The 69173-nt window shown below is 57.9% G+C and overlaps 3 protein-coding genes and 1 long non-coding RNA gene across 4 annotated transcripts in view; 2 read left to right on the forward strand and 2 right to left on the reverse strand.

Moving 5' to 3' along the window:
- ERCC2 (ERCC excision repair 2, TFIIH core complex helicase subunit) overlaps positions 1–11182 on the reverse strand; it is a 39444-nt gene extending 28262 nt beyond the window's left edge. Inside the window, exons 1-8 of the mRNA XM_077789198.1 lie at positions 11172–11182; positions 9053–9152; positions 8695–8772; positions 7177–7239; positions 6974–7087; positions 5110–5220; positions 3518–3634; positions 1–34 (exon numbers count right to left, since the gene is read on the reverse strand). The exon at positions 1–34 is cut by the window's left edge and continues 90 nt beyond it. Of these exons, the coding sequence (XP_077645324.1) occupies positions 1–34; positions 3518–3634; positions 5110–5220; positions 6974–7087; positions 7177–7239; positions 8695–8772; positions 9053–9152; positions 11172–11176 (622 nt within the window). The 5' untranslated portion in view covers positions 11177–11182. The remainder of the gene's footprint in view (positions 35–3517; positions 3635–5109; positions 5221–6973; positions 7088–7176; positions 7240–8694; positions 8773–9052; positions 9153–11171) is intronic.
- Positions 11183–21948: 10766 nt separating this feature from the next.
- LOC144247709 (uncharacterized) lies at positions 21949–26510 on the reverse strand. The gene is made up of 3 exons (XR_013341277.1): positions 26492–26510; positions 25503–25548; positions 21949–22006 (listed from the first exon to the last, which is right to left on the reverse strand). It is a non-coding gene; the product is annotated as an uncharacterized LOC144247709 (long non-coding RNA).
- Positions 26511–26546: 36 nt separating this feature from the next.
- On the forward strand, positions 26547–39379 carry PLD3 (phospholipase D family member 3). The gene is made up of 10 exons (XM_077789141.1): positions 26547–26595; positions 28779–28817; positions 29831–30069; positions 30141–30318; positions 32991–33111; positions 33194–33321; positions 35315–35515; positions 35591–35896; positions 37955–38054; positions 39134–39379. The coding sequence occupies exons 2-10, from the start codon at positions 28791–28793 to the stop codon at positions 39322–39324; spliced, it is 1491 nt and encodes a 496-aa protein (XP_077645267.1). The 5' UTR covers positions 26547–26595; positions 28779–28790; the 3' UTR covers positions 39325–39379.
- Positions 39380–53881: 14502 nt separating this feature from the next.
- The window catches only part of LOC110481838 (ryanodine receptor 1-like), a 154014-nt gene continuing 138722 nt past the window's right edge, over positions 53882–69173 (forward strand). The window contains 9 exon segments of the mRNA XM_077789130.1: positions 53882–53949; positions 59928–60047; positions 60311–60415; positions 64371–64445; positions 64568–64646; positions 65568–65680; positions 67670–67763; positions 67858–67951; positions 68051–68125. Of these exon segments, the coding sequence (XP_077645256.1) occupies positions 53905–53949; positions 59928–60047; positions 60311–60415; positions 64371–64445; positions 64568–64646; positions 65568–65680; positions 67670–67763; positions 67858–67951; positions 68051–68125 (800 nt within the window). The 5' untranslated portion in view covers positions 53882–53904.

Genomic DNA, 69173 nt, shown 5'->3' on the forward strand with positions numbered 1-69173 from the left:
GGTAGCTGTACACCACCACGCTGGCGTGGGCCAGCTGCAGATTTTGGGGAGATTTGGGGAATTTTGGGGATTTTGGGGTTCCCCAGGGGGATTTTGGGGTCATTCAGGAGATTTTGGGGGGTTTTAGGGCAGTTTTGGGGTTCCCCAGGGAGGATTTTGGGGTCCAGCAGGTAGTGGTAGCTGTACACCACCACGCTGGCGTGGGCCAGCTGCAGATTTTGGGGAGATTTGGGGAATTTTGGGGATTTTGGGGTTCCCCAGGGGAATTTTGGGGTTCCCCAGGGGGATTTTGGGGTCATTCAGGGGATTTTGGGGTCATTCAGGGGGATTTTGGGGGGTTTTAGGGCAGTTTTGGGGTTCCCCAGGGAGGATTTTGGGGTCCAGCAGGTAGTGGTAGCTGTACACCACCACGCTGGCGTGGGCCAGCTGCAGATTTTGGGGAGATTTGGGGAATTTTGGGAATTTTGGGGTTCCCCAGGGGGATTTTGGGTTCCCCAGGGGGATTTTGGGGGGTTTTAGGGCAGTTTTGGGGTTCCCCAGGGAGGATTTTGGGGTCCAGCAGGTAATGGGAGCTGTACACCACCACGCTGGCGTGGGCCAGCTGCAGATTTTGGGGAGATTTGGGGAATTTTGGGGATTTTGGGGTTCCCCAGGGGGATTTTGGGGTCATTCAGGGGGATTTTGGGGTGTTTTAGGGCAGTTTTGGGGTTCCCCAGGGAGGATTTTGGGGTCCAGCAGGTAGTGGTAGCTGTACACCACCACGCTGGCGTGGGCCAGCTGCAGATTTGGGGGAGATTTGGGGAATTTTGGGGATTTTGGGGTTCCCCAGGGGGATTTTGGGGTCATTCAGGGGGATTTTGGGGGGTTTTAGGGCAGTTTTGGGGTTCCCCAGGGAGGATTTTGGGGAGATTTTGGGGATTTTGGGGTTTCCCAGGGAATTTTGGGGTCCCCAGGTTGATTTTGGGGTGTTTTAGGGCAGTTTTGGGGCTCCCCAGGGAGGATTTTGGGGAGATTTAGGGGATTTTGGGGTTCACCAGGGGATTTTGGGGTCCCCCAGGGTGTGTTGGGGTCCTTCGGGGTGGATTTTGGGGTGGTTTTGGGGCGATTTTAGGATATTTTGGGTAAATTTTGGGATATTTTGGCTCTCACCGAGGCCCTGGCCAGGCAGTAGGGGCAGCTGGGGATGTTCTATGGCACTTTAAGGATATTTTGGAATATTTTGGAACACTTTAAGGATATTTTGGGATATTTTATGACACTTTAAGGATATTTTGGAATATTTTGGAACACTTTAAGGATATTTTGGGATATTTTATAACACTTTAAGGATATTTTGGGATATTTTGGAACACCTTAAGGATATTTTGGGATATTTTATGACACTTTGAGGATATTTTGGGTAAATTTTAGGATATTTTGGCTCTCACCGAGGCCCTGGCCAGGCAGTAGGGGCAGCTGGGGATGTTCTATGGCACTTTAAGGATATTTTGGAACACCCTAAGGATATTTTGGGATATTTTATGACACTTTAAGGATATTTTGGGATATTTTATGACACTTTAAGGATATTTTGGAATATTTTGGAATACCTTAAGGATATTTTGGGATATTTTATGACACTTTAAGGATATTTTGGGATATTTTGGAATACTTTAAGGATATTTTGGGATATTTTATGACACTTTAAGGATATTTTGGGATATTTTGGAACACTTTAAGGATATTTTGGGATATTTTATGACACTTTAAGGATATTTTGGGATATTTTGGAACACTTTAAGGATATTTTGGGTAAATTTTAGGATATTTTGGCTCTCACCGAGGCCCTGGCCAGGAAGCAGGGGCACCTGAAAATGTTCTATGGCACTTTAAGGATATTTAAGGATATTTTATGACACTTTAAGGATATTTTGGGATATTTTGGAACACCTTAAGGATATTTTGGGTAAATTTTAGGATATTTTGGCTCTCACCGAGGCCCTGGCCAGGCAGTAGGGGCAGCTGGGGATGTTCTATGGCACTTTAAGGATATTTTGGAACACCCTAAGGATATTTTGGGATATTTTATGACACTTTAAGGATATTTTGGGATATTTTGGAACACTTTAAGGATATTTTGGGTAAATTTTAGAGTATTTTGGCTCTCACCGAGGCCCTGGCCAGGAAGCAGGGGCACCTGAAAATGTTCTATGGCACTTTAAGGATATTTTAGGATATTTTATGACACTTCAAGGATATTTTGGGATATTTTATGACACTTTAAGGATATTTTATGACACTTTAAGGATATTTTGGGATATTTTGGAACACTTTAAGGATATTTTGGGTAAATTTTAGGGTATTTTGGCTCTCACCGAGGCCCTGGCCAGGAAGCAGGGGCAGCTGGGGATGTTCTATGACACTTTAAGGATATTTTACGACACTTTAAGGATATTTTAGGATATTTTATGACACTTTAAGGATATTTTATGACACTTTAAGGATATTTTGGGATATTTTGGAACACTTTAAGGATATTTTGGGTAAATTTTAGGATATTTTGGCTCTCACCGAGGCCCTGGCCAGGAAGCAGGGGCACCTGAAAATGTTCTATGGCACTTTAGGGATATTTAAGGATATTTTACGACACTTTAAGGATATTTTGGGATATTTTGGAACACTTTAAGGATATTTTGGGATATTTTGGAACACTTTAAGGATATTTTAGGGTAATTTTGGGCTGTTTTGGCTCTCACCGAGGCCCTGGCCAGGAAGTAGGGGCAGCTGGGGATGTTCTGTGGCACTTTAAGGATATTTTGGGATATTTTGGAATACTTTAAGGATATTTTGGGATATTCTATGACACTTTAAGGATATTTAGGGATATTTTGGGATACTTTAAGGATATTTTAGGATATTTTATGACACTTTAAGGATATTTTGGGTAAATTTTGGGGTATTTTGGCTCTCACCGAGGCCCTGGCCAGGCAGTAGGGGCAGCTGGGGATGTTCTATGGCACTTTAAGGATATTTTATGACACTTTAAGGATATTTTGGGATATTTTATGACACTTTAAGGATATTTTGGGATATTTTATAACACTTTAAGGATATTTTGGGATATTTTGGAACACTTTAAGGATATTTTGGGTAAATTTTGGGCTGTTTTGGCTCTCACCGAGGCCCTGGCCAGGAAGCAGGGGCAGCTGGGGATGTTCTATGGCACTTTAAGGATATTTTATGACACTTTAAGGATATTTTGGGATATTTTATGACACTTTAAGGATATTTTGGGATATTTTATGACACTTTAAGGATATTTTGGGATATTTTATGACACTTTAAGGATATTTTAGGGTAATTTTGGGCTGTTTTGGCTCTCACCGAGGCCCTGGCCAGGAAGCAGGGGCAGCTGGGGATGTTCTGTGGCACTTTAAGGATATTTAAGGATATTTTATGACACTTTAAGGATATTTTGGGATATTTTGGAACACCTAAGGGATATTTTGGGTAAATTTTAGGGTATTTTGGCTCTCACCGAGGCCCTGGCCAGGAAGTAGGGGCAGAGGCCGCGCTGCCGCCCGAGGCTCCGCAGATCGTCCAGGTTGTGAACCCCGAAGGGGAGGGGGCTCTGCCGGCCCCGCGCCTCGAACTCCTGGGGGGAGAAAAATGGGGCTGGGGGCTTCGAAAATGGGAATGGGGGATCCAAAAATGGGAATTGGGGCACAGAAATGGGGCTGGGGGCTTCGAAAATGGAGCTGGGGGCTTCAAAAATGGGGCTGGGGACTTCCAAAAAGGGAATTGGGGCACAGAAATGGGGCTGGGGGCTCCAAAAATGGGAATTGGGGCTTTGAAAATGGGGCTGGGGGCTCCAAAAATGGGGCTGGGGGCTCCAAAAATGGGAATTGGGGCACAGAAATGGGGCTGGGGGCTTCGAAAATGGGGCTGGGGGCTCCAAAAATGGGAATTGGGGCACAGAAATGGGGCTGGGGGCTCTGAAATGGGGAGGGGGCTCTGCCGGCCCCGCGCCTCGAACTCCTGGGGGGGAGAAAAATGGGTCTGGGGGCTTCAAAAATGGGGCTGGGGGCTCCAAAAATGGGTCTGGGGGCTTCGAAAATGGGGCTGGGGGCTTCGAAAATGGGAATTGGGGCACAGAAATGGGGCTGGGGGCTCTGAAATGGGGAGGGGGCTCTGCCGGCCCCGCGCCTCGAACTCCTGGGGGGAGAAAATGGGGCTGGGGGCTTCGAAAATGGGAATGGGGGATCCAAAAATGGGAATTGGGGCACAGAAATGGGGCTGGGGGCTCCAAAAATGGGGCTGGGGGCTTCAAAAATGGGAATTGGGGCTTCAAAAATGGGAATTGGGGGCTCCAAAAATGGGAATGGGGCACAGAAATGGGGCTGTGATCCCCCCAGGACCCCCTCAGACCCTTCAGGACCCCCCCAGATCCCTCTGGGACCCCCCAGATCCCTCTGGAACCCCCAGGATCCCCCCCAGATCCCCTCAGAACCCCCCCAGACCCCTCTGGGACCCCCAGGATCCCCCCCAAATCCCTCTGGGACCCCCCTGGATTCCTCTGGGACCCCCCAGATCCCTCTGGGACCCCCCGGATCCCTCTGGTACCCCCCTGGATCCCTCTGGGACCCCCCGGATCCCCCCCAGATCCCCTCAGAACCCCCCCAGACCCCTCTGGGACCCCCAGGATCCCCCCCAGATCCCTCTGGGACCCCTCTGGATCCCTCTGGGACCCCTCAGGACCCCCCGGATCCCTCTGGGACCCCCCGGATCCCCCCCAGATCCCCTCAGAACCCCCCCAGATCCCTCTGGGACCCCCAGGATCCCCCCCAGATCCCTCTGGGATCCCCCCCGGATCCCTCTGGGACCCCTCAGGACCCCCCGGATCCCTCTGGGACCCCCCAGGACCCCCCCAGGATCCCTCTGGAACCCCCAGGATCCCCCCCAGATCCCTCTGGGAGCCCCCGGATCCCTCTGGGACCCCCCGGATCCCTCGGGATCCCCCTGGATCCCTCTGGGACCCCCCGGATCCCTCTGGGACCCCCCGGATCCCACTGGGACCCCCCGGATCCCTCTGGGACCCCCCGGATCCCTCGGGATCCCCCCGGATCCCACCTGGAAGAAGCTGCAGCCGGGCCGGGCTGTGCCGGGGCTCTCCCGCAGGTAGGAGGCCGTGAGCGCCAGGCAGCGGCTGTCCACCTCCCGGCCGGAGCGCAGCGCCGACACCTGCGGGATCCGGGGATCCGATGGGATCCACCGACAGCCCTGGGATCCCCAATCCCCCCTGGGGTCCTCCAATCCCCCTGGGATCCCCCTGATCCCCCCCGGGATCCCCTCCCGGCCGGAGCGCAGCGCCGACACCTACGGGATCCGGGGATCAGACGGGATCCACCGGGATCCACTGACAGCCAGGGGATCCCCAAATCCCCCCGGGATCCCCCAATCCCCCCTGGGATCCCCAAATCCCCCTGGGATCCCCCCTGGGATCCCCTCCTGGCCAGAGCGCAGCGCCGACACCTGCGGGATCCGGGGATCAGACGGGATCCACCGGGATCCACTGACAGCCAGGGGATCCCCAATCCCCCTGGGATCCCCAATCCCCCCTGGGATCCCCAATCCCCCTGGGATCCCCCCTGGGATCCCCCAATCCCCCCAGGGATCCCCCAATCCCCCGGGATTCCCCCCCCGGCCGGAGCGCAGCGCCGACACCTGCGGGATCCCGGGATCAGACGGGATCCACCGGGATCCACTGACAGCCAGGGGATCCCCAATCCCCCCCGGGATCCCCAAATCCCCCTGGGATCCCCCCCGGGATCCCCTCCCGGCCAGAGCGCAGCGCCGACACCTGCGGGATCCCAGGATCAGACGGGATCCACTGACAGCCCTGGGATCCCCAATCCCCCCTGGGATCCCCCAATCCCCCGGGATCCCCAAATCCCCCTGGGATCCCCCCTGGGATCCCCTCCCGGCCAGAGCGCAGTGCCGACACCTGCGGGATCCCGGGATCAGACGGGATCCACTGACACCCCTGGGATCCCCCAATCCCCGCGGGATCCCCTCCTGGCCGGAGCGGAGAGCCGAGACCTGCGGGATCCACTGGGATCTACCCACAGTCCTGGGATCCCAAATTCCCCCTGGACCACCCCCCCCCCCCCCCCCCAAGATCCCATCAGATCCCCCTGGATCCCTGGGATCCCACCTGGGGGTGCAGTCAGAGCCCCGGATCCCCTAAGATCCCCCCGGATCCCTTTGGATCCCCTCAGATCCCATGGGATCCCACCTGGGGGTGCAGGCAGAGCCCCGGATCCCTTTGGATCCCCCGGATCCCCCCGGATCCCTTTGGATCCCCCCCGGATCCCTTTGGATCCCCTGGGATCCCACCTGGGGGTGCAGGCAGAGCCCCGGATCCCCTAAGATCCCCCCGGATCCCTTTGGATCCCCCGGGATCCCACCTGGGGGTGCAGGCAGAGCCCCAGATCCCCCCGGATCCCTTTGGATCCCTTTGGATCCCCTGGGATCCCACCTGGGGGTGCAGGCAGAGCCCCAGATCCCTTTGGATCCTCCTGGATCCCTTTGGATCCCCCGGGATCCCACCTGGGGGTGCAGGCAGAGCCCCAGATCCCTTTGGATCCCCCCGGATCCCTTTGGATCCCCCCGGATCCCCCCGGATCCCTTTGGATCCCCCGGGATCCCACCTGGGGGTGCAGGCAGAGCCCCAGATCCCTTTGGATCCCATCAGATCCCCCAGATCCCTTTGGATCCCATCAGATCCCATAGGATCCCACCTGGGGGTGCAGGCAGAGCCCCGGGTCCCCCCCCAGATCCCCCCGGATCCCTTTGGATCCCCCCAGATCCCATGGGATCCCCCGGGATCCCACCTGGGGGTGCAGGCAGAGCCCCAGATCCCTTTGGATCCCCCCGGATCCCCCCAGATCCCTTTGGATCCCCCCAGATCCCATGGGATCTCCCGGGATCCCACCTGGGGGTGCAGGCAGAGGTTCTTGCGGGAGCTGAGCGCCAGCGCCAGGAGGGGGAGGGGCTGGCCCAGCTCCCTCTCGTAGCCTTCCAGAAGCTTCCGCAGCTCCTCCACCACCTGCCGGGAGCCCCGGGATCCTCAGGGATCCACCGGGATCCGCCGGGATCCGCCGGGACCCCCCGGACCCCCCGGACCCCCCCCCCGACCTTCTGGATCTCGGGCACGGTGCGGGAGCAGTAGATCAGCTTGGAGACCTCCAGCGGGTGGGCCTGGGGGGGAGGAGGGATCTGATGGGATCCAGTGGGATCCAGCGGGATCCAACCCGGGATCCAGCCCGGGATCCAGCCCGGGCGTTGGGGAGACCCCAGGATCCACCAGGATCTCCCCGGAGCCATCCGGAGCCTCTGGGATCCACCAGGAGCCTCCCAGATCCCCCCCGATCGTCTCGGATCCCCCCCAAAATCAGCCCAGATCCCCCCAGAATCCTTCAGACCTGGCAAAACCCCTCCAGATCCCCCCCAAACTCACCCAGATCCCCCCCAACCCCCCCAGATCCCCCCAAAACCCCCCAGATCCCTCCAGATCCTTCCAGATCCCCCCAAAACTCTCCAGATCCCCCCAAATCCCCCCCAGATCCCCCTGAAACCCCCCCAGATCCCTCCGAGATCCCCCAGGATCCCTCAGACCCCCCCCAAACCCCCCCAGATCCCCCCAAAACTCTCCAGATCCCCCCAAATCCCCCCCAGATCCCCCTGAAACCCCCCCAGATCCCTCCGAGATCCCCCAGGATCCCTCAGACCCCCCCCCAAACCCCTCCAGATCGTCTCCGATCCCCCCCAGATCCCCCCCAAAATCAGCCCAGATCCCCCCAGAATCCTTCAGACCTGCCAAAACCCCTCCAGATCCCCCCCAAACCCACCCAGATCCCCCCCAAACCCCCCCAGATCCCCCAGGATCCCTCAGACTCCCCCAAACCCCACACCCAGATCCCCCCAAACCCCCCCAGATCCCCCCCAAATCCCCCCCAGATCCCCCCAGACTCCCCAAAATCCCTCCGAGATCCCCCAGGATCCCTCAGACCCCCCCCAACCCCACACCCAGATCCCCCCAAATCTCCCCCAGATCCCCCCAAATCCCCCCCAGATCCCCCCAAAACCCCTCCAGATCCCCCCAGACTCCCCAAAATCCCTCCGAGATCCCCCAGGATCCCTCAGACCCCCCCCCAAACCCCTCCAGATCCCCCCAGATCCCCCCCGATCGTCTCAGATCCCCCCCAGATCCCCCCCAAAATCAGCCCAGATCCCCCCAGAATCCTTCAGACCTGCCAAAACCCCTCCAGATCCCCCCAGATCCCTCCAGATCCCCCCAAAACTCACCCAAACCTCTCCAGATCCCCCCAAATCCCCCCCAGATCCCCCCGAAACCCCCCCAGATCCCCCCAAAACCCCCCCAAATCCCCCAAAACCCCTCCAGATCCCCCCAAATCCCCCAAAACCCCTCCAGATCCCCCCAAATCCCCCAAAACCCCTCCAGATCCCCCCAGATCCCCCCAAAACCCCTCCAGATCCCTCCAGATCCCCCCAAAACTCACCCAAACCTCTCCAGATCCCCCCAAAACCCCTCCAGATCCCCCCCAAAACCCCTCCAGATCCCCCCAAATCCCCCAAATCCCCTCCAGATCCCCCAGATCCCCCCGGATCCGGCGGGATCCGGCGGATCCGCACCCGCTGGTAGGCGACGATGAGGGCGAGCAGCGCGATCGTTTTCCCGGTGCCCGACGGCATCTCCAGCACCCCGTGGCCCTGGGGGGGGAGGGGAGGGGCGCTCAGGGGGGGCGGATCCCGCCCGATCCCCCGGGTCCGGGTGGATCCCGCGGGTGGATCCCCCCCGCAGATCCCGAGGCCAAAACAGCCCCAAAATCTCCTTTTTCCCCCCCAATTTCCCGGATCCTTTCCCGGGATTCGGCAGCCCGGGCCCCCAAATCCCAGCCGGGGGTGGATCCCCGGGGTGGATCCCCGGGGTGGATCCCCGGGGCGGATCCCCGGGGTGGATCCCCTCGGTGAATCCCGGGGTGGATCCCACCTTGGCGTCCAGCGTGCGCTTCAGCTCCAGCATGTAGGAGAACTGCTCGGGGTAGATGAACTCGTAGGGGAACAGCACCAGGAGCCCGTCCACGTTCAGCCTGCGGGATCCCGGGGGATCCGGTGGATTCCAGGGGTGGATCCCGAGGGATTTGGGGGGTTTAGGGGAGATTTAGGGGATTTTGGAGGGGATTTGGGAAGGATTGGGGGGGATTTGGGAGGATTTTGGGAGGATTTTGGGGTTTGGAACAGCACCAGGAGCCCGTCCTCGTTCAGCCTGGGGGATCCCGGGGGATCCAGTGGGTTCCAGGGGTGGATCCCGAGGGATTTCGGAGGATTTGGGGGTTTTTGAGGGGATTTTTGAGGGGATTTTGGGGAATTTTGGGGTTTGGAGCAGCACCAGGAGCCTGTCCACGTTCAGCCTGCGGGATCCAGCGGGATCCGGTGGATTCCAGGAGTGGATCCCGAGGGATTTTGGGGGGTTTAGGGGAGATTTAGGGGATTTGGGGGGTTTTTGAAAGGGTTTTTGAGGGGATTTTGAGAGGATTTGGGGGATTTGGGGGTTTGGAGCAACACCAGGAGCCCGTCCACGTTCAGCCTGGGGGATCCCGGGGGATCCAGTGGATTCCAGGGGTGGATCCCGAGGGATTTTGGGGGGTTTAGGGGAGATTTAGGGGATTTTGGAGGGGATTTGGGGGGATTTGGGAAGGATTGGGGGGGATTTTGGGGAATTTTGGGGTTTGGAACAGCACCAGGAACCCGTTCACGTTCAGCCTGGGGGATCCCGGGGGATCCAGTGGGTTCCAGGGGTGGATCCCGAGGGATTTTGGGGGGTTTAGGGGAGATTTAGGGGATTTCGGGGGGGATTTGGGGGGATTTGGGAAGGATTGGGGGGGATTTTGGGAGGATTTTGGGGTTTGGAGCAGCACCAGGAACCCGTCCATGTTCAGCCTGCGGGATCCAGTGGGTTCCAGGAGTGGATCCTGAGGGATTTTGGGGGATTTGGGGCATTTTGGGGGGTTTTGAAAGGGTTTTTGAGGGGATTTTGGGAGGATTTTGGGGAATTTTGGGGTTTGGAACAGCACCAGGAGCCCGTCCTCGTTCAGCCTGGGGGATCCCAGGGGATCCAGTGGGTTCCAGGGGTGGATCCCGAGGGATTTTGGGGTGATTTTGGAGGGAATTTGGGGGATTTTGGGGGACCTGGGGAGTTCCGGAGCCTTTGAACAGCCTCAGATCCTCGGGGGGGGGGCAGGGGTGGCTCGAAAGTCCCAAAATTCCCTCAGATCCCCCCAAAAATCCCCAACCCCCCTCAAATTCTCCAAAATCACCCCAAAATTCCTCCCCAAACCCCAAAAATCCATCAAAATTCACCAAAATCCCCCCCAAATTCCCCCAAAATCCCAAAATTTCCCCAAAAATCCCTCAAAATTCACCAAAATCCCCTCAAATCTCTCCCAAAACCCCAAATTCCCCCCAAATCCCTTCAAATCCTCCAAAATCCCCTCAAATCCCCGCCAAAAAAACCAAGATTCCACCCAAATCCCCTCAAATTCTCCCCAAACCCCCCAAATCCCAAAAAGGTCCCAACATTCCTCCAAAAGTCCCCCGAAAATTCCCACAAAAAGCCCCAAAATACTCCCCAAACCCCTCAAACTCCCCCAGAACCCCCCAAAATTCCCTCGAATTTCCCAAATTCCCCCAAAATTCTGCCCAACCCTCCCAAATCCTCCCAAATTCACCAAAATTCCCTCAAATCCCCAAAATTCCCCCAAAACTCCCCCAAATCCTTCCAAATTCCCCTCAAATTTCCCAAATCCCCCAAAATCTCCCCAAAATTCCCCCCCAAATTCCCCCCAAACCCCATCGAATTCCCTCAAAGTCTCCCCCAAACCGCCCCAAAATTTCCCAAAATCCCGAAAATTCCCCCCCAATTTCCCAAAAAAATCCCCCCGAAATTCACCCCAAAACTCCCAAAATTTCACCCCAAACCCCCAAAATCTCCCTCAGATCGCCCCAAATCCCTTCGGATTCCCCCCAAAAAATCCAAAACTCCCCAAAAATCCCCAAAATTCCCCAAAATTCCCCAAAATCCCCCAAATTCCCCCAAAATCCCCCCTCACTTCATGGCTCGCGCCGCTGCCTCGCGCCGCCGCCGAGGCCCCGCCCCCCGCCGGCCCCGCGCATTCCCATTGGTCAGCGCTGATCCCGCCTCGCTCTCCCATTGGCTGCCGCAGCTGCCACTCACGGGGGGGGGGGAGAGCGCTGCCGGGGAGGAGCAATCGAGCGCCGAGCGATGGATCGGGGGAGGCTGGTGGGGGCAGAGAGGAAAAATTTGGGGATTTTGGGGGTTTTTTGGGGATTTTTGGGGAATTTTGGGGAATTTTCGGGTCTTTGGGGACATTGGGGGAAGCGCGATTAAAATTTTGGATTTTTGGAGACATTGTCGGGGTGGGGGATGAGAAGAAATTTGCGGATTTTGGGGTTTTTTTGGAGATTTTTTGGGATTTTTGGGGAATTTTCGGGGATTTTTGGGGGCATTTGGAGACATCGGGGGAGGGGCGACAAAAAAATTTGGGGAATTTTGGTGATTTTTTGGATTTTTAAAAAAATTTTTGAGGACTTTGGGGAGAACGGCCAAAAATTTTGGGGATTTTTGGGGTTTTTTGGATTTTTTTGGGTTTTTGGGGATTTTTTGGGGGTTTTTTTTGGGATTTTTGGGGGAGGGGCGACCAAAATTTGGGGGATTTTTTTTGGATTTGCGGCTGTGACGTCACCGAGGGCGGGGTGAGAGAGGGGCGTGGCCTCCCACACCTATCCGTTAATGAAACTCATTTGCATAAATCTGCATAAATTAATTTTATTTGCATTTCACGCTTTTATTGCCAAAAAAGCTCCCGCGAGAATTCACCCGAAGCGCCGGCAAAAAACCAGCCGGGATTTGGGGAGAAAATCCCAAATTTGGGGAAAAACACAAATAATATTTAAGTCCCAAATTTGGGCGGAAAGGCACAAATCGGAGGGAAAAAAAAATCCCAAATTTGGGGAAAAAAATCCCAAATTTGGGGGAAAAAAATCTCAAATTTGGGGAAAAAACACAAATAAAAGTCCCAAATTTGAGGGGAAAACACAAAGCGGAGCGGAAAATCCCAAATTTGGGGGAAAAACCCAAATTGAAGGAGAAAAAAATCCCAAATTTGGGGAAAAAAACCACAAAAGTCCCAAATTGGAGGAGAAAAACCCAAATTGAAGGAGAAAAAAATCCCAAATTTGGGGAAAAAAAACCAAGTAAAAATCCCAAATTTGGGGGAAAAGGCGCAAATTGGTGGAGGAAAATCCCAAATTTGGGGGAAAAAAATCCCAAATTCGGGTTAAAGGCACAAATTGGATCGGAAAAATCCCAAATTTCATTTTTTTCCTGATTAAAAAATCCCCCAGCTCGGTGTCCCCTGCCCCGAATTCTTTTTGGGGGGAAAAAACCCAATTTTGGGGAAAAATACCCCAATTTTAGGGAATACAAAAACCTCGATTTTGAGGAAAAATACCTCAATTTTGGGGGAAAAAAAGCCTCAATTTTGGGGTAAAAAAACCTCAATTTTGAGGAAAAATACCTCAATTTTGGGGGAAAAAAAGCCTCAATTTTGGGGTAAAAAACCCTCAATTTTGGGGTAAAAAACCCAAATTTTGGGGGAAAACCCCAATTCTGGGGAAGAAAAAAAAACTGATTTTGGGGAAGAACAAAAATGGCCAATTTTGGGGCCAAAATCCCAATTTTGGGGTTTGTGGCCAGAGGGAATTTGGGGGAAATGAAGAATTTTGGAATTTCTGGGAAGCCCTGGGGCCAAAATCCACAAATTGAAGCGATTTTGGGACGTTTGGGGGGATTTGGGGTTTTTGGGGAGGATTTGGGGTTTTTTTTTGGGTGGATTTTGGGGTTTTTTGAAGATTTAGGGTTTTTTAGGAAGGATTTGGGGTTTTTTTTGGGAAGTTGCTCCTAAAATTCCCCTCAGGGATTTTAATTTTTTTTTTTTTTTTTTAAACAAAATTTTTTGGGGGGAAATGGGAATAAAAATCCAAGAAAATGGGAAAAAAAATCCAGAAAGTGGGAATAAAACCCCCCAAATATTGGGAATCAAACCCCAGAAAATTGGGAATAAAACCCCAGAAAATTGGGAATAAAAATCCAGAAATCGGGAATAAAACCCCAGAAATTGGGAATAAACCCCCAGAAATTGGGAATAAAACCCCAGAAATTTGGAATAAAAATCCAGAAATTGGGAATAAAACCCCAGAAATTTGGAATAAAAATCCAGAAATTGGGAATAAAAATCCAGAAATTGGGAATAAAACTACAGATATTGGGAATAAAACCCCAGAAATTAGGAATAAAAATCCAGAAATTGGGAATAAAACTACAGATATTGGGAATAAAACCCCAGAAATTTGGAATAAAACCCCAGAAATTTGGAATAAAAATCCAGAAATTGGGAATAAAACCCCAGAAATTTTGGGAATAAAACCCAAAAAATTTGGACTAAAAATCCAGAAATTGGGAATAAAACCCCAAAATTGGGAATAAAACCCCAGAAATTTGGAATAAAAATCCAGAAATTGGGAATAAAAATCCAGAAATTTGGAATAAAAATCCAGAAATTTTGACTAAAACCCAAAAAATTTGGACTAAAACCCCAAAATTTGGAATAAAACCCCAGAAAATTTGGGAATAAAACCCCAGAAATTTGGAATAAAAATCCAGAAATTGGGAATAAAACCCCAGAAATTTTGGGAATAAAACCCAAAAAATTTGGACTAAAAATCCAGAAATTTGGAATAAAAATCCAGAAATTTGGTATAAAAATCCAGAAATTGGGAATAAAACTACAGAAATTGGGAATAAAACCCCAGAAATTGGGAATAAAAATCCAGAAATTTTGGGAATAAAACCCAAAAAATTGGGAATAAAAATCCAGAAAATGGGAATAAAACCCCAAAATTGGGAATAAAACCCCAGAAATTTGGAATAAAAATCCAGAAATTGGGAATAAAAATCCAGAAATTTGGAATAAAAATCCAGAAATTTTGACTAAAACCCAAAAAATTTGGACTAAAACCCCAAAATTGGGAATAAAACCCCAAAATTGGGAATAAAACCCCAAAATTGGGAATAAAACCCCAGAAAATTTGGGAATAAAACCCCAAAACTTGGGAATACAAATCCGGCCCCGGCTGGGATTTGGGGGCCTGGGCTCCCGAATCCCGGGAAAGGATCCGGGAATTTGGGGGGAAAAAAGGAGATTTTGGGGCTGCTTTGGCCTCGGGATCTGCTGGGGGGATCCACCCGGGGGTTCCCACGGGATCCGCACGGGATCCAGCCTCGGTTCCGGGGGGAATTCCCAGGGGATCCCCTCGATTCCGGCTGGATCCCCCCTCGATTCCGGCTGGATCCCCCCTCGATTCCGGCTGGATCCCCCTCGATTCCCAGGGGATCCCCTCGATTCCGGCTGGATCCCCCCTCGATTCCCAGGGGATCCTCTCAATTCCGGCTGGATCCCCCTCGATTCCCAGGGGATCCCCTCGATTCCGGCTGGATCCCCCTCGATTCCCAGGGGATCCCCTCGATTCCGGCTGGATCCCCCTCGATTCCCAGGGGATCCCCTCGATTCCGGCTGGATCCCCCCTCGATTCCGGCTGGATCCTCCCTTGATTCCGGCTGGATCCCCCTCGATTCCCAGGGGATCATCTCAATTCCCAGGGGATCCCCTCGATTCTGGCTGGATCCCCCCTCGATTCCAGCTGGATCCCCCCTTTTTTCCCCAGGGGATCCCCCTCGATTCCGACTGGATCCCCCCTCGATTCCGGCTGGATCCCCCTAGATTCCGGCTGGATCCTCCTCGATTCCCAGGGGATCCCCCCTCGATTCCGGCTGGATCCCCCTCGATTCCAGCTGGATCCCCCCCTTTTTTCCCCAGGGGATCCCCTCTATTCCCGCTCAATCCCGAGGGATCCCCCGGGGTCGATCCCAGCTGGATCCCCACTCACACACACAGATCCCCGCTCCTGGTGCCGGTCCCGGCGGATTCCAGGGGGATCCCGGTGGATCCGGCCAGATCCCCACTCACAAGGATCCCCGATCTCGCCACCCGTCCCGCCAGATCCCGGCTGATCCCGGCGGGATCCCAGCAGGATCCCCCCTCGCAGGGCCCCCAGTTCTTGTTGCCAGTCCCGGTGGATCCCGGTGGATCCCAGTGGATCCGCTCTCGCCGTTGCTCCCATCAGATTCCAGCAGATCCCAGCCAATTCCCGCTGATTCCAAGGGGATCCCCGCAGATCCAGCAGGATCCCCTCTCGCAGGGACCCCAGTTCTTGTTGCCAGTGGATCCCGGCAGATCCCGGTGGATCCAGCGGGATCCCCTCTCGCAGGGACCCCAGTTCTTGTTGCCAGTCCCGGTGGATCCCGGTGGATCCCAGTGGATCCGCTCTCGCCGTCGCTCCCATCAGATCCTGGCAGATCCCAGCCCATTCCCGCTGATTCCAAGGGGATCCCAGTGGATCCGGCAGGATCCCCACTGCCAGGGACCCCAGTTCTTGTTGCCAGTGGATCCCGGTGGATCCCCGGGACCGGCTCTCGCCCATTGGATCCTGGCAGATCCCGGCCAATTCCTGCTGATTCCAAGGGGATCCCGGAAGATCCAGTGGGATCCCCTCTCGCAGGGACCCCAGTTCTTGTTGCCAGTGGATCCCAGCGGATCCAGCAGGATCCCCTCTCGCAGGGACCCCAGTTCTTGTTGCCGGTGGATCCCGGTGGATCCCGGTGGATCCCGGTGGATCCCCGGGACGGGCTCTCAGCGGGGCGGGCGGCCCAGCCTGCGGAAGACGCCACCGGAGCTGCTGCTGGACACGGCGCCGTCCTGCGCCGCCGGCCCGGCGCCCTCGCGGCGCCGCTTCAGCACGCCGGCGTACGGCAGCGCCTCGGGATCCGCCGGATCCCCCGGCCGATCCCCCGGCGGATCCCCCGGCGAGTCCCCCGGTGCCGCGCCCAGGCGGCTGAACACCCCCGAGGGCTGCGGGGACGCGGGTGCAGGGTGGATCCCGGATCCCCCAGTGGGTGCAGGGTGGATCCCGGATCCCCCAGTGGGTGCAGGGTGGATCCCGGATCCCCCAGTCGGTCCAGGGTGGATCCCGGATCCCCCAGTGGGTCCCAGATCCCGCCCTGGGTCCCTGAGCCTGATCCCGCTCTGGATCCCAACTCCTGATCCTGCCCCAGATCCCAAATCCCACCCAGGATCCCGCCTGGCTGATCCCCAAGTGGATCCCAGATCCCGCCCTGGATTCCAGATCCTGCCCCAGATCCCACATGGCCCATCCCTGAGTGGATCCCAGATCCCGCCCTGGATCCCTGAGCCTGATTCCACCCTGGGTCCTGACTCCTGATCCTGCCCCGGATCCCAAATCCCGCCCAGGATCCCCCCATGCCGATCCCCAAGTGGATCCCAGATCCCGCCCTGGATTCCAGATCCCCCAGGATCCCTCTGGACACCACCACCCCCCCACCCCCCCCCAAATCCTCCTGGATCCCCCCCGATCCCTCAGGATCCCCCCAAATCCCCTCCAAGTCCCCCAAAATCCTCCTGGATCCCCCCAGTTACCCCCAAATTCCCCTTGGACCTCCCCGATCCCCCCGGATCCCCCCCAAATCCCTCAGGATCCCCCCAGATCCCCCCGGGATTCCCCCCAGATCCCTCTGGACTCCCCCAGATCCCCCAGGATCCCCCACTGGACCCCCGCCTTAATCCCCCCCAGATCCCTCTGGATCCCCCCAGATCCCTCTGGACTCCCCAAATCCCCTCCAAGTTGCCCAAAATCCCCCTGGATCCCCCCAGTTACCCCCAGATCCCCCCAAATCCCCCCAGGATTCCCCCCAGATCCCTCTGGACTCCCCCAGATCCCCCAGGATCCCCCCAGGATCCCCCACTGGACCCCTGCCTTAATCCCCCCCAGATCCCTCCGGATTCCCCCCAGATCCCTCCGGATCCCCCCAATCCATCCAGATCCCCGAGATCCCCCCAGGATCCCCCCCCAGATCCCCCCAGATCCCTCCGGATCCCCCCAGATCCCTCTGGATCCCCCCGGATCCCCTGGATCCCCCCCGATCCCCCCCAAAATCCCTCCGGATCCCCCAGATCCCTCCGGATCCCCCAGATCCCTCTGGATCCCCCCGGATCCCCGGGATCCCCCCTGGATCCCCCCGGATCCCTCAGGATCCCCGGGATCCCCCTCACCTTCCCCGCGGCCGCTTTGGCCTCGGCCCCGAGGCGCTCGAACACCGACGGCCGGGCCGGGGCTGGAACGGGGCAAAAATCCCAGGATTTGGGGAAAATCGGGAATTTGGGGGGAAAATGGGAAATTTGGGGGGAAAATGGGGAATTTGGGGGGAAAATGGGGAATTTGGGGGGGAAAATGGGAAATTTGGGGGGAAAATGGGGAATTTGGGGGGAAAACGGGGAATTTGGGGGGAAAATGAGGAATTTGGGGGGAAAAATGGGGAATTTGGGGGGAAAACGGGGGATTTTGGGGGGAAAATGGGGGATTGGGGGAAAAAAATGGGGGATTTTGGGGAAAAATGGGGGATTTGGGGAAAATGGGGGGATTTGGGGAAAAATGGGGAAATTTGGGGAAAAATGGGGAATTTTGGGGAAAAATGGGGAATTGGGGAAAAAAAATGGGGGGATTTGGGAGAAAAAAAATGGGGGGATTTGGGGAAAATGGGGGGTTTGGGGGGAAAATGGTAGATCTGGAGAGAAAATGGGGGATTTTGGGGGAGTTTGGGGAAAAATGGGGGGATTTGGGGAAAAATGGAAGATTTTGGGGAAAATGGGGGATTCGAGATCCAGGAGGGGAATTCTGGGATCTGGGAGGGAAATCCGGGATCTGGGAAGGGAATTCTGGGATTTGGGAGAGGAAATCTGGGATCTGGGAGGGAAATTTAGGATCTGGAGTGAAAATCTGGGATCTGGGAGGGAAATCTGGGATTTGGGAGAGGAAATCTGGGATCTGGGAAGGAAATTCAGAATCTGGAAGGGAAATTCTGGGATCTGGGAGGGAAAATTCGGGATCTGGGAGGGAAATTCTGGGATCTGGGAGGAAGATTTGGGATTTGGGAGGGGAAATCTGGGATCTGGAAGGGAAATTTAGGATCTGGGAAGGAAATTCTGGAATCTGGGAGGGAAATTCAGAATCTGGAAGAAATCTGGGATCTGGGAAGGAAAATCTGGGATTTGGGAGGGGAAATTTGGGATCTGGAAGGGAAATTTAGGATCTGGGAAGGAAATTCTGGGATCTGGAAGAGAAATCCGGGATCCAGGAGAGGAAATCTGGGATCTGGAGGGGAAATCTGAGATCCAGGAGGGGAAATCTGGGATCTGGATGGGAAATCTGGGATTCGGGAGGGGAATTCCAGGACCCAGGAGGGGAAATTCGGGATCCCCTGCCCTTTCCCAGCAGGGAAGTGCGGGGCTGCGGGATCGGGGATCCGCCGGGGATCCGCCGGGGATCCGCACCTGGGATCTGCCGCGGGATCAGCCGCGGGATCTGCCGCGGGATCCGGCGCTCGGGCGCGGAGATCCGGTAGCGCCCCGGCGCCGCCGCCGTCACCCGGCGCTGCCGCGGAGCCGCCGGAGCCGCCGCGGGGCCGGAGCCGCCTGCAGGGGACAGGGATCGGGCAGGGATCCGCCGGGATCCGCCGGGATCCACAGACCCCTGGTCCTGCCAGGGGGATCCCAGCCCCTCCTGATCCCTCTGGATGGATCCCAGCCCCTCCCTGATCCCTCTGGATCCTCCGTGATCCCTCTGGATGGATCCCAGCCCCTTGGGATAGATCCGTGATCCCTCTGGATGGATCCCAGCCCCTTGGGATAGATCCCAACCCCTCCTGATCCCTCTGGGTGGATCCCAGCCCTTCCCTGATCCCTCTGGATCCTCCCTGATCCCTCAGGATGGATTCCAGTCCTTCGGGATGGATTCCAGTCCCTCCCTGGTCCCTCTGGGTGGATCCCAGCCCCATCTGATCCCTCTGGATCCTCCGTGATCCCTCTGGATGGATCCCAGCCCCTCGGGATAGATCCCAACCCCTCCCTGATCCCTCTGGATTTTCCCTGATCCCTCTGGATGGATCCCAGCCCCTCGGGATGGATCCCAGACCCTCCTGATCCCTCTGGGGTGGATCCCAGCCCCTCCCTGATCCCTCCGGATTCTCCCTGATCCCTCAGGATGGATCCCAGCCCCTCCCTGATCCCTCCGGATTCTCCCTGATCCCTCAGGATGGATCCCAGCCCCTCCCTGATCCTTCAGGATCATCTCTGATCCCTCGGGAGGGATTCCAGCCCCTCGGGATGGATCCCAGCCCCTCCTGATGGATCCCAGCCCCTCGGGATGGATCCCAGCCCCTCCCTGATCCCTCAGGGTGGATCCCAACCCCTCTGGGCGGATCCCAGCCCCATCTGATCCCTCTGGATCCTCCCTGATCCCTCTGGGGTGGATCCCAGCCCCTCCCTGATCCCTCCGGATCCTCCCTGATCCCTCTGGGGTGGATCCCAACACCTCCTGATCCCTCGGGATGGATCCCAGCCCCTCCCTGATCCCTCTGGATTCTCCCTGATCCCTCTGGATGGATCCCAGCCCCTCCTGATCCCTCAGGATCATCTCTGATCTCTCGGGATGGGTCCCAGCCCCTCCTGATCCCTCAGGGTGGATCCCAGCCCCTCTGGGTGGATCCCAGCCCCTCGGGGTGGATCCCAACCCCTCTGGATCCCCCGATCCCCACCCCCTGGCCTCCCCCAGGCTCTCCAGCCCTACAGTGGATCCCTGAGGGATCCTGGGATCTCCTGGGCAGGAAAATCCCCGGCTGGGGATCCCATTTGGGGATCCCGGCCCCACAGTGGATTCCTGGGGGATCCCAGGATCTTTCAAGCCGGGAAAAACCCCGACTGGGGATCCCGGCTCCCCAGCGGATCCCTGAGAGATCCCAGGATCTTCTGGGCGGGGGGAAGCCCCGTTTGGGGGGATCCGGTGTGGGGATCCGGTGCGGGGATCCGCTCCCGGCCTTACCGGCGCCGTTGGGGACGGTGACGCAGATCCCGGCGCCGGGGGGGCGCCGGGGGGCGGGATCCCGGCTCAGGCTCTTGGTGATCATCCTGCCCGCCGCCCCGACGGGATCCCGGGGATCCCGGGGATCCCGCCAATCCCAATCCCGGTGATCCCGATCCCGCTGCTCCTGGCGCTCCCGATCCCGGGGATCCTGGCAATCCCAATCCTGGCGCTCCCGATCCCCGGGATCCTGGCGATCCCGATCCTGGTGATCCCAATCCCGGTGATCCTGGCGCTCCCGATCCCGGTGATCCTGGCGCTCCCGCTCCCGGCGATCCAGCGGATCCCGCCGGGATCCGGCGGCCGCCCGGGGCCGCAGCGCCTCCGAGGCCGCCCGGCACATCTCCTGCGGGGAGCCCGGGCACACGGCGGGGTCGGGGCCGGCCCGGATCCCTCAGTGGATCCCGGGGGATCCCGGGGGATCCCGTACCTGCCGGTGCACCAGGCGGGCGTGGCGCAGGATGGCGATGACGTCGCCCACGGCCGTCACGCCCAGGTCCTTCATCAGCTCCTTGGTCAGCTCCAGCAGCATGTCCTTGTGGATCCTGCGGCAGAGGGATCCACTGGGATCAACTGAGGGATCCGGTGAGGGATCCGGTGTGGGATCCAACCCCCGTGACCCCCGCCAGGTCCTTGTGGATCCTGCAGGAGAGGGATCCACTGGGATCAACTGGGATCAACTGAGGGATCCGGTGAGGGATCCAACCCCTGTGACCCCCGCCAGGTCCTTGTGGATCCTGCGGGAAGAGGGATCCACTGAGGGATCCGGTGAGGGATCCAATGTGGGATCCCACCCCCGTGACCCCTGCCAGGTCCTTGTGGATCCCGCGGGAGAGGGATCCACTGAGGGATCCGCTGAGGGATCCGCTGAGGGATCCGCTGAGGGATCCGCTGAGGGATCCACCCCGGTGACCCCACCAGGTCCTTGTGGATCCTGCGGGAGAGGGATCCACTGAGGGATCTGGTGATGGATCCAATGTGGGATCCCACCCCCGTGACCCCTGCCAGATCCTTGTGGATCCTGCGGGAGAGGGATCCGCTGAGGGATCTGCTGAGGGATCCACCCCGGTGATCCCCGCCAGGTCCTTGTGGATCCCACGGGAGAGGGATCCACTGAGGGATCTGCTGAGGGATCCACCCTGGTGACCCCCACCAGGTCCTTGTGGATCCTGCAGGGAGAGGGATCCGCTGGGATCAACTGAGGGATCCAATGTGGGATCCAACCCCCGTGACCCCACCAGGTCCTTGTGGATCCCGCAGGAGAGGGATCCGCTGGGATCCGGTGAGGGATCCCAAATCCCCGGATCCCAAATCCCAGGGGTCTCTCCCCATTTTGGGATCTCTAGCCCCAATTTGGGTTTTCTCTTCCCATTTTTGGGTCTCTCACCCCATTTTGGGTTTCTCAGCCCATTTTTGGGGTTCTCTCCCCAATTTCGGGGTCTCTCAGCTCAATTTTGGGTTTTCTATCCCCATTTTGGGGTTCTCTCCCCATTTTCGGGTTTCTCAGCCCATTTTTGGGGTTCTCTCCCCGATTTCGGGGTCCCTCAGCCCATTTTTGGGTATCTCAGCCCATTTCGGGGTCCCTCAGCCCAATTTTGGGTTTCCTATCCCCAATTTTGGTCTCTCTCCCCATTTTTGGGTCTCTCTCCCCAATTTTGGGTTTCCTATCCCCATTTTCGGGTTTTTCACCCCATTTTTGGGTTTTTCACCCCAATTTTGGGGTCCCACCTGTTGTCCACGAAGGCCACGGCGTAGCCCAGGGCGGGGCCCGGGGGGATCCCGGCGTCCTCGAAGAAGCGCAGCCACTCCGAGGTGGCTGGAACGGGGCAAAAAACGGCAAAATTGGGCAAAAAACGGGCGAAAATGGGGAAAAACGGGGAAAATCGGGGGGGAAATGAGGAAAAAACGGGAAAAATCGGGGGGGAAATGGGAAAAAAAACGGGAAAAATCGGGGGGGAAATGAGGGAAAAACAGGAAAAATCGGGGGGAAATGGGAAAAAACCGGGAAAAATCGGGGGGGAAATGGGAAAAAAAACGGGAAAAATCGGGGGGGAAATGGGAAAAAACCGGGAAAAATCGGGGGGGAAATGGGAAAAAAAACGGGAATAATCGGGGGGAAAATGGGAAAAAAAACGGGAAAAATCGGGGGGGAAATGGGAAAAAAACAGGAAAATCGGGGGGGAAATGGGAAAAAAACGGGAAAAATCGGGGGGGAAATGGGAAAAACAGGAAAATCGGGGGGGAAATGGGAAAAAAACGGGAAAAATCGGGGGGGAAATGGGAAAAAACAGGAAAATCAGGGGGAAAATGAGGGAAAATGGGGGGAAATGGGAAAAATGAGAATAAATGGGGAAAAACAGTGGGAAATTGGGGGGAATGGGGAAAAACAGGAAAAATCGGGGGGAAAATGGGAAAAATGGGAAAAATCGGGGGGAAAATGAGGGAAAATGGGGAAAAATGAGAATAAATGGGGAAAAATGGGGGGAAATTGGGAGAAATGGGGAAATGCAGAAAAGTTGGGGAAATCGAGATAAATGGGGAAAATGTGAAAATAAAGCAAAGGAAAATGGGGGAAACGGGAAAAATGGGGGAAAGGAGGAAAAAGGGGAGAAAATGGGGATAAGTGAGGGTAAATTGGGAAAAATGAGGATAAATTGGGAAAAATGGTGGAAACGGGGATAAAGTGGGAATAAATGGGGGGAAATGGGGAGAAAATTGGAAAAAATGGGAAAACAGGGAAAAAATCGAGATAAATGGGGAAAAATGTGGGGAAATAGGGATAAATAGGGGGAAAATGCAGAAAATTGGGGGGAAATGGGAGAAAATGGGGAAAAATGGGTGGAAATGGGGAGAAATGGAAAAGTGGGAGAAAACAGGGGGAAATATGGGAAAAACGGGGGAAATCAGGGAAAATGGGGGGAAAAGGGGGGAAAATGTTGAAAAGGGTTGGAAAAATGGGATTTGGGGTAAAAAATGGGAATTTGGTGGGAAAAAAAGGATTTTAGAGGGGAAAAAAGGGATTGAAACAGTGGAAAGGTGGGATTTGGTAGAGGAAAAAAAATGGGATTTTAGGGGGAAATGATGGGAATGAGGAGGTGGAAAAATGGGATTTGGGGGATGGGGGAGGGGATGGGGGAGGGGAAGGGCTCAGGAGGGGGAGGGGCAGCCGGGGTCACCCCGGGGTCATTCCAGGCGTTCCCAGCTGTTCCCGGATTAACGGAGGGGGAGGGGAGGGATTGGGGGGATTTTTGGGGGGATTTTTGGGGGGATTTGGGGGATTTTTGGGGGGATTTTTGGGGGGATTTGGGGGATTTTTGGGGGGGATTTTTGGGGGGATTTTTGGGGGGATTTTGGGGGGATTTGGGGGATTTTGGGGGGGATTTGGGGGATTTTTGGGGGGATTTTTGGGGGATTTGGGGCATTTTTGGGGGGATTTGGGGGATTTTGGGGGATTTTTTGGGGGATTTTTGGGGGATTTGGGGGCATTTTTGGGGGGGATTTGGGGGATTTTTGGGGGGGATTTGGGGGATTTTTGGGGGGATTTTTTGGGGGATTTTTGGGGGGATTTGGGGGCATTTTGGGGGGATTTGGGGGATTTTTGGGGGGATTTGGGGGCATTTTGAGGGGGATTTTTGGGGGATTTTTGGGGGGATTTGGGGCATTTTTGGGGGGATTTTTTGGGGGATTTTTGGGGGATTTTTTGGGGGATTTTTGGGGGGATTTGGGGCATTTTGGGGGGATTTGGGGCATTTTTGGGGGGGATTTTTTGGGGGATTTTTTGGGGGGGATTTGGGGCATTTTTGGGGGGATTTGGGGGATTTTTGGGGGGATTTGGGGGCATTTTTGGGGGATTTGGGGGGATTTTTTGGGGGGATTTGGGGCATTTTTGGGGGGGATTTGGGGGATTTTTGGGGGGATTTTTTGGGGGATTTTTGGGGGGATTTGGGGCATTTTTGGGGGGGATTTGGGGGATTTTTGGGGGGATTTGGGGCATTTTTGAGGGGGATTTGGGGGATTTTTTGGGGGGGATTTGGGGGATTTTTGGGGGATTTTTGGGGGGATTTTTGGGGGGGATTTGGGGCATTTTTGGGGGGGATTTGGGGCATTTTTGGGGGATTTTTGGGGGGATTTGGGGGATTTTTGGGGGGATTTGGGGGATTTTTGGGGGGGATTTGGGGGATTTTTGGGGGGATTTGGGGGATTTTTGGGGGGATTTTTGGGGGATTTGGGGCATTTTTGGGGGGATTTGGGGCATTTTTGGGGGGGATTTGGGGGATTTTTTGGGGGATTTTTGGGGGATTTTTGGGGATTTTTTTGGGATTTTTTGGGGGGGTCCAGCCTTCACCCGGAGCATTTTTAAGGGATTTTTGAGAGGTTTTTTAAGAAAATTTGGAGGTGCTTTCTGTGGAATTTTTGGGGTGTTTTTGGCTGCTTCGGGGGATTTTGGGGTTTTTTGGGGGGATTTTGGGGATTTGGAGGGTGTTTCAGGGGATTCGGGGTGGTTTTTGGGGGTTTTTGGCTGTTTCAGGGGACTTTGGCCCGTTTTAGGAGATTTTGGGGTATTTTTTGATGTTTCAGGGGATTTTGGGGGCTGGTTTTAGGGGATTTTAGGTGGTTTTGGGGATGTTTTTGGCTGTTCCAGGGGATTTTGGGGCCATTCCAGGGGATTTTGGGGCCATTTCAGGAGATTTTGGGGTATTTTTGGCTGTTCCAGGGGATTTTGGGGCCGTTTCTGGGGATTTTGGGGCTGTTTCTGGGGATTTTGGGGTATTTTTGGCTGTTTCAGGAGATTTTGGGGCCATTCCAGGGGATTTTGGGGCCGTTTCTGGGGATTTTGGGGTATTTTTGGCTGTTCCAGGGGATTTTGGGGCCGTTTCTGGGGATTTTGGGGCCATTTCAGGAGATTTTGGGGTATTTTTGGCTGTTCCAGGGGATTTTGGGGGGGGATTTTGGGGTATTTTTTGCCGTTCCAGGGGATTTGGGGCCATTCCAGGGGATTTTGGGGCCATTTCAGGAGATTTTGGGGTATTTTTGGCTGTTCCATTCCAGGGGATTTTGGGGCCTTTTTTGGGGATTTTGGGGCCGTTTCTGGGGATTTTGGGGCCGTTTCAGGAGATTTTAGGGTATTTTTGGCTGTTTCAGGAGATTTTGGGGCCATTCCAGGGGATTTTGGGGCCGTTTCTGGGGATTTTGGGGCTGTTTCTGGGGATTTTGGGGTATTTTTTGCCGTTCCAGGGGATTTTGGGGCCGTTCCAGGGGATTTGGGTGATTTTTGGGGGGTTTTTGGGCTCGTTTTGTGCTCTGTCCCTCACCCATGGCCGGGCCGGGTTGAGCGGAGCCGGATCAGGCAGGAGCGGCCTGGGGGGGAGGGGAGGGGTCAGGGGGGTCTGAGGGGCTGCCCCACCCCCACCCCACCCCAGAGACCCCCAAAATCCCCCCAAAATCCCCCCAAAACGCCCCAGACCCCTCCTCAATCTCCCTTTCCCCCCAAATTCCCTTTCCCCCCAAATTTCCCTTTTCCCCCACAAATTTCCCTTTTTCCCCCCAAATTCCCTTTCCCCCCCCAAATTTCCCTTTCCCCCCCAAATTTCCCTTTTCCCCCCAAATTTCCCTTTTTCCCCCAAATTTCCCTTTTTCCCCCCCAAATTTCCCTTTTCCCCCCCAAATTTCCCTTTTCCCCCCAAATTTCCCTTTTTGCCCCCAAATTTCCCTTTTCCCCCACAAATTTCCCTTTTCCCCCCCAAATTTCCCTTTTTCCCCCAAATTTCCCTTTTTGCCCCCAAATTTCCCTTTTTCCCCCCCAAATTTCCCGTTTTCCCCCCAAATTTCCCTTTTTTCCCCCAAATTTCCCTTTTCCCCCCAAATTTCCCTTTTTTCCCCAAATTTCCCTTTTTCCCCCCAAATTTCCCTTTCCCCCCCAAATTTCCCATTTTCCCCACAAATTTCCCTTTTTCCCCCAAATATTTCTTTTTCTCCCTCAAATTTCCCTTTTTCCCCCCAAATTTCCCTTTTTCCCCCCAAATTTCCCTTTTCCCCCCCAAATTTCCCTTTTTCCCCCCAAATTTCCCTTTTTCCCCCCAAATTTCCCTTTTTCCCCCCAAATTTCCCTTTTTCCCCCAAATTTCCCTTTCCCCCCCAAATTTCCTTTTTCCCCCCCAAATTTCCCTTTTTTCCCCCAAAATTTCCCTTTTTCCCCCCAAATTTCCCTTTTTCCCCCCCAAATTTCCCTTTTTCCCCCCCAAATTTCCCTTTTTTCCCCCAAATTTCCCTTTTTCCCCCCAATTCCTCCCCCCCCCCTCACCTCCCCCGGGCCCATGGCGGGGCCGCGCCGGAAGTGACGTCAGCGGAGGGGCGGGGCCGGGAGGGCGCCCCCCAGCGGACGGAGCGCGCGGGCGGCGCTGGACGGTACCAAGGGCGGGGGGGCGGGGGGGAGCGGCGGCGGGAGGGACCCGAAACTGCCCCGAAACTGCCCCAAAAACGAGACGAAACTGCCCAAAAAATGCCCCAAAAACTGATCCGAAACTGCCCAAAAACTGCCCCAAAAACTGATCCGAAACTGCCCAAAATCCGGGCCGAAACTGCCCAAAAACTGCCCCAAAACCTGATCCGAAACTGCCCAAAATCCGGGCCGAAACTGCCCAAAAAACTGCCCCGAAACTGCCCAAAAACTGATCTGAAACTGCTCAAAAACTGATCCGAAACTGCCCAAAAAACTGCCCCGAAACTGCCCAAAAAACTGATCCGAAACTGCTCAAAAACTGATCCGAAACTGCCCAAAAAACGAGCCGGAACTGCCCCAAAACTGCCCCGAAACTGCCCAAAAAACTGATCCGAAACTGCCCAAAAATTGATCGGAAACTGCCCAAAAACCGAGCCGAAACGGCCCCGAAACTGGGCCCAAAATCTGCCCCGAAACCGCCCCAAAACTGAACCAAAACCGCCCAAAAACTGCCCCGAAACAGCCCAAAACCCGAGCCGAAACTGCCCCCAAAAACTGATCTGAAACTGCCCCAAAAACTGATCTGAAACTGCCCAAAAAACGAGCTGAAACTGCCCAAAAAACTGATCTGAAACTGCCCAAAAACTCAACCAAAACTGATCTGAAACTGCCCAAAAACTGATCCGAAACTGCCCAAAATCTGACCTGAAACTGCCCAAAAAATTGATCCGAAACCGCCCAAAAACTGGGCCAAAACTGCCACAAAACAGATCTTTAACTGCCCCAAAAAACTGATCCAAAACTGCCCCAAAATTGATCCGAAACTGCCCAAAATCTGACCCCAAAAGTGTCCCCAAATTTGTCCCTAAACTGGCCCTAAAAGTGGCCCCAAACGGCCCCAAAAGTGGCCCCAAACGGCCCCAAAATGTGTCCCAAATTTGTCCCTGAACCAGCCCTAAAATTGTCCCCAAACAGCCCCCAAAAGTGGCCCCCAACAGCCCTAAAAATGTCCCAAAAATGTCCCCAAACTGATCCCAAAAATGTCACGTTGTGCCCTAAAAGTGTCCCCAAAACTGACCCCAAAACTGGCCCCAAACCGATCCCAAAATGTCACATTGTGCCCTAAAAGTGTCCCCAAACTGACCCCAAAATTGTCCCCAAAAGTGTCCCCAAACTGACCCCAAAAGTGTCCCAAAACTGGCCCCAAAACTGGCCCCAAACTGATCCCAAAATGTCACATTGTGCCCTAAAATTGTCCCCAAAACTGACCCCAAAAGTGTCCCCAAACTGACCCCAAAAATGTCACATTGTGCCCTAGAAGTGTCCCCAAAACTGACCCCAAAAGTGTCCCCAAACTGACCCCAAAAGTGTCCCCAAACTGGCCCCAAAAATGTCCCAAAACTGACCCCAAAAGTGTCCCCAAACTGACCCCAAAAATGTCACATTGTGCCCTAAAAGTGGCCCCAAACTGACCCCAAAAGTGTCCCCAAACTGACCCCAAAATTGTTCCTTCCCTGAACCCCGGGGATTTTTGGGGTTTTTTTCTGAACCCCGGGGATTTTTGGGGTCCCCTCTGAACCCCGGGGATTTTTGGGGTCCCTCCCCTGAACCCCGGGGATTTTTGGTTTTTTTTTCGGAACCCCGGGGATTTTTGGGTTTTTTTTCGGAACCCCGGGGATTTTTGGGGTCCCCCCTCTGAACCCCGGGGATTTTTTGGGTTTTTTTCGGAACCCCGGGGATTTTTGGGGTCCCTCCTCTGAACCCCGGGGATTTTTGGGGTCCCTCCTCTGAACCCCGGGGATTTTTGGGGTTTTTTTTGGAACCCCGGGGATTTTTGGGGTCCCTCCCCTGAACCCCGGGGATTTTTGGGGTCCCTCCCTTGAACCCCGGGGATTTTTGGGGTCCCCTCTGAACCCCGGGGATTTTTGGGGTTTTTTTCGGAACCCCGGGGATTTTGGGGTCCCTCTGAACCCCGGGGATTTTTGGGGTTTTTTCTGAACCCCGGGGATTTTTGGGGTCCCTCCTCTGAACCCCGGGGATTTTTGGGGTCCCTCCCCTGAACCCCGGGGATTTTTGGTGTCCCTCCCCTGCCCCGCACCCCAAAAACCCCAACCCCCCCAGGGGGTAAATCCGGATTTTCCTGTTCCAGCCTCGTGCCGGGATGGGACTGGACGGAGCCTACGCGCAGGTAGGGCTGGGGACACCCCAAAAAAACCCAAATTTGGGGGTCCCAGAGCGCCCCAAAACACAAACTGGGGCGGATTCTCTGCCCCAAACCCCAAACCTGGGGATCCTGGGCTGGGGAACCCCCAAAAAACCCAAATTTGGGGGTCCCAGAGTACCCCAAAACACAAACTGGGGGACTCCCTGTCCCAAAAACTGAATTTGGGACTCCTGGGACACCCCAAAACCCAAATCAGTGGATTCCCTGCCCCAAATCCCAAATTTGGGACTCCTGTGACACCCCAAAACCCAAATCAATGGATTCCCTGCCCCAAAAACTGAATTTGGGACTCCTGGGACACCCCAAAACCCAAATCAATGGATTCCCTGCCCCAAACCCCAAATTTGGGACTCCTGGGACACCCCAAAACCCAAATCAGTGGATTCCCTGCCCCAAATCCCAAATTTGGGATTCCTGGGACACCCCAAAACCCAAATCAATGGATTCCCTGCCCCAAACCCCAAATTTAGGATTCTTGGGACACCCCAAAACCCAAATCAATGTATTCCCTGCCCCAAATCCCAAATTTAGGATTCCTGGGAGACCCCAAAACCCAAACTGGGGGGATTCCCTGCCCCAAACCCCAAATTTGGGATTCCTGGGACACCCCAAAACCCAAATCAATGGATTCCCTGCCCCAAACCCCAAATTTGGGATTCCTGGGACACCCCAAAACCCAAATCAATGGATTCCCTGCCCCAAACCCCAAATTTAGGATTCCTGGGACACCCCAAAACCCAACTCCTGTGGATTCCCTGCCCCAAAAACTGAATTTGGGGGTCCCAAACCTCTTAATTTGGGATCCCAGAGCCCCCAGCTCCCCAAATTTTGGGGTCCCCCCACCCCAAACTCCCTGGGGACCCCCTGGGAATGGGGGGGGGGGGGGCGATCCTGGTAATTTCGGGGTGTGTCTCAACCCATTTCCCCCCCCAAAATTTGGGGTCCTCACCCCCCAAATTCGGCTCCTTCCCCCCCAGCTGGACCCTCTGGAGCCGCGGGCGGCGCCGCGCCCCAAGGTACCCCCATCCCCGCCTCTGGATGGGATGGAACCCCAAAAAATTTCACCCAAACCCCCAAATTTGGGGCTCCCCCAGCGCCCCAGCTGCACCGCGCTCTTCGCCGGCCTCTCCATCCTCCTCCTCCTCACCTTCCTCCTCCTCCACCACCTTCACCTCCACCCCACCGCCGCCGCCGCCGCCTGCGAGAACACCTGCAGGTAAATCCAAATTTCGGGGGGATCCCCCAAAAAACCCCCCAGGACACCCCAAAAATCCCCAAATCCGGCAGGATCGCGCTGGTGGAGAGCATCCCCGAGGGGCTGGAGCCGGAGCCCGCGGCCGGGCCCAGCACGGGCCAGGCCTGGCTGGGGCTGCTGCGCTCGGCCCGGCGCCGCCTGGACATCGCCTCCTTCTACTGGACCCTGACCAACGGCGACACGCGCACGCACGAGCCCAGCGCCCAGCAGGTTGGACACATCCCAAATTTTCCCCCTTTTTTGCCCTTTTTTTGCCCTTTTTTGCCCTTTTTTTTGCCCTTTTTTGCCAATTTTTCCCCCATTTATTCCCCATTTTTTCCCCATTTTTGCCCCATTTTTTCCCAATTTTTGCCCCATTTTTCCCCCATTTTTCCCCATTTATTTCCCAATTTTTCCCCATTTTTTACCATTTTTTCTCCATTTTTTTCCCCATTTTTCCCCATTTATTTCCCAATTTTTCCCCATTTTTTGCCATTTTTTCTCCATTTTTTCCCCATTTTTCCCCATTTATTTCCCATTTTTTCCCCATTTTTTCCCCATTTTTTTGCCATTTTTTCCCCATTTTTACCCATTTATTTCCCAATTTTCCCCTGTTTTTTGCCATTTTTTTCCCCATTTTTCCCCATTTTTCCCCCATTTTTTGCCATTTTTTCTTCCCAATTTTTCTCCATTTTCCCCCATTTTTTCTCCATTTTCCCCCATTTTTCCCCATTTTCCCCATTTTTCCCCATCGTTTTTGGGGGCTGCTGCGCTCGGCCCGGCGCCGCCTGGACATCGCCTCCTTCTACTGGACCCTGACCAACGGCGACACGCGCACGCACGAGCCCAGCGCCCAGCAGGTTGGACACATCCCAAATTTTCCCCCTTTTTTGCCCTTTTTTTGCCCTTTTTGCCAATTTTTAGCCCCTTTTTTCCCCATTTTTTCCCCATTTTTTCCCCATTTTTTCCCCATTTTTCCCCCATTTTTCCCCCATTTTTCCCCATTTATTCCCCATTTTTTGCCATTTTTTACCCATTTTTTTCTCCATTTTCCCCCATTTTTCCCCATTTATTTCCCATTTTTTCCCCATTTTTTCCCCATTTTTTTGCCATTTTTTCCCCATTTTTACCCATTTATTTCCCAATTTTCCCCTGTTTTTTGCCATTTTTTCCCCATTTTTCCCCCATTTTTCCCCATTTTTTACCATTTTTTCTCCATTTTTTCCCCATTTTTCCCCATTTATTTCCCATTTTTTCCCCATTTTTTCCCATTTTATCCCCATTTTTCCCCCATTTTTTCCCATTTATTTCCCAATTTTTCCCCATTTTTTACCATTTTTTCTCCATTTTTTCCCCATTTTTCCCCATTTATTTCCCATTTTTTCCCCATTTATTTCCCATTTTTTCCCCATTTTTTCCCCATTTTTACCCATTTATTTCCCAATTTTCCCCTGTTTTTTGCCATTTTTTCCCCATTTTTCCCCATTTTTCCCCATTTTTTGCCATTTTTTACCCATTTTTTTCTCCATTTTCCCCCATTTTTCCCCATTTATTTCCCATTTTTCTCCCATTTTTCCCCCATTTTTTCCCCATTTTCCCCCCATTTTTTCCCATTTATTTCCCAATTTTCCCCTGGTTTTTGCCATTTTTTTCTTCCCATTTTTTCTCCATTTTCCCCCATTTTTCCCCATTTTTGCCCTTTTTTTTGCCATTTTTTTCCCCATTTTTCCCCCATTTTTCCCATTTATTTCCCATTTTTCCCCCATTTTTGCCATTTTTTCCCCATTTTTCCCCCATTTTTTCCCATTTATTTCCCAATTTTTCCCCATTTTTTACCATTTTTTCTCCATTTTCCCCCATTTTTCCCCATTTATTTCCCATTTTTTCCCCATTTTTTCCCCATTTTTTTGCCATTTTTTCCCCATTTTTACCGATTTATTTCCCAATTTTCCCCTGTTTTTTGCCATTTTTTTCCCCATTTTTCCCCCATTTTTCCCCCTTTTTTGCCATTTTTTTACCCATTTTTTCTCCATTTTTTTCTCCATTTTTTCCCCATTCCCCCCCCGTTTTTCCCCAATTTCCCCCCATTTTTTCCACCTCATTTCCACCTCATTTCCCCCAATTTTCCCCCATTTTCCCCAATTTTCCCCCATTCCCCCAATTTCCCCCATTCCCCCACATTTTCCCCCATTTCCCCCCATTTTTTCCCCATTCTTTCCCAATTCCCCCCATTTTTCCCCATTTCTCCTAATTTTCTCTCCGTTTTTCCCCATTTTTCTCCATTTTCCCCCATTTTTCCCCATTTTTGCCCTTTTTTTTCCCCATTTTTTCCCCATTTTTGCCCTTTTTTTTCCCCTTTTTTTTCCCCATTTTTTCCCCATTTTTTCCCAATTTTTCCCCATTTTTCCCCCATTTTTTCCCATTTATTTCCCAATTTTTCCCTCTTTTTTGCCTTTTTTCCCCATTTTTTCCCCATTTTTTCCCCATTTTTTCCCCATTTTTCTCCATTTTTCCCCATTTTTCCCCATTTTTCCCCATTTTTTCCCCATTTTTCCGCATTTTTCCCCATTTTTCCCCATTTTTTCCCCATTTTTTCCCCATTTTTCCCCATTTTTCCCCATTTTTCCCCATTTTTTCCCCATTTTTTCCCAATTTTTCCCCATTTTTCCCCCATTTTTTCCCATTTATTTCCCAATTTTTCCCTTTTTTTTGCCTTTTTTCCCCATTTTTCCCCATTTTCCCCCATTTTTCCCCATTTTTTCCCCATTTTTCCCCAATTTTTCCCCATTTTTCCCCCATTTTTTCCCATTTATTTCCCAATTTTTCCCTTTTTTTTGCCTTTTTTCCCCATTTTTCCCCATTTTTCCCCATTTCCCCCCAATTTCCCCCGTTTTTCCCCGCAGGGCGAGCAGGTCCTGGCGGAGCTGCTGCGGCTGCCGGGCCGCGGCGTGGCGGTGCGCGTGGCGGTCAGCGCGCCCTCGCCGGCGGCGCCCACGGACGACCTGCGGGCGCTGGAGCGCAGCGGTGAGCGGGCCCGGGGGTCTCGGGGGTCCCGGGGGTCTCGGGGGGACGGCGCGGTGGGACACGCCCGGTGCCGGCGCCGCAGGTGCGGCGGTGCGCGCCGTGGACATGCCGCGCCTCACCGGCGGCGTGCTGCACACCAAGTTCTGGCTGGTGGACGGCGTCCATCTCTACATCGGCAGCGCCAACATGGACTGGAGGGCCTTGACGCAGGTGGGTGGTGCCGGCGGCGGGGCGAAGACGATGGGAGGTGCCAAACCCAGCGGGATTGGTGACAAACCCAACGGGATTGGTGTCAAATCCGATGGGATTGGTGCCGAACCCGATGGGTGGTGTCAAACCCAACGGGATTGGTGACAAACCCAACGGGATTGGGGCCAAAACCCGATGGGTGATGCCAAACCCAACGGGATTGGTGCCGAACCCGATGGGTGGTGCCAAACCCAACGGGATTGGTGCCGAACCCGATGGGTGGTGCCAAACCCAGCGGGATTGGTGACAAACCCAACGGGATTGGTGCCGAACCCGATGGGATTGGTGCCAAACCCAACGGGATTGGTGCCAAACCCAATGGGTGGTGCAAAACCCAACGGGATTGGTGCCAAACCCAACGGGATTGGCGCCAAACCCGATGGGATTGGTGCCGAACCCGATGGGATTGGTGCCAAATCCGATGGGTGGTGTCAAACCCAACGGGATTGGTGACAAACCCGATGGGATTGGTGCCGAACCCGATGGGTGGTGTCAAACCTGATGGGTGGTGCCAAACCCAATGGGATTGGTGCCGAACCCAACGGGTGGTGTCAAACCCAACGGGATTGGTGCCGAACCCAACGGGTGGTGCCAAACCCAACGGGATTGGTGTCAAACCCAACGGGATTGGTGCCGAACCCGATGGGTGGTGTCAAACCCAACGGGATTGGTGACAAACCCAACGGGATTGGTGCCAAACCCAACGGGATTGGTGCCGAACCTGATGGGTGGTGCCAAACCCAATGGCATTGGTGCCAAACCCAATGGGTGGTGTCAAACCCAACGGGATTGGTGCCAAACCTGATGAGTGGTGCCAAACCTGATGGGTGGTGCCAAACCCAACGGGATTGGTGTCAAATCCAATGGGTGGTGCTAAACCCAGCGGGATTGGTGACAAACCCGACGGGATTGGTGCCGAACCCGATGGGTGGTGTCAAACCCGATGGGTGGTGCCAAACCCAATGGGATTGGTGCCGAACCCAACGGGTGGTGTCAAACCCAACGGGATTGGTGCCGAACCCGATGGGCGGTGCCAAACCCAGCGGGATTGGTGACGAACCCGATGGGCGGTGCCAAACCCAGCGGGATTGGTGCCGAACCCGATGGGCGGTGCCAAACCCAGCGGGATTGGTGACAAACCCAACGGGATTGGTGCCAAACCCGATGGGATTGGTGCCAAACCCGATGGGTGGTGTCAAACCTGATGGGTGGTGCCAAACCCAATGGGATTGGTGCCAAACCCAACGGGTGGTGCCGAACCCAACGGGATTGGTGTCAAACCCAACGGGATTGGTGTCAAACCCGATGGGTGGTGCGAAACTCAACAGGATTGGTGTGGAACCCAATGGGGTTGGTGCCAAATCCAACAGGATTGGTGCTGAACCCGATGGGTGGCGCCAAACCCAACGGGATTGGTTTCAAACCCAATGGGTGGTGCCAAACCCAATGGGGTTGACCCCAAATCCAATGGATGGTCCCAAACCCAATGAGGTTGACCCCAAACCCAATGGGATTGACCCCAAACCCAATGGATGGTCCCAACCCCAATGGGGTTGACCCCAAACCCAACATGGACAGCACCAAACCCAATGAGGTTGACCCAAACCCAATGGATGGTCCCAAACCCAATGGGATTGACCCCAAACCCAATGGGATTGACCCCAAACCCAATGGATGGTCCCAAACCCAATGGGGTTGACCCCAAACCCAATGGATGGTGCCAAACCCAATGGGGTTGACCCCAAACCCAATGGATGGTGCCAAACCCAATGAGGTTGACCCAACCCCAATGAGGTTGACTCAAACCCAACGCCAACAATGCCAAACCCTCCGGTTGTCACCGAACCCAACATCTCGGGCACCACCCACCCCCGGCGCCGGGGCCGTCCCAAATTTGCCGTCCGGGGAGGACATCCGGCGCCGTCCCACGCGTCGCCGGCGCCGCTCGCCGCAGGTGAAGGAGCTCGGAGCCGCCATCTACAACTGCAGCTGCTTGGCCGAAGATTTGGGCAAAATCTTCGAGGCCTACTGGGCCCTGGGCGTTCCCGGCGCGTCCATCCCGGCGCCGTGGCCGGACAGCTTCTCCACCGCCATCAACGCCGAGACGCCGCTGGAGACCACGCTCAACGGCACCGCGGCCGCCGTCTACTTCTCGGTGGGTGCCGCGCCACGGGGCGCGCCGGGCACGGCGGCGGGCGAGCGCGCCGGGCTGAGCCGCCACTCCCGGCAGAGCTCGCCGCCGCCGCTCTGCGCCGCCGGCCGCACCGGGGACCTGGAGGCGCTGCTGGGCGCGGTGGACGGCGCCGAGGCGTTCGTGGACGTGGCGGTGATGAGCTACGTGGCCGGCACGGAGTTCTCGCGGCCGCGGCGCTTCTGGGCGGCCATCGACGAGCGGCTGCGGCGCGCCGTGGTGCAGCGCGGCGTGCGGCTGCGGCTGCTGGCCGGCTGCTGGGGCCACAGCCGCGCCGAGATGTTCCCCTTCCTGCGGTCGCTGGCCGCCCTCGCCGACAACCGCACCGGCTTCGGCGTGGAGGTGGTGGGTGCCGGGCGCGGGGACGGGGACAGCGGGGGTGACGGGGACGTCAGGGGGTGATGGTGACGTCAGGGGTGACAGGGATATTGGGGGTGACGGGGACGTCAGGGGTGACAGGGATATTGGGGGTGACGGGGACGTCAGGGGGTGACGGTGACATCAGGGGTGGTGGTGACATTGAGGGGTGATGGTGACATCAGGGGTGACGGTGACATTGGGGGGTGACGGTGACGTCAGGAGGGTGACGGTGACATCAGGGGGGTGGTGGTGATGTCAGGGGTGACAGGGATATTGGGGGTGACGGTGACATCAGGGGTGACAGTGACATAAGGGGGGTGGCGGTGACATCAGGGGGTGACGGGGATGTCGGGGGTGATGGTGACGTCAGGGGGGTGATGGTGACGTCAGGGGGGTGATGGTGACATCAGGGGTGATGGTGACATCAGGGGGTGACGGTGACATCGGGGGGTGACGGGGACGTCGGGGGGTGATGGTGACATCAGGGGTGGTGGTGATGTCAGGGGTGACAGGGATTTTGGGGGTGACGGGGACATCAGGGGGGTGACGGTGACGTCAGGGGTGGTGGTGACATTGGGGGGTGGCAGAGACATCAGGGGGTGGTGGTGACATTGGGAGGTGATGGTGACATCGGGGGTGGCGGTGACATTGGGGGCTGGTGGTGACATCAGGGGGTGACGGTGACATTGGGAGGTGATGGTGACATCGGGGGTGGCGGTGACATCGAGGGTGGTGGTGGTGACATCAGGGTGGCAGGGGCGTGACAGTGGCATCAAGGGGTTGGTGACAGTCCCCTTCAGGTAGTGACAATCCCCTCAGGGGGTGGTGACAGTCCCTGGTGGGGAGGTGACAATCCCGGGGTCGGTGACAGTCCCAGGGTTGGTGACAATCCCGGGGGGTCAGTGGCAATCCCGGGCGGTTGGTGACAATCCCGGGGGGTCGGTGACAATCTTGGGGTTGGTGATAATCCAGGGGTGTCGGTGACAATCCTGGGGGGTCAGTGACAATCCCGGGGGGTCGGTGACAATCCTGGGGTCGGTGACAATCCCGGGGGGTTGGTGACAATCCCTGGGGGTTGGTGACAATCCCGGGATCGGTGACAATCCCAGGGAGGTCAGTGACAATCCCGGGGGGTCGGTGACAATCCCCGGTGTCGGTGTCGGTGCCAACCCCGGGGTCGGTGCCAATCCCGGGGTCGGTGACAATCCTGGGGTCAGTGACAATTCCTGGGGGTGGTGACGGTGCCAATCCCGGGGTCGGTGCCGGTCCCCGGTGTCGGTGTTGGTGCCAATCCCGGTGTCGGTGCCAATCCCGGGGTCGGTGCCAATCCTGGGGGGGTCGGTGACAATCCCGGGGTCGGTGCCGTCCCCGGTGTTGGTGTCGGTGCCAATCCCTGGGGGTCGGTGACAAGCCCCGGGGGTCGGTGCCAATCCCGGGGTCGGTGCCAATCCTGGGGTCAGTGACAATCCCTGGGGGTGGTGACGGTGACGGTCCCTGGGGTGGTGTCGGTGACAATCCGGGGTCGGTGATAATCCGGGGGGTCGGTGCCGTCCCCGGTGTCAGTGTCGGTGCCAATCCCGGGGTCGGTGACAATCCCGGGATTGGTGACAATGCAGGGGTGTCGGTGACAGTCCCAGGGTCGGTGACAGTCCCAGGGGGTCGGTGACAATCCCTGGGGGTTGGTGCCAATCCCAGGGTTGGTGACAATCCCGGGGGTCAGTGACAATCCCGGGGGGTCGGTGACAATCCCCGGTGTTGGTGTCGGTGCCAACCCCGGGGTCGGTGACAATCCCGGGGGTCAGTGACAATCCCGGGGGGTCGGTGACAATCCTGGGGTCAGTGACAATCCTGGGGGGTCGGTGCCGTCCCCGGTGTCGGTGTCGGTGCCAATCCCGGGGTTGGTGCCAATCCCGGGGTCGGTGCCGTCCCCGGTGTCGGTGTTGGTGCCAATCCCGGGGTCGGTGACAATCCCGGGGGGTCGGTGCCAATCCCCGGTGTCGGTGCCGGTGCCAACCCCGGTGTCGGTGCCGTCCCGGCGCGCAGCGGCTGTTCCTGGTGCCGGCCAGCGCGGCGCAGAGCCGCATCCCCTTCGCCCGCGTCAGCCACACCAAGTACATGGTCACCGACAAGGTCGCCTACGTCGGTCAGTTTGGGCTGTTCTGGGCTGTTCTGGGGAGTTTTGGGGTGTTTCAGGGTGTTCTGGGAGGTTTTGGGGTGTTCTGGGGTGTTTTGGGGTGGTATTGGGATGTTCTGGGGTGGTGTTGGGGTGTTTTGGGGCGTTTTGGGGTGTTCTGGAGGTTTTCGGATGGTGTTGGGGTGTTTTGGGGTGTTCTGGGGAGTTTTGGGGAGGTGTTGGGGCGTTTTGGGGTGGTGTTGGGGCATTTTGGGGTGTTCTGGAGAGTTTTTGAGGGGGTGTTGGGGTTTTTGGGGGCATTTTAGGGTGTTCTGGGGAGTTTTTGGGGTGTTTTGGGGAGGTGTTGGGGTGTTGTGGGGCTTCTGGGGTGTTTTGGAGAGGTTTGGAATGTTTTGGGGTGTTCTGGGGGTTTCAGGGAGGTGTTGGGGTGTTCTGGGGTGTTTTGGAGTGGTGTTGGGGTGTTCTGGGGAGTTTTGGGAATTTTGAACAGTTTAGGGCATTTTGGGGCATTTTGTGACGTTGTGGGGAGTTTTGGGATGTTTTAGGGCATTTTGGGAACATTTTGGGGAACTTTGAAGGATTTCAGGGTGTTACGGGGGGGGTTGGGGTGTTTTGGGGCGTTTTTGGGGAGTTTTGGGGCATTTTCGAGTGTTTTGGGGCATCTCAGGGCACGTTGGGGTGTTTTGGAGCGTTTTGGGACATTTTAGGGCGTTTGGGGTCATTTTAGGGCATTTTTTTGGGGTGTTATGGGATGTTTTGTGGCATTTGGGCGTGTTTGGAACATCTTGGAGCACTTCATGGCAATTTTGAGACCTTTTTGGGCTATTTTGTGCCATTTTGGTGTTTTTTGGGGCAGTTCGGTTCACTTTGGGGCGGTTTTGCCATCTCTTGCGGTGTTTTGGGGGGCGGGGGGACGTTTTGGGCCATTTCGGTGTGTTTTGAAGTATTCCGAGGTGGTTTTGCCATATTTCGGGATCTTTTCGAGGTACTCAAGGCGCATTTTGGGGGCGTTTTGCGCCGTTTCGGGTGGGTTTTTTTTTTTTTTTGGGGTGCGAACCCTCTCCGTTTCTTCTGCCCAAAACGTCCAGGCACGTCCAACTGGTCCGGGGATTATTTCGAGCGCACGGCGGGCGCGGCGCTGGTGGTGGCGCAGCCGGGGCCCGGCGCGGGCTCGTTCCGGCAGCGGCTCCGCGACGTCTTCGAGCGGGACTGGAGCTCCGGCCACAGCGTGGACATCGCCGAGGCCGAGCGCTGGAGCGACCGCTGCGGGCCCCGCTAGAGCCGGGGCCGGCCGTTTTGAGGGGAAAAATAAAGAAAAACGGGTTTTTGGGCGAGTCGCGTCCGTGTGGTTTGAGTGGGGGGTTGTGGTTATTGGATTGCCAAATCTCATCCCTGGGTACCCAAATTCCTCGTTGGAACTTCAAACCTTTCCCTTGTTAAGGCTTCCCTTGGTTCCCAATTCTGTCCCTGGACCACCAAAATCCTCCCTGGACCCCCAATTCCATCCCTGGACCTCCAAAAATCCTCCCTGGTCCCAAAAAATTCTCCCTGGTCCCCCAAATTCCTCCCTGGATCCCCAAACTCCTTCCTGGACCCCCAAATTCCTCCCTGGTCCCCCAAACTCCTTCCTGGACCCCCAAATTACTTCCTGGATCCCCAAACTCCTTCCTGGACCCCCAAATTCCTCCCTGGATCCCCAAACCCCTCCCCTGGACCACCAATTCCATCCCTGGACCCCCAAATTCCTCCCTGGTCCCCCAAACTCCTTCCTGGACCCCCAAATTCCTCCCTGGATCCCCAAACCCCTCCCCTGGACCCCCAAACTCCTCCCCTGGACCACCAATTCCATCCCTGGACCCCCAAATTCCTCCCTGGACCCCCAATCCCCTCTCTGGACCCCCAATTTCATCTCTGGACCCCCAAATTCCTCCCTGGACCCCCCCCAGCCCCATCACACTCCAGATTTTTTTGGGATTAACGTTTATTCTGGCCACAACAAGCGCGAGGGGCCGGGGCGGGGGGCAGCACCTTTGTGCCCCCCTTCCCTGGTTAATAGAAACACCCCAAAAATGGGCAAAAAAAGCCTCAAAGCCCCCCCAAATAAAGCTGGATAAGGAATTGGGGAGGGAGGGAGTTAGAGAGGGTCTGGGGGAGCTCTGGGGGGTCCCCAAAGCCCCCCGGGTTGGGAGGGGGGGATCATGGCTCGCCGCAGATTTGGGGGCTCAGCACCAGCTGCGGCAGCTGGAATTTGGGGGTCCCGTCGCCCCGGAGCCCCCCGGGGTCGCAGCGGGAGGAGATCCCCCCAACGCCGGGGATTTGGGGGTCCCCGGGGCAGAGCTCCACGTCGGGGAAGCGCCTCCTCCCCAATTTGGGGGGCTCCGGCGAGGCCCCGCCGGGGGTGAAGCCCACCCGGGGCACCCAGCGGCGGCGCCGGGGGTTCCCGTGGCGGGGGGCTCCTCCTTCCTCCCGGCCGGCCTTGGAGCCGCCCCTCCTCATCCTCCCGGAGGCGCCGGCCCCGAATTTGGGCAGTTTCACCCCAAAGCGACGCCCGGGGGGCTCCGAGGTGCCGTCCAAGCCCGGCGGCGCCAGCTCCAGCAGCGGCACCTTCAGCAGCGGCGGCGGCTCCGCGGCGCGGCGGGGCTCGGGGCGCTCCGGGACCGGTTCTGGTCCCGGCAGGGCGAACCCCACGGCGGGGATGGCGATCCGGGCTTTGGGTTTGGGGCGGGGGGTCCCGGGGGGCTCCGGGGCCGTCCAGCCCAGGGTCAGGCTCTCGGCGCTGCCCCCTCGTTTCGGGGCAGCTTTGGGGATCCCCCCGGGGCGGAGGTCGGGGCTGGACCCCCCGAATTTGGGCAGCGCCGCCGGCGCGATGCCGAAGCGCGGGGCGCGGAGCCGGGGGGAGCCCGGCGCGGCCGCGATGCCGAAGCGGGGCCGGTCCTGGATGTCGCCGAAGGGCGACAGCGACAATTTGGGCACCTTCAGCTTGGCCCCGGCGTCTCCCACCGGCCCCAGGTCCAGCTCCACGCTGGGAATGGCGATTCCCGGCGGCGGCGGCACCGGAGGGGTCCCGCCGCCTTCCCGCAGCTTGGCCAGCGCCCACCCGAGGCGGGGGAGGCGGAATTTGGGGGTTTTGGGGGCGATTTCCACCGGCGGAGCCTCCAGCTCCCGGCTGAGCTTCCGCAGCCCCTCGGCAAAGCGGGGACCCGCGTCCGGGCTCCTCCCGGGGGGCTCCGGGCTAGCGAGGCCGAGCTCCGGCACCAGCTCCACGGCGGCTTTGGGGGCGTCGATGGGGACGGAGGGGACGCGGAGGGTCGGGAACGACCCCCGAGCGCCGGCAGCCCCCTCCTCATCCCTCCCGGTAGCACCGGGGGTCGCGGCCGAGCCCCCCTTTCCCCAGGGGGGTGGGCTCAGCCCCAGCGACCCCTTGGGAGCCGCCAGCTCCACGGCCGGGATGCGCGGCCCGGAGGCGGCCGGGGGCAGCTCGGGGGGCTCGGGGGGCTCCGGGAGCGGCGGCCGGGCCGCGGCCGCTTCGCGCACGGTCAGGCGGGGCCGCGGCGGCTCCGGGGGTCCCGGGGGTCCCGGGGGAAGCTCCGGGCCGGAGGCGCCGCGGGGTTTCGGGAGTTGCTTCGGGAGCTTGGGCAGGGCCAGCTCCAGCGAAAGCTGCTCGGGGGGCATCGCCAGGGGCTGGGGGGCACGGGGGGATGTGGGGTACGGGGGGGTCGGGGAGACCCGGCACCCCCAAACCAGCCCGTGTGCGCGGGGAGCCGCGAACACCCCAAAAAACCACCCAACAGGAACCCCCAAACACCCCACAGGGAGCCCCGAACACCCCAAAAATCACACAACAGGAACCCCCAAACACCCCACAGGGAGCCCCGAACACCCCAAAAAACACCCGCAGGGAACCACGAACACCCCACAGGGAGCCCCAAACACCCCAAAAAACACCCAACAGGAACCCCCAAACACCCCACCCACAGGGAGCCTCGAACACCCCAAAAATCACCCAACAGGAACCCCCAAACACCCCAAAAACCACCCACCAGGGACCCCCAAACAACCCACCCACAGGGAGCCCCGAACACCCCAAAAATCACCCAACAGGAACCCCCAAACACCCCACAGGGAGCCCCAAACAACCCAAAAAACACCCGCAGGGAACCACGAACACCCCACAGGGAGCCCCGAACACCCCAAAAAACACCCGCAGGGAACCACGAACACCCCACAGGGAGCCCCGAACACCCCAAAAACCACCCACCAGGGACCCCCAAACACCCCACCCACAGGGAGCCTCAAACACCCCAAAAAACACCCAACAGGAACCCCCAAACACCCCACAGGGAGCCTCAAACACCCCAAAAACCACCCAACAGGAACCCCCCAAACACCCCAAAAACCACCCACCAGGGACCCCCAAACAACCCACCCACAGGGAGCCGCGAACACCCCAAAAAACACCCGCGGGGAACCACGAACACCCCACAGGGAGCCCCGAACACCCCAAAAACCACCCAACAGGAACCCCCAAACACCCCACAGGGAGCCCCGAACACCCCAAAAAACACCCACAGGGAACCACAAACACCCCACAGGGAGCCCCGAACACCCCAAAACCTCACCCCTCATCCACAGGGACCCCTCCCATCCACAGGGACCCCCCAATCCACAGGGACCTCCCTCATCCACAGGGACCCCCCACCCACAGGGACCCCCCAATCCATAGGGACCCTCCTCATCCACAGGGACCCCCCACCCACGGGGACCCCCCAATCCATAGGGACCCCCCCATCCACAGGGACCCTCCTCATCCATGGGGACCCCCTCATCCACAGGGACCCAAATCCACAGGGACCCCCCAATCCACGGGGACCCCCCTCATCCACGGGGACCCCCCACCCACGGGGACCCCCCAATCCATAGGGACCCCCCAGTCCACAGGGACCCCCAATCCACAGGGACCCCAATCCATAGGGACCCCCCCATCCATAGGGACCCTCCTCATCCACAGGGACCCCCCACCCACGGGGACCCCCCAATCCACAGGGACCCCCAATCCACAGGTACCCCCAATCCACAGGGACCCCCTCATCTACAGGTACCCCCAATCCACAGGGACCCCCCCAATCCACCGCGACCCCCCAATCCACAGGGACCCCCCAATTCACAGGGACCCTCCTCATCCACGGGGACCCCCCAATCCACAGGGACCCTCCTCATCCACAGGGACCCCCCACCCACGGGGACCCCCCAATCCACAGGGACCCCCCATCCACAGGGACCCCCCACCCACGGGGACCCCCGAGCCCCTCGGGGCCGCACCAGCCTGGCCGCTCGGTCCCGCTGTCCCTCGGGGGTCCCGGGGGGGGTCCCGGGGGTCCCCCGGCGCAGCTGCAGCGACACGCGGCAGCCCCCGGCCCCCTCCAGCAGCCGCCCCACGGCCTCGGGGGTCGCCCCCTCGAAGGAGACCCGCGCCCCCAGGACACGGTCACCTGCGGGGACAGCGCTGTCACCCCCGGGTCACCCCCGCGTCACCCCCGGGTCACCCCCAGAGTCACCTTGTCACCCCCGGGGTCACCTTGTCACCTCCAGGGTCACCTTGTCACCCCCAGAGTCACCTTGTCACCTCCAGGGTCACCTTGTCACCCCAGGGTCCCCCCAGGATCACCCCCAGGGTCACCTCCAGGGTCACCTTGTCACCCCCAGAGTCACCTGGTCACCCCCGGGGTCACCCCCGGGTCACCCCCAGAGTCACCTTGTCACCCCCGGGGTCACCCCAGGGTCACCCCCAGAGTCACCTTGTCACCCCCAGGGTCACCTTTTCCCACCTCCAGGGTCACCCCAGAGTCACCTTGTCACCTCCAGGGTCATCTTGTCACCCCCGGGGTCACCCCCAGAGTCACCTTGTCACCCCCAGGGTCACCTTGTCACCCCCAGAGTCACCTTGTCACCCCCAGGGTCACCTTTTCACCTCCAGGGTCACCCCCAGAGTCACCTTGTCACCCCCAGGGTCACCTTGTCACCCCCAGAGTCACCTTGTCACCCCCAGGGTCACCTTGTCACCCCCAGTGCCACCTGGTCACCCCCAGGGTCACCCCGGTGCCACATTGTCACCCCCAGTGCCCTCCCAGTGTCCCCAGTGTCCCCTCCTAGTGTCCCCAGTGCCCCCAGTGCCCCCCAGTGTCCCCAGTGCTCCACAAGTGCCCCCAGTGCGCCCCCTCCCAGTGCCCCCCCAGTGTCCCCAGTGCCCCCCCCAGTGTCCCCAGTGCCCCCCTCCCAGTGCCCCAGTGCCCCCCAGTGCCCCAGTGCCCCCCCAGTGTCCGCAGTGTCCCCCCAGTGTCCCCTCCCAGTGCCCCCAGTGCCCCCAGTGCCCCCCAGTGCCCCCTCCCTTTGCTCCCCAGTGTCCCCAATGTGTCCCCAGTGCCCCTAGTGCCCCCTCCCAGTGCCCCCCCAGTGTCCCCAGTGCCCCCCCAGTGCCCCAGTGCCCCCCCAGTGTCCGCAGTGTCCGCCCAGTGTCCCTCCCAGTGTCCCCAGTGCCCTCCCAGTGTCCCCAGTGTCCCCAGTGCCCCCCCAGTGTCCCCAGTGTCCCCTCCCAGTGTCCCCAGTGTGTCCCCAGTGCCCCCAGTGCCCCCCAGTGTCCCCAGTGCCCCCCAGTGCCCCCTCCCAGTGCCCCCCAGTGCCCCCAGTGCCCCCCAGTGTCCGCAGTGTCCCCCCAGTGTCCCCTCCCAGTGTCCCCAGTGCCCCCAGTGCCCCCAGTGCCCCAGTGCCCCCCCAGTGCCCCCTCCCTTTGCTCCCCAGTGCCCCCCCAGTGTCCCCAGTGCCCCCAGTGCCCTCCCAGTGCCCCCAGTGTCCCCAGTGCCCCCCCAGTGTCCCCAGTGTCCCCTCCCAGTGTCCCCAGTGTGTCCCCAGTGCCCCCAGTGCCCCCAGTGCCCCCAGTGCCCCCCCAGTGCCCCCTCCCTTTGCTCCCCAGTGCCCCCCCAGTGCCCCCAGTGCCCTCTCCCAGTGCCCCCAGTACCCCCAGTGCTCACCCTGGCGCAGCCGCAGGGATTTGGGGGTCTCGGCCACGTAGACCCCGTGGCTGTCGCGGGCCAGGCGCAGCCCCCGCCCCAATTCGGAGCCCGGGCCCAGCTCCAGCAGCTCCTGCCAGGGGAGGGGGCGCAGGGGGACATTGGGGGGGGAGGTCCCTCGGTGACCCCTCCCCAGCCCCGGGTCCTCCCCCCCCCCCACCCTGCAGACCCCTCCTCACCTCCATGCTGGGGGTCCCTCTTTTGGGGGGTCTCGGGGGGGAACAAGCAGAGGTCGGTGGCGATGGGTCCTGGAAAAGGGGCTCAGAGACCCCCAGCCCCTCACTGCAGCCCCCAAACCCCATTACAGACCCCAAACCCCATCACAGCCCCCCAAATTCCCCAAACCTCATTACAGACCCCAAATCCACTACAGCCCCCCAAATCCCTCAAACCCCATCACAGTCCCCCAAATTCCCCAAACCCCATTACAGACCCCCAAACCCCATCACAGCCCCCCAAATTCCCCCAAAGCTCATTACAGACCCCCAAGTCCCCCCAGCCCCTCATTGCAGCCCCCCAAACCCCATTACAGACCCCCAAATCCCACCCAAACCCCACTACAGCCCCCCAAATTCCCAAACCTCATTACAGACACCCAAACCCCACTACAGCCCCCCAAATCCCTCCAAACCCCACTACAGCCCCCCAAATCCCTCCAAACCTCATTACAGCCCCCAAATCCCCCAACCCCTCACTGCATCCCCAACACCCCATTACAGCCCCCCAAATCCCACCCAAACCCCATTGCAAGCCAAAATCCCCTCCAAACCCCATCCCAGCACCCCCAGCCCCATCCCATCCCCCAAATCCCATTACAGCCCCAAAATCCTCCCAAACCCCATCCCAGCCCCCCAAATCCACCCAAACCCCATCCCAGTACCCCAGCCCCATCCCAGCTGCCCAAATCCCTCCAAAACCTCATTACAGCCCCAAATCCCCCCGAATCCCGCCCAAACCCCATCCCAGCCCCCAGACGCCATTACAGACCCCCAAATCCTGCCCAAACACCCATCCCGGCACCCCCAGCCCCATCCCAGCCCCCCAAATCCCTCCCAAACCCCATCCCCCCAAATCCCTCATAAACCCCATTACAGCCCCAAATCCCCCCAAATCCCGCCCAAACCCCATCCCCCCAGCCCCATCCCAGCCCCCCAAATCCCACCCAAACCCCATCCCAGCCCCCCAAATCCCACCCAAACCCCATCCCAGCCCCAAAAATCCCTCCCAAACCCCATCCCAGCCCCCCAAATCCCCCCCAAACCCCATCCCAGCACCCCAAATTCCCGGCCCCCCAAATCCCGCCCAAACCCCATCCCAGCACCCCCAGCCCCATTCCAGTCCCCCAAATCCCCCACAAACCCCATTACAGCCCCAAATCCCCCCAAATCCCCCCAAATCCCACCCCAGCCCCCCAAATCCCACCCAAAACCCCATTACAGACCCCCAAATCCCACCCAAACCCCCATCCCAGCCCCCCAAATCCCCAAATCCCACCCAAACCCCCATCCCAGCCCCCCAAATCCCCCAAATCCCTCCCAAACCCCCAACCCAGCCCCCCGAATCCCTCCCAAACCCCCATCCCAGCCCCCCAAATCCCCCCAAACCCCATCCCAGCACCCCAAATCCCTCCTAAACACCCATCACAGACCCCCAAATCCCGCCCAAACCCCATCCCAGCACCCCAAACCCCATCCCAGCCCCCCAAATCCCCCAAATCCCTCCCAAACCCCCATCCCAGCACCCCCAGCCCCATCCCAGCCCCCCAAATCCCACCCAGCCCCATCCCAGCCCCCCAAATCCCACCCAGCCCCATCCCAGCCCCCCTTTTCCCAGCCCTCTCCCCAAATTCCCCTCCTCACCTTCCCGCTGCGCCGCTGCTCTGCCGGCGGCTCCGCGTCCCCCCCACCCCCAGCTCGGGGGGACCCCCCCTCTTTTTGGAATCCCCCTCCCCCCACGCAGCCGCGGGACAAGGGGGGTCCTTGTCCTGCACCCCCCCGGGGAATTCCGGGAATTTGGGGGAATCAGCAGAAATTCCCGTGGGATGGAGCCGGGCCTGAGGCTGGGATGGGGGGGCGGGATGGGGGGAGAGACCCTGGGGAGGCACCAAAACCCCCCATGACCCCCAAAATCACCGCTGGGACCTCCCCCATAACACCCTTGGGACCCCCAAATCCTGCCCTGGACCCCCCAACCCCCCCATAACCCCCCAAAATCACCCTTGGGACCTCCCCCATAACACCCTTGGGACCCCCAAATCCTGCCCAGGACCCCTCAACCCCCCCATAACCCCCAAAATCAACCCTGGAACCTCCCCCATAACACCCTTGGGACCCCCAAATCCTGCCCAGGACCCCCCAACCCCCCCATGACCCCCAAAATCACCCCTGGGACCTCCCCCATAACACCCTTGGGACCCCCAAATCCTGCCCAGGACCCCTCAACCCCCCATAACCCCCAAAATCACCCCTGGAACCTCCCCCATAGCACCCTTGGGACCCCCAAATCCTGCCCTGGACCCCCCCAATCCCCCCATAACCCCCAAAATCAACGCTGGGACCTCCCCCATAGCACGCTTGGGACCCCCAAATCCTGCCCAGGACCCCTCGACCCCCCCATAACCCCCAAAATCAACCCTGGGACCTCCACTATAACACCCTTGGGACCCTGAAATCCTGCCCAGGACCCCCCAACCCCCCCATAACCCCCAAAATCACCCTTGGAACCTCCCCCATAACACCCTTGGGACCCCCAAATCCTGCCCAGGACCCCTCGACCCCCCCATAACCCCCAAAATCACCCCTGGGACCTCACCCATAACACCCTTGGGACCCCCAAATCCTGCCCAGGACCCCTCGACCCCCCCATAACCCCCAAAATCACCCCTGGGACCTGCCCCATAACACCCTTGGGACCCCCAAATCCTGCCCTGGACCCCCCCAATCCCCCCATAACCCCCTAAATCACCCCTGGGACCTCCCCCTTAACACGCTTGGGACCCCCAAATCCTGCCCTGGACCCCCCAACCCCCCCATAACCCCCAAAATCACCCCTGGGACCTCCCCCATAACACCCTTGGGACCCCCAAATCCTGCCCAGGACCCCTCGACCCCCCCATAACCCCCTAAATCAACCATGGAACCTCCCCAAAACCCCCTTGGGACCCCCAAATCCTGCCCTGGACCCCCCGACCCCCCCATAACCCCCAAAATCACCCCTGGAACCTCCCCCATAACACCCTTGGGACCCCCAAATCCTGCCCAGGACCCCTCGACCCCCCCATGACCCCCAAAATCACCGCTGGGACCTCCCCCATAGCACCCTTGGGACCCCCAAATCCTGCCCAGGACACCCCAACCCCCCCATAACCCCCAAAATCAACCTTGGAACCTCCCCCATAACCCCCTTGGGACCCCCAAATCCTGCCCAGGACCCCTCGACCCCCCCATAACCCCCAAAATCACCCCTGGGACCTCCCCCATAACACCCTTGGGACCCCCAAATCCTGCCCAGGACCCCTCGACCCCCCCATGACCCCCAAAATCACCGCTGGGACCTCCCCCATAGCACCCTTGGGACCCCGAAATCCTGCCCAGGACCCCCCCAACCCCCCCATAACCCCCAAAATCAACCTTGGAACCTCCCCCATAACCCCCTTGGGACCCCCAAATCCTGCCCAGGACCCCTCGACCCCCCCATAACCCCCAAAATCACCCATGGAACCTCCCCCATAACACCCTTGGGACCCTGAAATCCTGCCCAGGACCCCCAAAATCACCCCTGGGACCTCCCCCATAACACCCTTGGGACCCCCAAATCCTGCCCAGGACCCCCCCAACCCCCCCATAACCCCCAAAATCACCCCTGGAACCTCCCCCATAACACCCTTGGGACCCCCAAATCCTGCCCAGGACCCCCCCAACCCGCCCCCAGAACCCCTCAAACCACCCCTGGGACCCTCCCCAACCACCCCATAACCCCCAAAATCACCTCTGGGACCCCCCCCATAGCCCCATAACACCCTTGGGACCCCACAAACCACCCCATAACCCCCAAAATCACCCCTGGGACCCCCCCCCATAGCCCCATAACACCCCTGGGACCCCACAAACCACCCCATAACCCCCCAAATCACCCCTGGGACCCCCCCCCATAGCCCCATAACACCCCTGGGACCCCACAAACCACCCCATAACCCCCAAAATCACCCCTGGAATCCCCTAAACCAACCCCAGGATCCCATAGACAACCCCCGGGACTCCCTAAACCCTATTTTTTTGGCCCTAAATTGAGAGGGAACCTTCTTATGCTGTTATTTTAAGGTGTAAATCAAGGGGGGAAAAGGATGGGAAATGTGAGGGGAAATGTGAGGGGAAAAGAGAGGGAAACATGAGGGAAAAAGGGGGGAAACGCGAGCGGGAAAAGGGCAGCAAATGTGAGGGGGAGAGAGGGAAAATTGAGTGTGGCAAGCACATTTCTCTCCCTCTAAGGATTTTTCATAGAGGTGCACAGAGAGAAATGAAAGAGAAAACAATTCCTATTTCTGTTCCTTTGTTTTTCCTATGTGGAATGTGCTTGGAGAATTGTTTACCTGGGGTGAGTGTTTGGTTGGATTCTGGTGAGGATTGTTTGAGCCTGGTGGGCAATCCAACCCACCTCGGTCTGGCAGGAGTTGTGTTAGAGATAGAGAAAGTAGTGTGTAGTTTTATTATCTTCCTTTTTATATAGTATGGTAATGTAATTTAGTGTAGTTACAATAAGGAAATCATTCAGCCTTCTGAATTGAGTCGCCATTTCTTCCCATTGGGTTCGCCTGCATTTACATGAGGGAAAAGAGAGGGAAAATGTGAAGGGGAAAAGGGTGGGAAAATTGAGGGGGAAGAGAGGGAAACCTGAGGGGAAATGTGAGGGAAAAAGAGAGAAATGGGAGGGAAAAAGAGAGGGGAACGTGAGGGGATAAGGAGGGAAATGTGAGGGGGGAAAAAAGGAAAAATGTGAGGGGGGGAAAGGGAAAAATGTGAGGGGAAAAGAGAGATGTGAGAGGAAAAGTTGGTGAGGAAATATGAGGGGAAAAGAGAAATGTGAGGGGGAAAGAAAGGTGAGAAAATGTGAGGGAAAAGAGAGGGAAATGTGAGGGGGAAAAAGGGAAAAATGTGAGGGGAAAAAGGGAAAAATGTGAGGGGAAAAGAGAGATGTGAGAGGAAAAGTCGGGGGGAAATATGAGGGGAAAAGAGAGAAATGCGAGGGGATAAGGGGGGAAATGTGAGAGGGAAAAAAGACGGGAAACATGAGAGGAAAAGAGAAATGTGAGGGGGAAAGAAAGGTGAGAAAATGTGAGGGAAAAGAGAGGGAAATGTGAGGGGGAAAAAGGGAAAAATGTGAGGGGAAAAAGGGAAAAATGTGAGGGGAAAAGAGAGATGTGAGAGGAAAAGTTGGTGAGAAAATATGAGGGGAAAAGAGAAATGCGAGGGGATAAGGGGGGAAATGTGAGAGGGAAAAAAGACGGGAAATATGAGGGAAAAAAAGGGAAAAATGCGAGGGGAAAAGAGGGAAATGTGAGGGGATAAGGAGGGAAACGTGAAGGGGAAAAAAGGCAGGAAACGTGAGGGGAAAAGAGAGAAATGTGAGGAGGAAAAAAAAGTGGGAAACGTGAGGGGAAAAAAAGGAAAAATGTGAGGGGAAAAGGGAGGGAAACGTGAGGGAAAAAGAGAGGGAAATGTGAGGGGAAAAAAGGGCAGGAAACATGAGGAGGGAAGAGAGGGAAACCTGAGAGGAAAAGTAAGGGGAAAAGTGGGGAAACGTGAGGGAAAAAGGGAGAAAACCTAAGGGAAAATGTGAGGTGGGGGAAAAGGGAAAAAACGTGAGGGGAAAAGGGAGGGAAAAATGAGGGGGAAAAAAGGGTGGGAAATGTGAGGGGGGGAAGAGAAGGAAACCTGAGGGGAAAAGAGCAGGAAACATGAGGGGAGAAAAGGGGGGAAAATGTGAGAGGAAAAGAGAGAGAAATATGAGGGGAAAAGAGAGAGAAATGTGAGGGGAAAAGAGAGAGAAATGTGAGGGGAAAAGAGAGAGAAATGTGAGGGGAAAAGAGAGAAATGTGAAGGGAAAAGAGAGAAATGTGAGGGGGAAAGAGAGAGAAATGTGAGGGGGAAAGAGAGAGAAATGTGAGGGAAAAAGAGAGAGAAATGTGAGGGGGAAAGAGAGAGAAATGTGAGGCGAGAAGGGGAATATGAGGGGAAAAGAGAGAGAAATGTGAGGGGAAAAGAGAGAGAAATGTGAGGGGAAAAGAGAGAGAAATGTGAGGCGAGAAGGGGAATATGAGGGGAAAAGAGAGAGAAATGTGAGGGGAAAAGAGAGAGAAATGTGAGGGGAGAAGGGGAGGGCTGGGTCGCCTGAGGAGTTTTGGAGGGTCATGAAGAGACCTCAGGGGGTTCTGAGGGATTCAGGGGTGCTCTGAAGGGTTTTGGGGTGCTCTGAAGGGTTTTGGGGTGCTCTGAAGGGTTTGGGGTGCTTTGAGGGGTTCGGGATGCTTTGGGGGTTTGGGGAGGTTTGGGGGTTTGGGGTGCTCTGAGGGTTTTGGGGTGCTTTGAGGGGTTTGGGGTGCTCTGAGGGTTTTGGGGAGGTTTGGGGGTTTGGGGTGCTCTGAGGGGTTTGGGGAGGTTTGAGGGTTTTGGGGTTCTTTGAGGGGTTTGGGGTTCTCTGAGGGGTTTGGGGTTCTCTGAAGGGTTTGGGGTGGTCTCAGGGTTTTGGGGTGCTTTGGGGGTTTGAGGGTTTTGGAGTCTTCACGCCGAGGAGCTCTGGAGATCCTGAGGAGAACTCTGGGGGATGCTGCCCCAGGATTTCCACACCCTGGATTGGCACGGTGAGCCGCCCTTAAAAAAATTCCCACTCCTAAAATCCCGAAAAAACCAGGCTGGGCTGGGCTGAACTCTGGGGAACCCCCACCCAATGTTGGGGAGAACCTTGGGGGAGGGTTGGAAAGGTCCGTGCCTCAGTTTCCCCCTCTGGGTGACATCGGGATGGGTCCGTGCCCTGCAGGTGTCAAAGGGAGGAATTCCGTGCCTCAGTTTCCCCCTGCAGCTAACAATGGGAGGAATTCCGTGCCTCAGTTTCCCCCTGCAGCTGACATGGGGAAAGGTCCGTGCCTCAGTTTCCCCCTGCAGCTGACATGGGGAGGAATTCCGTGCCTCAGTTTCCCCCTGCAGGTGACAAAGGGAAGGAATTCCGTGCCTCAGTTTCCCCCTGCAGGTGTCAAAGGGAGGAATTCCGTGCCTCAGTTTCCCCCTGCAGCTGACAAAGGGAAGGAATTCCGTGCCTCAGTTTCCCCCTGCAGCTGACATGGGGAAAGGTCCGTGCCTCAGTTTCCCCCTGCAGCTGACATGGGGAGGAATTCCGTGCCTCAGTTTCCCCCTGCAGGTGACAAAGGGAAGGAATTCCGTGCCTCAGTTTCCCCCTGCAGGTGTCAAAGGGAGGAATTCCGTGCCTCAGTTTCCCCCTGCAGCTGACAAAGGGAAGGAATTCCGTGCCTCAGTTTCCCCCTGCAGCTGACATGGGGAAAGGTCCGTGCCTCAGTTTCTCCCTGCAGCTGACATGGGGAAGAATTCCGTGCCTCAGTTTCCCCCTGCAGCTGACAAAGGGAGGAATTCCGTGCCTCAGTTTCCCCCTGCAGGTGTCAAAGGGAGGAATTCCGTGCCTCAGTTTCTCCCTGCAGCTGACATGGGGAGGAATTCCGTGCCTCAGTTTCCCCCTGCAGCTGACAATGGGGAATTCCGTGCCTCAGTTTCCCCCTGCAGCTGACATGTGGAAGGAATTCCGTGCCTCAGTTTCCCCCTGCAGCTGACATGGGGAGGAATTCCGTGCCTCAGTTTCCCCCTGCAGCTGACATGGGGAGGAATTCCGTGCCTCAGTTTCCCCCGGCAGCTGACAGGGGGAGGAATTCCGTGCCTCAGTTTCCCCCTGCAGCTGACATGGGGAAAGGTCCGTGCCTCAGTTTCCCCCTGCAGCTGAAATGGGGAAAGGTCCGTGCCTCAGTTTCCCCCTGCAGCTGACATGGGGAAAGGTCCGTGCCTCAGTTTCCCCCTGCAGCTGACATGGGGAAAGGTCCGTGCCTCAGTTTCCCCCTGCAGGTGACACGGGGGAATTCCGTGCCTCAGTTTCCCGCCCCCTCCCCGGGACCCTCCCCCGTCACGTCACGGGCGGGGAGGGGCCGCAGGTGTCGCCGCCAGCCCTCGCGACACCGGGGGGACACGACCGGCGACACCCGCGGGGGGGGGGACGGGACCCCCAAAATTTCATCCGGGACCCCCAAAACTTCATCCAGGGACCCCCAAACCCCCCCCGGGACCCCCAAAACTTCATCCAGGAACCCCCAAAACCCCCCGGGACCCCCAGAACTTCATCCAGGGACCCCCAAAACCTCCCCGGGACCCCCAAAACTTCATCCAGGGACCCCCAAAACCCCCCCGGGACCCCCAAAACTTCATCCAGGGACCCCCAGATTCCACCGGACCCCCCAAAACCCACCCGGGACCCCCCGAATCGCACCTGGGACCCCCCAAAACCCACCCGGGACCCCCCGAACCGCACCTGGGACCCCCCAAAACCCACCCGGGACCCCCCGAACCGCACCTGGGACCCCCCAAAATCCACCCGGGACCCCCCGAACCGCACCTGGGACCTCCCAAAACCCACCCGGGACCCCCCGAACCGCACCTGGGACCCCCCAAAACCCACCCGGGACCCCCCGAACCGCACCTGGGACCCCCCAAAACCCACCCGGGACCCCCAAAACCCCCGCGGCGATGGCTGAGGGGGAAGGCGAGGACGATGTGCAGTTCCTGCGCACGGTGAGAAACTGGGGAGACTGGGAGCACTGGGAGGAAACTGGGAGGAAACTGGGAGGAAACTGGGGGGGGAATACTAGGAGATACTGGGAGAACTGGGAAGAAACTGGGAGAAATTGGGGGGGGATACTGGGAGATACTGGGAGGGGATCAGGAGGGGAAACTGGGAGATACTGGGAGAAATTGGGGGGGATACTGGGAGATACTGGGAGGGGATCAGGAGGGGAAACTGGGAGATACTGGGAGAAATTGGGGGGGATACTGGGAGATACTGGGAGGGGATCAGGAGGGGAAACTGGGAGATACTGGGAGAAATTGGGGGGGATACTGGGAGATACTGGGAGGGGATCAGGAGGGGAAAGTGGGAGGAAACTGGGAGAAATTAGGGGGGATACTGGGAGATACTGGGAGGGGATCAGGAGGGGAAACTGGGAGGAAACTGGGAGAAATTAGGGGGGATACTGGGAGATACTGGGAGGGGATCAGGAGGGGAAACTGGGAGAAATTGGGGGGGATACTGGGAGATACTGGGAGGGGATCAGGAGGGGAAACTGGGAGGAAACTGGGAGAAATTGGGGGGGATACTGGGAGATACTGGGAGGGGATCAGGAGGGGAAACTGGGAGAAATTAAGTGGGATACTGGGAGATACTGGGAGGGGAAACTGGGAGTACCGGCGGGAATCTGGGAGGGAACTGGGGGGAATAGTGGGACATACTGGGAGGGGAAATTGGGGGGATACTGGGAGATACTGGGAGGGGATCAGCAGGGGAAACTGGGAGAACTGGGAGGAAACTGGGAGAAATTGGCGGGGAATACTGGGAGAACTGGGAAGGGAAACTGGAGGAACTGGGAGAGGAAACTGGGGGAATTTGGGGGAGCAGAACTGGGGATACTGGGGGAGCTGGGAAGGGAAACTGGGAGAAATTGGGGGGAATATTGGGAGATACTGGAAGAGGAAACCGGGGGGCTGGGAGAGGAAACTGGGAGAACTGGGAGATACTGGGAGGGGGACTGGGAGTACTGAGAGTATTGGGGAGACTGGGGAGGGAAACTGGGGATACTGGGATGAACTGGGGAGGGAAACTGGGGATACTGGGAGATACTGGGGAGGGAAACTGGGGATACTGGGAGATACTGGGGAGGGAAACTGGGGATACTGGGAAATACTGGGATGAACTGAGGAGGGAAACTGGGGATACTGGGAGTTACTGGGATGAAGTGAGGAGGGATACTGGGAGATACTGGGATAGGAACTGGGAGATACTGGGATGAACTGGGGAGGGAAACTGGGGATACTGGGAGGTACTGGGGAGACTGGGGAGGGAAACTGGGGATACTGGGATGTACTGGGGAGGGAAACTGCGGCTACTGGGAGATACTGGGATGAACTGGGGAGGGAAACTGGGAATACTGGGAGATACTGGGATGAACTGGGGAGGGAAACTGGGGATACTGGGATAGGAACTGGGATGAACTGGGGAGGGAAACTGCGGCTACTGGGAGATACTGGGATGAACTGGGAGTACTTGGGAGACTGGGGAGGGAAACTGGGGATACTGGGAGGTACTGGGATGAACTGGGGAGGGATACTGGGGATACTGGGAGATACTGGGATGAACTGGGAGTACTTGGGAGACTGGGGAGGGAAACTGGGGATACTGGGAGGTACTGGGGCTGCTGGGATGAACTGGGATGAACTGGGGAGGGAAACTGGGGATACTGGGAGATACTGGGATGAACTGGGGAGGGAAACTGGGGCTACTGGGAGGTACTGGGGCTGCTGGGATGAACTGGGATGAACTGGGAGGAGCACTGGGAAGGGGGGGGGGGTCACCCCACCCCTCCCCCCACCTGTCCCGGGCTCCCAAAAAAGCAACACGGGGGGGGGAGGGGGGGAGCAGCTGCTGGTGGGGGAGGGGCGACACCAGATCCCCCCCAGGGGGGTCGGAGGGGGGGGGTGGGTGGGGGGAGGGGCGTCCCAGTTGCTCTGTCCCAGTTTCTCCCAGTTTGGCCTCAAAATGAGACTTGGGGGGGGGTGGGGAGGGGGCAAAGGGGTGACCTTGGTGGTGGGTGGGGGAGGGGGGGGGAAATGCTGAGCTCAGCAGATTTTGGGGGGAGTTGGGGGGGGGGGGGTTTGGGGAGGGGGAAACTGAGTCACGGAGCCGCCCCTCCCCCCCCCGTGGCATCCTCGGCCCGCGGGTGGAATCCGCCCCTCCCCCACCCCCCCAAATTTCGGGGGGGCCCCGAGTGATGGGAGCAGGTGGGGGAGGGGGAGGGGGAGCTGAACTCCTGGGGGGGGGAGGGGGGTCCTGACCCCCCCAAAAAGGGTCTGGGGGCACCCAGGGGGTCGTGACCCCCCAAAAAAGGGTCTGGGGGCACCCCGAGGGTCGTGACCCCCCAAAAAGGGTCTGGGGGCACACAGAGGGTCCTGACCCCCCCAAAAAGGGTCTGGGGGCACACAGAGGGTCCTGACCCCCCCAAAAAGGGTCTGGGGGCACCCTAAGGGTCGTGACCCCTCCCAAAAAGGGTCTGGGGGCACCCAGGGGGTCCTGACCCCCCCCAAAAAGGGTCTGGGGTCACCCAGGGGGTCCTGACCCCCCCAAAAAAGGGTCTGGGGTCACCCAGGGGGTCGTGACCCCCCAAAAAGGGTCTGGGGGCACCCTAAGGGTCGTGACCCCCCCAAAAAGGGTCTGGGGGACACCCAGAGGGTCCTGACCCCCCCAAAAAGGGTCTGGGGTCACCCAGGGGGTCCTGACCCCCCAAAAAAGGGTCTGGGGTCACCCAGGGGGTCCTGACCCCCCCAAAAAGGGTCTGGGGTCACCCAGGGGGTCCTGACCCCCCCAAAAAAGGGTCTGAGGGCACCCAGGGGGTCCTGACCCCCCAAAAAAGGGTCTGGGGGACACCCAGGGTGTCCTGACCCCCCCAAAAAAGGGTCTGGGGTCACCCAGGGGGTCCTGACCCCCCCAAAAAAGGGTCTGAGGGCACCCAGGGGGTCCTGACCCCCCAAAAAAGGGTCTGGGGTCACCCAGGGGGTCCTGACCACCCCAAAAAAGGTCTGGGGGCACCCAGAGGGTCCTGACCCCCCCAAAAAAGGGTCTGAGGGCACCCAGGGGGTCCTGACCCCCCCAAAAAGGGTCTGGGGGCACCCAGGGGGTCCTGACCCCCCAAAAAAGGGTCTGGGGTCACCCAGGGGGTCCTGACACCCCAAAAAAGGGTCTGGGGTCACCCAGGGGGTCCTGACCCCTCCCAAAAAGGGTCTGGGGTCACCCAGGGGGTCGTGACCCCCCAAAAAGGGTCTGGGGGCACCCAGGGGGTCCTGACACCCCCCGTGAAATTTGGGAGCACCCCGAGGGTCGTGAGTCCCCCAAAAAGGGTCTGGGGTCACCCAGGGTGTCCTGACCCCCCCAAAAAGGGTCTGGGGGGCACCCAGGGGGTCCTGACCCCCCCAAAAAGGGTCTGGGGTCAGCCAGAGGGTCCTGACCCCCCCAAAAAGGTCTGGGGGCACCCAGGGGGTCGTGACCCCCCAAAAAGGGTCTGGGGGCACCCAGAGGGTCCCGACCCCCCAAAAAAAGGGTCTGGGGTCACCCAGGGTGTCCTGACCCCCCAAAAAGGGTCTGGGGTCACCCAGGGGGTCCTGACCCCCCAAAAAAGGGTCTGGGGGTCACCCAGAGGGTCCTGACCCCCCAAAAGGGTCTGGGGTCACCCAGGGGGTCCTGACCCCCCCAAAAAAGGGTCGGGGGTCACCCAGGGGGTCCTGACCCCCCCAAAAAGGGTCTGGGGGTCACCCAGGGGATCGTGACCCCCCCAAAAAGGGTCTGGGGGCACCCAGGGGATCGTGACCCCCCCAAAAAGGGTCTGGGGGCACCCAGGGGGTCCTGACCCCCCAAAAAGGGTCTGGGGTCACCCAGGGGGTCCTGATTTGGGGGTTCCGGGGGATATTTTGGTTTCCTGCGGCTATTTTGGGATTCTGGAGATTTTTTTGGGGATATTTTGCGGGTTTTGGGGAAATATTTTTGAATTCCGAGGATATTTTGGGACTTTGGGGGAATATTTTGGGATTCGGGGTTTTTTGGGGGGGATATTTTGGGGTGCTGACCCCCCAGGATGATGAGGTGGTCCTGCAGTCATTTTGGGGGTTCTGGGGGTTATTTTGGGGATATTTTGGGGATATTTTGGGGATATTTTGGGGTGCTGAACCCCCATTTCCCCCCAGGACGACGAGGTGGTCCTGCAGTGCCACCCCACCCCACAGGGCAGAGGTTTTTTTTGAATTGTTGGTTTTCTGGAGATATTTTGGATTTCTGGTGGCTATTTTGGGGTTCTGGGGGTTATTTTGGGGATATTTTGGGGATATTTTGGGGTGCTGACCCCCCATTTCCCCCCAGGACGACGAGGTGGTTCTGCAGTGCCACCCCACCCCACAGGGCAGGGTTTTTTTGGTTTTTTTTTTTTTATTTTTTGGTTTTCTGGGGATATTTTGGGTTTCTGGTGGCTATTTTGGGGTTTTGGGGATTATTTTGGAGTATTTTGGGGATATTTTGGGGATATTTTGGGGTGCTGACCCCCCATTTCCCCCCAGGACGACGAGGTGGTCCTCCAGTGCCACCCCACCCCACAGGGCAGAGGTTTTTTTTGAATTGTTGGTTTTCTGGAGATATTTTGGATTTCTGGTGGCTATTTTGCGGGTTTTGGGGATTATTTTGGGGATATTTTGGGGATATTTTGGGGATATTTTGGGGTGCTGACCCCCCATTTCCCCCAGGACGACGAGGTGGTCCTGCAGTGCCACCCCACCCCACAGGGCAGAGTTTTTTTGGGGTTTTATTTTGATTTTTTGGTTTTCTGGGGATATTTTGGATTTCTGGTGGCCATTTTGGGGTTCTGGGGGTTATTTTGGGGATATTTTGGGGATATTTTGGGGATATTTTGGGGTGCTGAACCCCCATTCCCCCCAGGACAACGAGGTGGTCCTGCAGTCATATTGGGGGTTCTGGGAGATATTTTGGGGATATTTTGGGGATATTTTGGGGATATTTTGGGGTGCTGACCCCCATTTCCCCCCAGGACGACGAGGTGGTTCTGCAGTGCCACCCCACCCCAAAGGGCAGAGGTTTTTTTGATTTTTTGGTTTTCTGGGGATATTTTGGATTTCTGGTGGCTATTTTGGGGTTCTGGGAGATATTTTGGAGTATTTTGGGGATATTTTGGAGTATTTTGGGGATATTTTGGGGATATTTCGGGGTGCTGACCCCCCATTTCCCCCCAGGACGACGAGGTGGTCCTGCAGTGCCACCCCACCCCACAGGGCAGAGTTTTTTTGGGGTTTTATTTTGATTTTTTGGTTTTCTGGGGATATTTTGGATTTCTGGTGGCCATTTTGGGGTTCTGGGGGTTATTTTGGGGATATTTTGGGGATATTTTGGGGTGCTGACCCCCCATTTCCCCCCAGGACGACGAGGTGGTCCTGCAGTGCCACCCCACCCCACCCCACAGGGCAGAGGTTTTTTTTGAATTGTTGGTTTTCTGGAGATATTTTGGATTTCTGGTGGCCCTTTTGGGGTTCAGGGGGTTATTTTGGAGTATTTTGGGGATATTTTGGGAATATTTTGGGGTGCTGAACCCCCATTTCCCCCCAGGACGACGAGGTGGTCCTGCAGTGCCACCCCACCCCACAGGGCAGAGTTTTTTGGGTTTTTTTTTGATTTTTTGGTTTTCTGGGGATATTTTGGATTTCTGGTGGCCATTTTGGGGTTCTGGGGATATTTTGGGGATATTTTGGGGATATTTTGGGGTGCTGACCCCCCATTTCCCCCCAGGACGACGAGGTGGTCCTGCAGTGCCACCCCACCCCACAGGGCAGAGGTTTTTTTTGAATTGTTGGTTTTCTGGGGATATTTTGGATTTCTGGGGGTTATTTTGGGGATATTTTGGGGATATTTTGGGGATATTTTGGGGTGCTGACCCCCCATTTCCCCCCAGGACGACGAGGTGGTCCTGCAGTGCACCACGACGCTGCTGAAGGAGCAGCTCAAGCTCTGCCTGTCGGTCGAGGGCTTTGGGAACCGCCTGTGCTCGCTGGAGCCCACCTCCAACGCACAGGTGAGACCCCCCAAATTCGGGGTGGGACCCCCAAAATTCTGCGAGGACCCCCAAAATTCGGCCAAGGGCCCGAGAGGCTGCGGGGACCTCAAATCCGGAGGGGTTTTGGGGGGCTCTGAGGGAGGGTTTGGACAGCCAGAGGTGGGGTCTGGGGGGAACCCCTGAGCTTTGGGGTGGCTGAGGGAGGGTCCCCCACGACCCCTGACCCCCCGGTGTCCCCCCAGAATGTCCCCCGCGACCCCTGACCCCAGCTTTGTCCCCAGAATGTCCCCCCCGACCTGGCCGTGTGCTGCTTCGTGCTGGAGCAGTCGCTGTCGGTGCGGGCGCTGCAGGAGATGCTGGCCAACAGCTCCGAGATCGGCAGCGAGGTGGGTCTGGGGTCCCCGGGGGGATCTGGGGGTCCCCGAGGGGATCTGGGGGGCACGAGAGGTGCTTTGGGGTCCTTAAGAGGGGATTTGGGGGTCCCACAGGGCACTGGAGGTGGTTGGAGGTCCTTAAGAGGGGATTTGGGGGTCCTTAAGAGGGGATTTGGGGGTCCTTAAGAGGGATGGGTCTGGGATTTGAGGGACACTAAAGGTGGGTCTGGGGTCCCACCAGGGATTTGGGGGTCCCCGGGGGGATCTGGGGGGCACTAGAGGCGCTTTGGGGTCCTTAAGAGGGGATTTGGGGGTCCCCGAGGGGATCTGGGGGGCACTAGAGGCGCTTTGGGGTCTCTAAGAGGGGATTTGGGGGTCCCACAGGGCACTGGAGGTGGTTGGAGGTCCTTAAGAGGGGATTTGGGGGTCCTTAAGAGGGGATTTGGGGGTCCTTAAAGGGGATTTGGGGGTCCCCCGAGGTGGGTCTGGGGTTCCACCAGGGATTTGAGGGACACTAGAGGTGGGTCTGGGGTCCCTGGGGGGATCTGGGGGGCACTAGAGGTACTTTGGGGTCCTTAAGAGGGGATTTGGGGGCCCTCGAGGTGGGTCTGGGGTCCCCGGGGGGATCTGGGGGGCAGGAGAGGCGCTTTGGGGTCTCTAAGAGGGGATTTGGGGGTCCCACAGGGCACTGGAGGTGGTTGGAGGTCCTTAAGAGGGGATTTGGGGGCCCTCGAGGTGGGTCTGGGGTTCCACCAGGGATTTGAGGGACACTAAAGGTGGGTCTGGGGTCCCTGGGGGGATCTGGGGGTCCCCGAGGGGATCTGGGGGGCACTAGAGGTGCTTTGGGGTCTCTAAGAGGGGATTTGGGGGTCCCACAGGACGCTGGAGGTGGTTGGAGGTCCTTAAGAGGGGATTTGGGGGCCCTCAGGGTGGGTCTGGGGTCCCACAGGGGATCTGGGGGTCCCCGGGGGGATCTGGGGGGCACTAGAGGCGCTTTGGGGACCTTTTGGGGGGTTGAGGGGTTCCTGGAGGAGTTTTTGGGGTAATTTTTGGGGAATTTAGGATCCTGAGGGGTTCCTGGAGGAGTTTTTGGGAGGTTTAGGTTCCTGTGGGGCTCCTGGAAGAGTTTTTGGGGGGTTTTGGATCCTGAGGGTTTCCTGGAGGAGATTTTGGGGCTGTTTTGGGGGAATTTAGGATCCTGAGGGGTTCCTGGAGGAGTTTTTGGGGGGTTTAGGATCTTGAGGAGTTTTTGGGGTCCTTTTTGGGGAATTTAGGATCCTGAGGGTTCCTGGAGGAGTTTTTGGGGGGTTTAGGATCCTGAGGAGTTTTTGGGGTCCTTTTTGGGGATGTGTAGGATCCTGTGGGTTCCTGGAGGAGTTTTTGGGGGGTTTTGGATCCTGAGGGGTTTTTGGGGTCCTTTTTGGGGAATTTAGGATCCTGTGGGTTCCTGGAGGAGTTTTTGGGGTCCTTTTTGGGGAATTTAGGATCCTGTGGGTTCCTGGAGGAGTTTTTGGGGTCCTTTTTGGGGATGTTTAGGATCCTGTGGGTTCCTGGAGGAGTTTTTGGGGTCCTTTTTGGGGAATTTAGGATCCTGTGGGTTCCTGGAGGAGTTTTTGGGGTCCTTTTTGGGGATGTTTAGGATCCTGTGGGTTCCTGGAGGAGTTTTTGGGGGGTTTAGGATCTTGAGGAGTTTTTGGGGTCCTTTTTGGGGATGTTTAGGATCCTGTGGGTTCCTGGAGGAGTTTTTGGGGGGTTTAGGATCTTGAGGAGTTTTTGGGGTCCTTTTTGGGGATGTTTAGGACCCTGTGGGTTCCTGGAGGAGTTTTTGGGGTGCTTTTCTGGGTGGGGTTTTTTTGGGGGGGGGTCCCCAGTGTTTTTGGGGGGGTCGCAGCCCCCCCGTGACCCCCCTCTTCTCTCCCCCCGCCCACCCAGGGGGTCGATCTGGATAAGTGGGTAGGTGCCACTGCGGTGTGGTGACCCCAAATCCTCATCCTCACCTTCATCACGCTCCTCCTCCTCCTCCTCTTCCTCCTCCTCCTCCTCACCACCCCCCCCAAATTTTGGGGGGCTCTGCCCATCCCGCATGGACCCAGGGGTCCGGGTGTGCCCCCAGTCCCATCCCATCCACAGCCCCCCCAAATTCCGCATGGACCCCAAAGTGTGAGCGCGGGTGGGAGGAGCATGGGGGGACCCCAAAAAGGGGGATCCCAAAAAATGAGATCCCAAAAAAGAGGGATCCCAAAAAGGGGGATCCCAAAAAGAGGGATCCCAAAAAAGGGGGACCCCAAAAAATGGCATCCCAAAAAAGAGGGATCCCAAAAAGGGGGACCCCAAAAAGAGGGATCCCAAAAAGGGGGATCCCAAAAAATGGCATCCCAAAAAAGAGGGATCCCAAAAAGGGGACCCCAAAAAATGGCATCCCAAAAAAGAGGGATCCCAAAAAGGGGGACCCCAAAAAGGGGGATCCCAAATCCCTCCATGAGCATGGGGAGACCCCAAAAAGGGGATCCCAAAAGGGATCCCGAAAAAGGATGATCCCAAAAAGGGGATCCCAAAAAAAGGGGATCCCTAAAAGAGGGATCTCAAATCCCCCCATGAGCATGGGGAGACCCCAAAAAAGGGGATCCCAAAAAGGGGGGATCCCAAATCCACTGGGATCCCAAAAATTTGGGAGTCAGATATGGGGTGACCCCGAAATTTGGGATCCCAATTTGGGGGAACTCAAAAAGGGGGGGATCCCAAATTCACTGGGGGGAACCCCAAATGAGGGGATCCCAAAAAATCGGGGATGCAGATGTGGGGTGACCCCAAACTTTGGGATCCCAGGTTGGGGGAAACCTCAATATGGGGGTGACCCCGAAATTTGGGATCTCGGTTTGGGGGTGCCCTGAAATTTGGGATCCCAAATTGGGGGAAACCTCAATACGGGAGGGCCCCCCAAAAATGGGAGACCCTCAATACTAAGGGGATCCCAAACGTGGGACCCCCAAATTTGTGGGGTTTTCAGTGGGGTGACCCCAAAATTGAGGATCTCAACATGGGGTGACCCCAATGGGGAATGGGACCCTAAAATTGGGGACCCCAAAATCAGGGGAGTCCCCAATTTGGGGGGATCCCACCATGAGGGGGACCCCGACAGGAGGGGGGGTCCAAGGCACGGTGCACCCCAAAACGAGGGGATGCAATGCACAGGAGACCCCAACACGGGGAACCCCAAAACATGGGGGAGACCCCCCAAAACATGGGGGAGACCCCAAAACAAGGGGAGAGGCCCCAAAACAAGGGGAGACACCCCAAAACAAGGGGAGAGGCCCCAAAACAAGGGGAAATACCCCGAAACAAGGGGAGAGACCCCAAAACAAGGGGAGACACCCCAAAATAAAGAGGAGACCCCAAAACAAGGGGAGACACCCCAAAACAAGGGGAGAGGCCCCAAAACAAGGAGGGACACCCCAAAATAAAGAGGGGAGAGACCCCAAAACAAGGGGAGATACCCCAAAACATGAGGAGATACCCCAAAACAAAGGGAGAGACCCCAAAACAAGGGGAAACACCCCAAAATAAAGAGGAGACCCCAAAACAAGGGGAGATACCCCAAAACAAGGGGAGACACCCCAAAACATGAGGAGATACCCCAAAACAAAGGGAGAGACCCCAAAACAAGGGGAGACACCCCAAAATAAAGAGGAGACCCCAAAACAAGGGGAGATACCCCAAAACAAGGGGAGACACCCCAAAACATGGGGAGATACCCCAAAACAAAGGGAGAGACCCCAAAACAAGGGGGGACACCCCAAAATAAAGAGGAGACCCCAAAACAAGGGCGCAGCGATGCACAAGGAGCTGTATCTGCACCATGGAGCCCACAGGGGATTTTTATGGGGTGCAAGGAGGTTTTTTTGGGGGGTCCAGGAGGCCTCAGGGGGTTTTGGGGTCCCCTCCTTGACCCCCCCCTGTGCCCCCCAAGTCCTCTCAGGGTGGGGGTCACCGGACGCTGCTCTACGGCCACGCCATCCTGCTGAGGCACTCACACAGCGGCATGGTGAGTTTGGGGGGGTTTTGGGGGGATTTTGGGGGTGCCGCGAGGAGTTTGGGGGGCTCGGGGGGATTTGGGGACCCCGGGGGGATTTGGGGACCCCCCCCATAACCGCGTGTCCCCCCCAGTACCTGAGCTGCCTGACCACCTCGCGCTCGGTGACCGACAAGCTGGCCTTCGACGTGGGGCTGCAGAAGGACGCAGCAGGTAAAGGTGGGGGGACCCCGAGGGTTTTTGGGGTGCCCCCCAGGTTTGGGGTTTTTTTGGGGTGCTGATTTGGGGTGCGCCCCCTCCTCAGGTGAGGCGGGGGGACCCCGAGGGTTCTTGGGGTGCCCCCCAGGTTTGGGGTTTTTTTGGGGTGCTGATTTGGGGTGCGCCCCCTCCCCAGGTGAGGCGGGGGGACCCCGAGGGTTCTTGGGGTGTCCCCCAGGTTTGGGGGGTTTTTGGGGTGCTGATTTGGGGTGCGCCCCCTCCCCAGGTGAGGCGGGGGGACCCCGAGGGTTCTTGGGGTGCCCCCCAGGTTTGGGGTTTTTTGGGGGTGCTGATTTGGGGTGCGCCCCCTCCCCAGGTGAGGCGGGGGGACCCCGAGGGTTCTCGGGGTGCCCCCCAGGTTTGGGGTTTTTGGGGTGCTGATTTGGGGTGCGCCCCCTCCCCAGGTGAGGCGGGGGGACCCCGAGGGTTCTTGGGGTGCCCCCCAGGTTTGGGGTTTTTTTGGGGTGCTGATTTGGGGTGCGCCCCCTCCCCAGGTGAGGCGGGGGGACCCCGAGGGTTCTTGGGGTGCCCCCCAGGTTTGGGGATTTTTTGGGGTGCTGATTTGGGGTGCGCCCCCTCCCCAGGTGAGGCGGGGGGACCCCGAGGGTTCTTGGGGTGCCCCCCAGGTTTGGGGATTTTTTGGGGTGCTGATTTGGGGTGCGCCCCCTCCCCAGGTGAGGCGGGGGGACCCCGAGGGTTCTTGGGGTGCCCCCCAGGTTTGGGGGTTTTTTTTGGGGTTTTTGGGGTGCTGATTTGGGGTGCGCCCCCTCCCCAGGTGAGGTGGGGGGACCCCGAGGGTTCTTGGGGTGCCCCCCAGGTTTGGGGTTTTTTTGGGGGGTTTTTGGGGTGCTGATTTGGGGTGCGCCCCCTCCCCAGGTGAGGCGTGCTGGTGGACCATGCACCCGGCGTCCAAGCAGCGCTCGGAGGGGGAGAAGGTTCGGGTGGGAGACGACCTGATCCTGGTCAGCGTGTCCTCGGAGAGATACCTGGTGAGAGCTGGGACACCTGGGACACCTGGGGACACCTGGGGACACCTGTGACACCTGGGACATGGGGGGACACCTGGGGACATGGGGGGACACCTGGGGACACCTGGGGACACCTGGGACATCTGGGACACCTGGGGACACCTGGGACACCTGGGGACATGGGGGGACACCTGGGACACCCGGGACACCTGGGGACACCTGGGGATACCTGGGACACCTGGGGACATGGGGGGACACGGGGATCCCCTGAGCTGATCCTGGTCAGCGTGTCCTCCGAGAGATACCTGGTGAGAGCTGGGACACCTGGGACACCTGGGGACACCTGTGACACCTGGGGACACCTGGGACACCTGGGGATACCTGGGACACCTGGGGACATGGGGGGACACCTGGGGACACCTGGGACACCTGGGGACATGGGGGGACACCTGGGGACACCTGGGGACATGGGGGGACATGGGGGGACATGGGGGGACACAGGGATCCCCTGAGCTGATCCTGGTCAGCGTGTCCTCGGAGAGATACCTGGTGAGAGCTGGGACACCTGGGGACACCTGGGGACATGGGGGGACACCTGGGACACCCGGGACACCTGGGGACACCTGGGGATACCTGGGACACCTGGGGACATGGGGGGACACCTGGGGACACCTGGGGACATGGGGGGACACCTGGGGACACCTGGGACACCTGTGTCACCCATGTCACCCGTGCCACCTGGGACACCTGAGACACCTGGGGACACCTGGGACACCTGAGACACCTGGGACACCTGGGGATACCTGGGACACCTGTGTCACCCATGTCACCCGTGCCACCTGGGACACCTGAGACATCTTGGGACACCTGGGACACCTGGGACACCTGGGACACCTGGGGACACCTGGGGACACCTGTGTCACCTGTGCCACCTGGGACACCTGGGGACACCTGGGACACCTGGGACACCTGGGACACCTGGGGATACCTGGGGACACCTGTGTCACCTGTGCCACCTGGGACACCTGGGGACACCTGGGACACCTGGGACACCTGGGACACCTGGGGATACCTGGGACACCTGTGTCACCCATGTCACCCGTGCCACCTGGGACACCTGAGACACCTGGGGACACCTGAGACACCTGGGGACACCCGGGACACCTGGGACACCTGGGACACCTGTGTCACCCATGTCACCCGTGCCACCTGGGACACCTGAGACACCTGGGGACACCCGGGACACCTGAGACACCTGGGAACACCTGGGACACCTGGGACACCTGTGTCACCCATGTCACCCGTGCCACCTGGGACACCTGAGACACCTGGGGACACCTGGGACACCTGAGACACCTGGGACACCTGGGACACCTGTGTCACCCATGTCACCCGTGCCACCTGGGACACCTGAGACACCTGGGGACACGGGGACACCTGAGACACCTGGGGACACCTGGGGACACCTGGGACACCTGTGTCACCCATGTCACCTGTGCCACCTGGGACACCTGAGACACCTGGGGACACCTGGGGATACCTGGGACACCTGAGACACCTGGGACACCTGTGTCACCCATGTCACCCGTGCCACCTGGGACACCTGAGACACCTGGGGACACCTGGGACACCTGAGACACCTGGGGACACCTGGGGATACCTGGGACACCTGTGTCACCCATGTCACCCGTGCCATCTGGGACACCTGAGACACCTGGGGACACCTGGGACACCTGAGACACCTGGGACACCTGGGGACATCTGGGACACCTGGGACACCTGTGTCACCCATGTCACCCGTGCCACCTGGGACACCTGAGACACCTGGGGACACCTGGGACACCTGAGACACCTGGGACACCTGGGACACCTGTGTCACCCATGTCACCCGTGCCACCTGGGACACCTGAGACACCTGGGGACACCTGGGACACCTGAGACACCTGGGACACCTGTGTCACCTGTGTCACCCGTGTCACCCATGCCACCCCCGTGTCCCACCTGTCCCAGCACCTGTCCACGGCCTCCGGGGAGCTCCAGGTGGACGCCTCCTTCATGCAGACCCTGTGGAACATGAACCCCATCTGCTCGGGCTCCGAGGAAGGTGCTGACACCTGAAGCACCCCGAATTTTGGGTGGGGGGCGGGGGGTCCCTTTGGGGTGTCCCTCACACCCCCCCCCCAAAAATGTCCCCTCAGGTTTTGTCACCGGCGGCCACGTCCTGCGCCTGTTCCACGGCCACATGGACGAGTGCCTGACCCCCACGGCCCCCGAGCAGGGCGAGGAGCGCAGGTGGGGCTGTCCCCGGGTTGTCCCCCCCAAAATTTGGGGTGGGGGGACACGCGGGGTGACCGTGACCCCCCCCACCCAAATTTGTCACCCCCCCGGCAGCGTTGTCAACTACGAGGGCGGCGCTGTCTGCGCCCACGCCCGGTCCCTGTGGCGCCTGGAGCCCCTGCGCATCAGGTAGGGGACACGGGGGGACACGGGGGGACGTGGGGTGCCACCACCCCCCGGGGACACTCCGTGGGGTGTCCCCGAGTGGGGGTTTGGGGTCCTGGGGTGTCCCCAGGCTGTGTCCCTGTGTCGGTGTGTCCTGTCCTGGTGGCACCTGTCAGCATCTCCTTGTGTCCCCACGTTGCTGTGACACGTCTGCGTGTCCTCAGCCTGTGTCACCTGTGTCACCTGTGCCACCCCACGTCGCTGTGACGTGTCTGCGTGTCCTCAGCCTGTGTCACCTGTGTCACCTGTGCCACCCCACGTCGCTGTGACACGTCTGCGTGTCCTCAGCCTGTGTCCCCCTGTGTCCCCATGACCCATCCCAATGTCCCAATGACCCATCCCTATGTCCCAATGTCCCCATGACCCATCCCAATGTCCCCATGTCCCCATGTCCCATCCCAATGTCCCCATGTCCCATCCCAATGTCCCCATGTCCCCATGACCCATCCCAATGTCCCCATGTCCCATCCCAATGTCCCCATGACCCATCCCAATGTCCCCATGTCCCCATGACCCATCCCAATGTCCCCATGTCCCATCCCAATGTCCCCATGTCCCCATGACCCATCCCAATGTCCCCATGACCCATCCCAATGTCCCAATGTCCCCATGACCCATCCCAATGTCCCCATGTCCCATCCCAATGTCCCCATGACCTAACCCAATGTCCCCATGACCCATCCCAATGTCCCAATGTCCCCATGTCCCATCCCCATGTCCCCATGACCCATCCCAATGTCCCCATGACCCATCCCAATGTCCCAATGTCCCCATGTCCCATCCCAATGTCCCCATGACCCATCCCAATGTCCCAATGTCCCCATGTCCCATCCCAATGTCCCCATGACCCATCCCAATGTCCCCATGTCCCATCCCAATGTCCCCATGTCCCATCCCAATGTCCCCATGACCCATCCCAATGTCCCAATGTCCCCATGTCCCATCCCAATGTCCCCATGACCCATCCCAATGTCCCCATGTCCCATCCTAATGTCCCCATGTCCCATCCCAA

Source organism: Lonchura striata, chromosome 31 (assembly GCF_046129695.1).
Source record: "Lonchura striata isolate bLonStr1 chromosome 31, bLonStr1.mat, whole genome shotgun sequence".
Taxonomy (NCBI): Eukaryota; Metazoa; Chordata; class Aves; order Passeriformes; family Estrildidae; genus Lonchura; species Lonchura striata.

Excerpts from the sequence above, each read along its gene's own strand:
- PLD3 (XM_077789141.1), top strand. The coding sequence starts at position 28,791 with ATGGGACTGGACGGAGCCTACGCGCAG. Across the intron at positions 33,112-33,193 it reads GCGGGCGCTGGAGCGCAGCG|GTGCGGCGGTGCGCGCCGTG; the intron begins GTGAGCGGGCCC and ends CCGGCGCCGCAG. Across the intron at positions 38,055-39,133 it reads CGACAAGGTCGCCTACGTCG|GCACGTCCAACTGGTCCGGG; the intron begins GTCAGTTTGGGC and ends CAAAACGTCCAG.